General features: G+C 36.1%; 1 protein-coding gene and 1 pseudogene across 1 annotated transcript; both read left to right on the top strand.

The window, feature by feature from the left end:
• Positions 1-23,935: 23,935 nt before the first annotated feature.
• Positions 23,936-25,852, top strand: LOC149250000 (lysine-specific demethylase JMJ27 pseudogene; annotated as a pseudogene).
• A 20,669-nt stretch (positions 25,853-46,521) lies between these two features.
• On the top strand, positions 46,522-47,313 carry LOC149249999 (uncharacterized). The gene has a single exon (XM_089453535.1). The coding sequence runs from the start codon at positions 46,522-46,524 to the stop codon at positions 47,311-47,313; it is 792 nt and encodes a 263-aa protein (XP_089309661.1).
• Positions 47,314-72,089: the final 24,776 nt, after the last annotated feature.

The raw sequence follows: 72,089 nt of genomic DNA, 5'->3' as shown, positions 1-72,089 counted from the left end.
GCGCCAGTTTCCTATGGTTGTTTCTATCATGGAACATACTTTTCAGTGCCTTCCACATTGCAAAAGGAATTTATTTCCCATGGATATTTGTGACAATGTGGTCTCACGCTCCCTCCAAAATTATTCTCCTCACCTTGGCTACATATTTATTCCATTGGGCTAGGTTCTGGGCACTAGATTCTGTTGGTTTTGCAACATCCCTCTTGATGTATTCTAGCAATTTGTAGTCATCCAACATCGCCTCCATGTGATCCTTCCATGCAATGAAATTATAGTTTCATTGCAAGGCATACTCTAATATCAATCCATTGAAGGCCATTATCCTAACTCTAAAGATATCCTGCTACAGTAAAGATGAAAATTCGAACCTCCTGAGAATCAACTTCAAAATTCTTGTTCTAATGTGAATCCTGCTCTGATACAATGTCGAAATTATGATGTATATTTACAATTGCTCATGAAGTTTTGATCAAAATCACAAGACACAAACCTACTCTATTGCTCTATGGAATTCAATTCACAACTTAGAACACCAATCACAAACACGCAATGTGAAATAACACACATGCACAAAATAATATTCCAGGGGAAAGGAATCTACTAAAAACCCCTTTGTCTGCTTGCATTAATTTGATGAATAATGATGTATTACAATTTCTTTGCTCAACTGAGCATAACTTGCAAGTGAATAACCTATCTCTCTGCTCATTGAGAAGATCTGATCCAAACTTAGTCAATTTATGCCTATTCTTGAGCCCCTATTTCCTTACGCAATTCCTTGAGAAATTAGGCCCCTATTATTTAGGAAATTCCTCAAATTAATTGCACAATTACCAAGGTTGATCATATGATTGCATGCAACACATATACACTCAATACTATCTACAAACGAGGTTACACTTCCTTGGAATCTCCACCATAGGTGGGGAACTCGAATTCTCTACATGCACTAGATATTTTCCATTGATCAATCAGTTAACTATATGATCACTGAGTTAGACTAAATTCTCACTGCATAACTGACCTTCCACTAGTTCCTCCAACAGTTGGAACTAGTTTAATAGAACACAACCTAAAATAAATGACCTTGATTGCTACAAATTAGAAATCACACATGCTTAACTAAACACTAACTCCTCCAACTAGAATTTCCTAAGTAAACAGGGTGACACAAGCCATGTCACACAAGTTAACTACATCCAAGTTGTTTGCTAATGTGGAAATTTGAATTTTCTCAATTTAATCAAGGCAAAATGAAATTGAGAATTTCTTGTTGAATTTTTCAACACCAAGGTGGTTTATCAGTTGTACCTACAACAAGCGCCAAGTTGTTTTATCTGTTGTTCCTAGTAGTAAGCACCACAATGATCACTCTTTCCTCTTAGTTCATTCACGGGGATTCACCCAAATTTCAAATGGGGTATTGCTCAGTCTCAAGAGTTGGAAGCTACTTTCTAGGTGGTTTATCCATTGTCTTTTCATGGAAAGTACCATATGGTTCTCATGTCCACTATCCAGGTCATGGTCTATCAACTACATAACAAGCACCATAATGACCTAGAATTCCATATCTAGGTGGTTATTAGTTATATAACAAGCACCATAGTGACCCAGAATTCCCTATCTAGGTGGTTTAATTGGTACACCACAAGCACCACAAAGATTCAATTGTCCACTAAGCCTCCCACTAACGACATGAACTTAAACAAAACAATCAAGTGGCCTCACACACATTTCACAAGGAATTCACCCACACTTCACAAGGATTTAACTCATCCATAGGGCTTCACATACCATCTCATACACCACTCTATCTTCTTCCATTTCCCAAGAACTCGCATATGCTCTAGCGATCAACCATGCACTCAGATGGGATAAAATATATGTTTAGGAGAAAACTTAGGTGGACCAAGGAACAACTAGTGAGAGGCAACCTTGTCAGAGAGCATTCGAAAACAAGGAAAAATCAATCTGTAGACCTCTTCAACCATGAATTTATATAATTCCTCCCAACGTCCATTTGTTCCTTTCCACTAGTAGAAAATGAGAAATTAGTGACTGGGTTACTAAAAAAGTTAGTCACCGCAACTTTTCCAAGTGAAATACTACCAAAAATGAGCAATCTTAAGTGACCAAACTAAAAATGACTAACATAAATGATAAATTTATTCCTGAGTTAAAATATACGACTAGCTAGTAAGTAATACAACTAAAAATGACTAACATGAATGACTAATTTAGCCTAGGAACAAAAATATGACTACGTAACAAGTACTACAATAATATGAATCAATCATTTATATTAGTCATTTTAATTGTGTCACTTCATCAATATAAACTTACAAGTGATAGGGGATTCACACACTACTACAAAAAATGTTGAAAATATGTAGGTGCAGTCAGTATTTGAGGTCTACAAGTCAAAAGAAAAATATTTTATTTGATCATTGCTCAAGTCGCAGTCAAGATGTCAAGTCAGCCCCACCTCATGAAGGGGTTTGACCTTTGGTTAAAAACCCACTTTACTGGACATTTATATATTGGAAACTCGACCTCCTCATTTGGCATCCATCCACAACATCAATTCAGACCTGTTTAAGGAGTTTTTGTTCACATGTGTGAAGGAAGAAGAAGACAAGTTTGACCAGTGAAGCTTGACCTCTCTTTTCTCTGCTTTGAGCGGCATTGACTTTGGCTTTTCTGTTGTTTTTTGACTGAATCTTAGGTTGAGGAATAAGGCTGAATATTCTTGAAATATTTGACTATCTATTAACCGAATCCTGGAGAAGAAATCTGGGCATTAACCAAAATTTAATTGTAGGTAAAAATCTACAGCTCTACTGAATTCTCTGTCACAACTACAAGACCAAATTTCATCCCCCTTTGACTGCAATTGACTAGGAGAAGCAGGGCCAAAATTTGGCCCCTTTGACCATATTTGACTTGTGATATATCTTTTAATTTCTCTCTCTTTTGACTTGGTTTGACTTATATTTTTTCATAGTTAATAGGATGATATGTTGACTGGTTTTTAAATGTACAAATTGATTTGATTTATATAATTTCTCATAAGAAAGGGTTGTTGAGTTTTTCCCATAGTAAATTGATGTCTCTTGTGCATCTTTATTTCTACTGTGATCTCTACTCTTCTATTGTATTTATGGTTGAGCTTTTCTAAAGTGTAATTGCTTCATGATTTGAATGTGCTTAGAATATTAATTGCACCATTGGAAGTAATTAATTGGCAGAAAAATTTTGCTTTATTTAATTGCACCTAAAAATTCAACATGGTATCAAAGAATTGGTGAGGGAAAGAGAATTGAGATCAAGGAAAGGGAATTAATATCACTCTTAAGGAATCCAAAATCTAATATCTGACTAATCACTATGGGTTTCTCTATCAAACTTGAACATGAGTTGGTAGGTGGATCTAACTTCATGGCTTGGAATACTAGAATAGTTATCATTCTTGAAGAAACTGATATTTTGAAATATGTGAAAGGTAAGGCTTCTATGCCTCATAATCATGAAGAAGAGGTTCAACATGAGGGTATGGAAATCAAGGAAAAAAGGATCCTTTTAGAATCCATCAAAGATCACTTGATTCCCTTTGTTTTAAAAATGGAGACTTCAAAGAAATAGTATGATACCCTAGTGGGGTTGTATACTGTACACAATATTAAGCAAAAAATAGCCTTAAGAAATCAACTTCGAGATATTCAAATGCATAGATCAGATTTTGTGACCTCCTACTTCATGAAGATCTCCCAATTGAAAGATCAACTCAAGGCCATTGGAGAAGTTATCGGCGATTCATAACTTGTGACTATAACTTTAAATGGTTTACCAAAATCACGGGATTCTTTTTCTTCTAGTATTCTTAGAACAACATTTGATTAATTATGGATCTCATGCACCCGAGAGAAATCTAGGATGCTATCAAAAGGAAGAGTTCAAAGACCTCAAATTAATGAGTTCCATATAAGAAGAAAGTATAATAATATTAAAAAAAAATTAGGTAGAAGTCATGCTTTTATTCAAAATAAAGAAAAGAAGGTTATTCAATGTTAACATTGTCAAAGGCTTGGTCACTATCAAGGCAAATGTCCTAAAAGGAAAAGGAAAGGAAAGCAAGTTGATTCAAATATTCATAATGATAATTAAAATCAAAAGAAACCAAGCTATGAAAATATATATAATGATGAAGACGGTGATATGCTTGAATAAGCCAACTAGCTCAAATTCAGACATTTCAGATCTATTGCAAAGGAGGTTTAATTATCACACTATAAGAAGGTCAAATTCTTAAATATCTCACCGTTTCAGTAAGAATAAAGGACCTAGAACCTCAACTTTTATTGTCCTAGTAAATTGACACAATTTGAAAGAAGAACATATGTTCCAAAAGTATGCCTTTTAGTTGTAGCTACGAAGGAGTTTGAAATCTTATGTTTCAATATTGTTACATGAAGGATACCTCAGTTTGAAAAGCCTTTGGACTTATGATAGTAGGCTGAACAAGTAACCTCAAGAATATCCAAAATGTCATAAACAACATTTTTTTTTGTGATTTAACTAATATTCTTAAGACCATGCCATCTGGAAGCAAACATGACTCTATTTTATGCAAAGTAGAGTGCTAGGAAAATTATGAAGCCTAATCTACAAATATTTGAGACTATGAAATAAAAGGTATGTCTCATCATTATATTTGCTAATAATAATTTGTTGTTTCAGATCAAGTTCCTTTGTAGAATGTGTTTGTAAATTAGGACTAAGTATAGGTCTAGCCAAAATTCGGTAGCAAGACCTGTATCAAGTTTCTCCTTGAAATTATGATCTCTAGTTAAATAATATAAGGTTGAATCCATGCATATCTTGAAGTTTGGAAAATTGATCTAGTCATGTGATTGTAAGATATACTTTAAGTAAAACTATGATGATTGAAGGAGTTTCTGATATTTCAAATGACAACATCTTAATCTAGGCAAGATAAGGGAAAGATGTAATGAACCTGTGTGTTTTCTTGAGAGATGTTGCATTGTGTTCAGAATTAGGAAGATGCATTATATATAATTGAAAGAGAGGCCAAGTACCTTTTCAAGGTTAAAATTCAAAGCTCTCTTGATAATTTCAAATCACTTGTAGATCTAGTATTGTCCTATCATTGCAGGTCAATGATATAAGCATATTGAATTGAATTTTTTGAATGAATCTCTTGTTGTTGAGATCTGAACTTCTAAAGTATTGATGTCATATATATGCTACTATGAATATTTCATGTATCTATTTTGATGGAATATGTTATTAATACTACTACAATGTTTTGGAGAAGTTAAGCTACTTGGTTTGGTGGAACCAAGGAATGTCATTGATTGATTGATTTCATCTCATGTAAAAGAAATAAATATTCTAGAGTTTTGAGACGTTTAGATATATAGGGTTAGTAAACCATTGTAGACAAAAAATGATACTTGAATAAGAAATCCCTAGGATTTATTAACAAAGCCCTAAGACTGGATGTTTATGTTGAAATAAGAAACCCTACCTCATCACATCATATGGATGAGGTTGATTTGCAAGATGGATAAGATCAAGAGGGAGATGACATTTTCCTCAACCCTCAAAATACAAGTAATCCTTATCTATATTCATTTATTATTATTGATTTTGATTTTTTAGCCTCTTGTCTCTTTCTTTTGCTAGTTTATAATCATTCTCCCATGGCCTCCTAATGAGCATTGCAAGTACATCGCGACCGTTGCCAAGGCTCTAGTAGCAGGTGGAAATATTGGAAGAATGAAGAAAAATTTGTGGCAAGAGGATTCTCCTAGGGTTAGTTATTTATGGAGGAAGAAATTGTAATCATAGCTTGATGACCAAAAGATATCCTAGTTTAGAGGAAGTAGGCAAGTCAACAAGTTCGAAGGATGTCATTATACCAAGATTTGCAGAAAGTAGGTAATGACTTCCATATGGACTCACAAAGATCAAGCATTTGTTGGTAGCATAGATAAGTACAAAGGAAGGGCTCTCCTAGGAAGAGGGAGAGGAATATGAATAAATGTTTTCCCATATTTCTAGGTACACTACTATTAGAATAATTGTTATTATTTCTTCTATTGTAAGTTGGAAGATACATCAAATGGATGTCAAAACTACTTTCCTCAATGGTGTGATGAAGTGTACATAGAAAAATATCAATGGTTTGAGGTTAATTTAATGAGGGAGACCCATGTTTACAAATTGAAGAAAGCTTTGCATGGACTCAAATAGGCACCTCGGGCTTGGCACTCTCAAATTGATAGATATCTGATAAGCCTTGTTTTTTTACAAAGAGTGATGATGATCCAAATATATATATTTGTTAGTTTCTAAATTTGAGATGAAGGATATTGGTTTAATTCATTAGTACTTTGGACTTGAAGTGTGGAAAAATCTTGGTGAGATTTTCCTTAGTCAAGAAAAGAAAGTTGTTAATACCCTTTAGAGATTTGGGATAATGAATTACAATTCCATGGATATTCCATTGGTGAATAATTTGAAGAAGTTGCTAGACGTGCTAGAATTTGATTTTTACCTCGTTGATCCCTCTATATATTGTCAGCTAATTGAATATTTGAACTATCTGGTTAACACCAGACCTGATATTTGTTATGAAGTGAACACCTTGAGTGAGTTCTTGGTTGAGTTGGTCAAAGGCTTGGATTACTCCCTAGGAGGGTTGAGTTGGGCAAAGACTTGGATCGCTCCATAGCACAGGGGATTTAGTAGGGGAGAAATACCATACCACATGGGTTCATATTAGGGGATATATATTGAGGAAAACATGACACAATATATTGAGAATATAATAAGGGGTAAAGGGTTTTAATATTGAAAAGTATAAAAAACAGAGCTCAATGTTAATGAAAAAATATAAAGGGTTATAAAAAATTCTAATGAAAAAATGGAAACCTACAATATCTAGTGAAAATAGAGGTTTTTTTAAATTGGGAAGGTGTATTGGGTTTGTATTGGTAGGGAGTTAAATAATGTGATTTTTAGAGGTATTCTCCAATATGTAGTCAAATTAAGGGTATTTTTTAGTATGCCAGAAATTCAGGTGCTATGTTATAGGTTCATTGAATGGAGTCCCCATGCTTCATAGGAGGGTTGAGTTGGTCAAAGCCCTGGATTGCTCCTCAAGAGGGTTGAGTTGTTCAAAGACTTAGATTACTCCTAGGAGGGTTGAGTTGGTCAAAGACCTGGATTTCTTCCCAAGATGGTTGAGTTGCTCAAAGTCTTGGATTGCTCCCCATGAGGGTTGAGGTGGTTAAAGACCTAGATTGCTCCCCAGGATAGTTGAGTTAGTCAAATGTCTGGATTACGCCCTTAGGTCATGGAGTTTGACTGGGAGACCATAGTTATGGTTGAGGAGATTGATCGTCCATGCATCAAGCCTGAATTAATTCCTTAGGTCATGGCAGTTGATTGAGAGACCATATATATGTTCGATAAGATTGTCTCCATGAGATTCATCCCTGGATTGATTCCTTAGGTGATGCAGTTTGACCAAAAGTCCATAGTTATAATCAAGAAGATTTGTTTTATGACTATCATGACTAGATTTCTCTTGGAACCCATGGAGTTTGGCTAGGAAATTGGCTCTCTCTCTCTCTCTCTATATATATATGTGTGTGTGTGTGTGTGTGTGTATGTATATGCACTCTCTTAGGTTATGGAGTTTGAATGGAAAACCATAGCTTATGGTTGGAGAGATTGTCCCTTACACCTGGAATGATCTCTTAGGTCATGGAATTTGATTGAGAAACTATTGCTTATGATTGGAGAGATTGGTCCTGTGAGTATCATGGATTGATCCCCTAGTTAGTGGTGTTCTAACCTTGTTTCCGTGGGTTTTGGCTATTGGGTTGAGCTTGATGAGAATGTTTTCAACCCTTTATTATGAAGAAATTTTATTCATCATATGTAAATTTGTGGAATTTAAGAATAAAAGAACCCATAATTAAGAGGGTGGGTTGAAAATATGTAGTTGCAAACGGTATTTGAATTCTACATGTCAAAAAGATGGTAGGTTGGACCCACCTCATGAAAGGCTTTGACCCTTGGTATAAAATCCACTTGATTGGACATGTATATATTGGCAACTCAACCTCCTCATTTGGCATCCATCCACAACATTAATTCAAACTTGTTCAACGAGTATATGTTCACATGTGCGAAGGAAGAAGAATACAAGCTTGACTAGCAAAGTTTGACCTCTCTTTTCTATGCTTTGACTTGCGTTGAATTTGGATTTTCTGGTGCTCTTTAACTGAATATTTGACTCAAGAAGAAGGATTGATATTCCTAAAATATTTGACTATTTGTTGACCATTTTGAAATATAGCAACACGAATATTCCAATTTAATTTTTCCTTGAATTAAATTGTGAATTAAAATCGAATTTAGTCTTAACAACTACTTGGAAATAATTAAATAATTTATTTTAAATTAATTAGTTGGAGAAATTCAAATTAGAATTCTTTCTGATGTCATGCAAGAGTTATCCCTTAAATTAAGGAGATAAGATTGATTTATATTTGAGTTGTAATTAGTTAACTCAGTCTACTGAGTTAAGTCCAGTTAAATTAGTTCCAAACTGTTTGAGTAACTAATAATAAGTTAATAGTCAGTTGATGCATTAATGCACTCAACTAGTGCTACTCCAGTTAACTGAAGATTCCCTCATCAGAAACTCATGCATGTCTATTCTAAGAAAGACCCAGTTGAGATTAATGTTCAAGGACAGTGTACTATCAGTTGCATGTGTTTTCTCATGGAGAAAACTCATGCATGCATTCAAGGATTCATCCTTGAGGATTGCATAGTTTTGAAGGCTAATCATCCATAAGGAACAACGTAAAGAAATAGGAGCTTGGAGGGCTGAGAGGAAGGCTGGAGAGAAGCCAAGATTTCCTGTGAACATCTGTGAGGATTGTACTGAGAGCTGGCTAGCTGTGACAACTAAGGCTTTGTATAATTCCTATGCATTTCCACCATGTATGATAATACAATAGTGTGGGGTTTTTATCTGAGACTCTCCCCAAAGTATTTTCATGTGTATTGTGCCATTGATTCTTCTTCTTCTGGTTATATTGTTCAGCTCGATCTTTAAGCTTCCACAAATTGATAGTAGAAGTAGGTTATAGTATTATGCTTTGATTTATATTGCATTATCGGGTTAACCTATCACATATTTTCTACATGGTATCAGAGCTGTGAATAGTATACTGAGAAGAGAATTCGAAGTTTTAAGTTTGGGGTTGCAGGTGCAAATCGAATTCATATCATACTTCAAGGTTGGCCAATGGCGTTCTATGGCTTGAGACTCGAGTATGCCTTGGAAGGTAGCTCAAATTACATAGCATGGAAAGATAGAATGGAGGCTGTATTAGAAGACAATGGCTTGAAGGAATTCATTGATCAAGAAATCCCAAAGCTAGCTTCAACTAATGCACAAGAGTTGGCTAAGTGGAAGAAGTGTGTGGCGAAGGCAAGACGGATCATCCTTGAGGGAGTTAGAGACCTATTGTCTCAAGTCTCCATGGGAAGGATACTCCATTTTCAATGTGGAATACATTGAAGGACCTCTACCAGAACAATAGCGACGAGAGGAAATTAGCGCTCAAGGATAAGCTTTGAAGAATCAAGATGGAGAAGGGCGATACTATTTCCATATATCTGAACAAGCTCACCACCTGCAGAGATGAGCTTGGCAGTGTGGGAATAACTAATGCCGATGATGATATGGTGCACCTCGCTCTCCTTGGCCTTCCAAAGAGTTGGAATAGATATCAGGACTTTGTGAATGGAAGGGAGAAACTGTCAGATTGGGAATGACTGTGGTCGAATCTTATGCAGGAGGAGATCAAGAGGAGCACATGAGATGGTTCTTCATCCAAGAATGATGATGAAGAAAATCTGGACTTAGCAAGTAAGGCAAGGAAAGGGAAGGGGAAGGCTTCCCATTTTGAATCGAATTCTTCTCATGGAGGGAAGAAGGATGACATGTCTAAAGTAAGATGCTTTAATCATCATAAGATGGGACATTATGCGACTAATTGCCCATCGAAGAAGTCCAAGAAGGGATCCTTGGAAGGGCCGGAAGGTGAGGCATCAACCTCTCAGTTCGAAATGGACTTTACCCTCATCACATGCATGGTGTCATCGATGATGGGTTATGTCTGGTATCTTGATAGTGGAGCCTCATTCCACATGACCGATGATAAAAAATTATTCAGTGCCTTGGAGGAGAAAGACCTCAAGATGTGCATAGAGATGGGTGACAATGGAAGGTATAGTGTTTTAGGAGTGGGCACGGTTGCTTTTCAGAGGGAGAATGGAGCTCCTCTCACCTTGACAGATGTGATGTATGTGCCTAGACTGAAGAAGAACTTGGTATCGGTCACGATATTGGAGGACAAAGGCTACAATGTTGTCTTCAGTAAAGGAAAGGTGTTCCTAAGACACATAGCCATGGGTTAGACCAAGAGGATAGTGATTCGGGTGAAGAATCTCTATAAACTAGAGGTAGAGGATTGTGCAACATTTAGTATGAAAGGAGAATTGTTTCAAAGCCAAGACATTGGCAAGTTGTGGCACAAACGGTTGGGCCATTTGCATCATGGGGCTTTGAAGATAATGCAACAGATATCTACAGGACTTCCCAAAGGTAAACTTGATCAAGTTGACACATGCAAAGGTTGTACCTTGGGAAAGTACACCAAGTCTTCCTTTCATAATTGAGACAGTTGAGCAGAGGCTATCTTAGAGAAAGTTCATACTGATTTGTGTGGACCATTCTCAACGACATCCACAACGAAGCAAAGGTATTATGTGATTTTCATTGATGACTATTCTCGTAAATGCTCAATTTATTTCATTCAGAAGAAGGACCAAACTTTCACAAAGTTTTGTGAGTTCAAAGCTTTGTTCGAGAAAGAGTCAGGGAAGAAGATCAAGGCCTTGAGAAGTGACAACGGTGGAGAATATGTCTCTCAAGAGTTTAAGGACTTCTATGCAGTGGAAGGAATTAAACGAGAGTTGACGACACCTCATAACCCACAGCAGAATGGGGTGGCCGAGAGGAAGAATAGAACTATTGTAGGGGAAACACAGGCAATGCTGCATGACCAAGGCCTACCACTTCACTTGTGGGTTGAGGCATGCAACACAGCGGTATATTTGCAGAATAGAAGCCCGCATCGCATACTTGGGATGAAGACACCAAGTGTGGGTCACTTCAGGATCTTTGGCTCATCGGTATATTTCCATGTGACAAAGGATGCATGGAAGAAGCTTAAGCTGACATCAGAGTTGGGGATATTTGTGGGGTACACTGATACACCTCACAACTATCGGGTGTATTTGCCTACCAGTCGGAGGACAGTGGTTCGTGGACATCTCAAGTTTGATGAGCAGAAGGCCATGCGAGTTTCCCTTGAGAGGGAGCTCCAACTACAGGCTATGGAGGAATTGTTGGTTCCTAAGGCGGAGGAGCCTAAGACTGATGCGGAGAAACAACATGTAGAGGTTCCAAGAGTGGAGACATCCACTCAAGCAGGTCTTCCAGAGATGGACGAAAGTGCACAAAAGAAGTTGATAGATTGTTGGAGGATGCGAGAGAGAATGTGGGAGCACCATCTTCTCAGCGTAGACAGAGGAGGTCACCTGAGAGGTACACTGGATACATGGCCCTTGCTGGGGAATGTGCTGAGACCGATCCATCTTCCTTTGAGGAAGTAGTGCAGCAGCCGATTTGGGTTGATGTTATGGTGGAGGAGTATGACTCCATAGTTCGTAACAGTGTTTGGGACGTGGTTTCGAGACCGGAGAACAAGTCAGTTGTGAGTTCCCATTGGCTTTACCAGGTAAAGCAAGCTGTTGATGGTAGTGTGGGGCAAGATGCTGAATTTTGACAAAGGCATTGTCAAAGTGTAAATTCGAGTTCCATAGAGACAAGATCGGGGTGGTAGATAATCCCTTTCTCGTTGAGAGAGAGTGTTGAAATATGGCAACAAGAATATTCCAATTTAATTTGTCCTTGAATTAAATTGTGAATTAAAATCAAATTTAGTCTTAACAGCTACTTGCAATGAATTAATTAATTTATTTTAAATTAATTAGTTAGAGAAATTCAAGTTAGAAGTCTTTCTGAAGTCATGCAAGATTTATCCCTTAAATTAAGGAGATAAGATTGAGTTATATTTGAGTTGTAATTAGTTAACTCAGTTTACTGAGTTAAGTCTAGTTAAACTAGTTCCAAACCATTTGAGGAACTAATAGTAAGTTAACAGTTAGTTGATTCGTTAATGCACTCAACTAGTGCTACTCTAGTTGACTGAAGATTCCCTCATCAGAAACTCATGCCTGTTTATTCTGAGAAAGACCCAATTGAGATTAATGTTCAAGGATAGTGTACTATTAGTTGCATGTGTTTTCTCATGGAGAAAACTCATGCATACAATCAAGGATTCATCCTTGAGGATTGCACAGTTTTGAAGGCTAATCATCCACAAGGAACAACGCAAGGAAATAGGAGCTTGGAGGACAAAGAGGAAGGCTGGAGAGAAGCCAAGATTTCCTGCGAGCATCTGTGAGGATTGTACTGAGAGCTAGCTAGCTATGAGAGCTAAGGATTTGTATAATTCCTATGTATTTGCACCACGTATGATAATACAATAGTGTGGGGTTTTTATCTGAGGCTTTCCCCAAAGTATTTTCATGTGTATTGTGCCATTGATTCTTCTTCTTCTGGTTATATTGTTCAGCTTGATCTTTAAGCTTCCGCAAATCGATAGTAGAAGTAGGTTATAGTATTATTCTTTGATTTATATTGCATTATCGAGTTAAGCTATCATAGATTTTCTACAGACCAAATCTTGGAGAAAAAATTTGGGTGCTTATCAAACTTTGACCACAGATCAAAGTCTATAGTTTGACTGAATTTTTTGTCACAGCTACAGGATTGAATTTCAGCCCCCTTTGACCACATTTGACTAGGAGAAATAGAGCCAAAATTCTCCCCCCTTGACCATATTTGACTTGTGAGGAGATCTTTGACTTTCTCTCTCCTTTGACTTGATTTGACTTGGATTTTGTCATAGTCAATGGGATGATATGTTGACTGGTTTTCAGATGTACAAATTGATTTGAATTGGAAATTTTCTCATAAGAAAGGGTTGTTAGGTTTTTCCAAGGGTAAATTTTTGTCTTTTGTCCATCTTTATTTCTATTGTCATCTTTACTGCTCTATTGTATTTATATCTGAAATTTTTCTGAAGTGTAACTACTCAATGATCAAAATGTGCTAAGAATATTAATTGCATCATTGGAAGTAATTATTTGGGAAAAAATTTGTGCTCGATTAATTGCACCTAAAAAATCAACAAAAAGGGCCTTTAGGGACAGTTTAGCTAGCGACGATCCTACCAAAATCACCTCTAAATTTTTTTTAGGGATTTAGGGGTCTTTTTAGACTCCCCCCCAAAAAAAGTCATGAAAATTTGAACTTTTAGGTTGGATTTTCTAACAACCGCCTCTTAGACACTTAGAGATAGTAGTGAAAAGGTAGTCATGGGGACACTTATAGATAGTGGTTGAACATGTGGCATGCATAACATCTCCCATGTGCACACACACACATGTCTAGTTGAATCCCACCTCCATTTTGTCCTTTATTCTTGCCTATAAAATGTTTTCTCACCACCTTAAGGTAGCCTCATGGTCACATAGAATCAATTATTAAATGTGTGACAAATACAACAACCCTTACACAAATATATAGTCCAAATTCAACTTCCATATATCTCTCATAACTTGTAATTTTTTATCCTAAAATTCAAAATATTTTAAAACGAATAATAAAAAATAATGATTTTTTTTTGGCTATTAACAAAGTTACATTCTCATAAGAACTTCTTTCACTATTTTAAAATCAAAATTAAAAAATATAATTAATCTAATCTTAAAATTATATTATTGTAAAAAATCCTAACAACATGGTTATGAAAACATTCCATTACACTACACAAATATATATAAATAAACTTACCATATATACTTTATATATAAGCTTACCATTGTTGGTTTTGCTGACCCCCGACCTAGTTGTTTCAAAATAGGTGGGGGCAGGGCTTTGCATTTATCCTTCGTCATCGATTTTTCGATAGGTTGTTTCAGCAAACCACCTCAATGCAGATACCCCCCTGTTAAACTCCTAGAGGGAAAGGGGGTTTTCATTCCGTCGATATGGGCATAAAATAGTTTTTGCCATTGATTATTTGTAAAAGAAAAAAACTTCCATTTAACAAATCAATGTATTATATGAAAGTCATTATAATCAGCACAACCAACGCTTCAAACTCCACTAGATTTCTTAGGATTACTTTTGTGAGGTCATCTAAATTTTCTGCCAGGGACACTGAGCCGAGCTAGGAATTTTCGATGGCACCATGGCTCTCTATGGACCTCACACTTGGCAGCTGGGAAATTTTAGCAGGTACATACTAAGAGTATGGATAAAATAAATGCATCAAAGCTCAAGCAAAGCCTTAATTGAAAGCCTCCTCCTGCTGCAATGTTCGCATTATATGACTTCTCTCTCCACATCGATCACAACCAAAGCTATGTTGGTATGCAATTGACTTTATTCTTTTTTTTTTAATAATTTTGGGGTGATTTTTTCTGCAAATTGTTTATTGAATCACACCTATTCTCCTTTTACATACAAATGGGTTTATTTTTAAATATCAATGGCGATCACCCTTTTTATCTTAGCATAAAAATTTTGTCATTTGGAAATCATACGCGCATCAAAGTCATAGAGATTTACCATGGATTAATTAGATTTATCCTAATTACCAATTAGGGTTTCGACTAGAGATGAGGATCGAAGGAAAATTTACAAAGTAAGGGTACTAAGGTTTATATGGATTAAATAACCTTGAATTCTATTTTCTGCCACTTTGTTGAAGAAATTATCAGGCATGAGTGGGGGAAGCTGGGGCGTTGAAGATACAAAGTTAAAGGTATTGAATTCTTGCAACCATGGTAGAACAATTATCCCAAATCTATTCCTTCAACGATTTTAACAATTTGTTTATGTATTTTACATCTTTTAAGGTTTATGTAGATAAACAAGTGAGTTTGTAGAGTGGAGAAGATTTGGTTTATTGAGCTCTCTCAGATTCATGTCATTTGCATGACATTTGTTTGGCCAACAATATCTAGTTTTTAATAAGGAAACCCTTCTTTCTCATCCTACTTCTCTTCCCATGAAAATTTTGTGATTAGGGCTAAGTTATTTGCAATGGCTTTGTTTTATATTACTTTGATGCCAATCACAGTGACATACATTGTAATTACTATTTATTTCACATTGAACTATTGCGTCTTCCTTATTTAGATAATGAGAAGGTTACTTTGTGTGCAAACAACATTTTGCATCACCCCTCATTCTAGCTATATGCAATAAGCCAAGGATCAAGGGCTTTAGTCATTGAGGCGTTCACTACCTGCTTAGATTCACTTCAAATAGGGAAAATATAGGGATTTGTTTACCTAGAGAAGTTTAATATGGTGCTTGGTTTGTGTGGAATGGTTCAAGGTATTAATTAAATCCCCATATTTGATAAGTGTTTACTAGTTAGACCCTCTATAATATGGGATGTAGAATGGCCAATTATTGCTTTGGTACTTTATTAGTCTATCTTGGAGGATTCATGTTAGCATGTTTGGTCCTTATTTGGATACATTTGGAAATAACATAAATTAGTAGACAAAGTTTCCATTATACCAACTTTACTAGCATCTTGTTAATAATAAAAACATAACAGTCCAATGTATTGGTGCCTTGAGTTGGTCCTTCCTATCCAATTGTTTTTTGATCAACTAGCTCAGGATTTGTCTAATACTTTTAAACAATCAGGGATTTGAGTTTAGACTTTAATATTGTTATCAAACAAAGTTTTTGATTTTGTCTTGGTTCCTTTGCAGGTTTGGAGTTGCAAGCTCACGTTAAAAGCTATTAATCTTAATGCAGGGCATGGAATATATGTAATATTGAGATAGGGGCTATGATAATCCATTCTATTATCCTATGGCTATGCTGAAATATTGTTAGGTGGGTTTATTTCCTAAAATGTAGTTAATCATAACAAGCCCTTTCAATTGAAGCCAAATACATTTTTCCAATATTTTATGCCACTTTCAATCTTGTATTTGTGTGTGAATAGTGAACACGTTATTGTTAGTATTGTCATTGTTATCAATTAATGGGACATCTCTCACACAAATTCCTTATATTGTTTTCATAGTCTAAGAGAGATTTTCTAAAGCAATCAAAAGTCTTTCTCAGGTAATCAGATTGTAGTATTATTTGATTTTATTTCATGTGTAGAATCTTTTGATTTGCTTCTCTTTTGATCCTGCATTTGTATTGTTGTAGTTCTAAGAAGTCTAGGAAGAGGAGATGACCTGGAAAAGGTGGCAACAAGTTTTGAAAGAATGTTTGTCTTGGATTCAAGGCCCCCAAAGAAGCTATTCAAGATATGGTGATGAGATTGTGGGCATATTTTGATTATTGTGATATCTTTTGTTTGTATATATTATTGTTTATTTAATTCTTGTTTCTATTAATTTATGCATTTGAAATCCAAAATGCTTCTTAGTATCAAGGTTGCATGAGTAAGAAGATACACTAGGTATAAAAAAACCTTTTTAATGATGTATATAAAAAAATATTCAATGTGGGTTATCAATAAAATATTTTAATAAGAATTAATATTGACATATACTTAAAAATATATTAATAATAATAAACCATTTAATTTGTGTGATAAAATATCTCCATGTACATGTAATGTAAAATATTTTAATGTAAATTAGGTATATATTATATATCATTTTAAAAATATTATGCATATATCATGTATATATCATGAAAAAATTAAGTTTTTATGGTTAAAAAGTTTATTTCATCCTATATATACTCTATTTAACATTTAAAAATATAATTTAAACAATGAAAAATAAGACATTGTATTTTGCACTCTAGTTAGATCCGTACTTAAGATGGATTTATGTTGGTTCTATCTTGTAATGTTGTTGATACAATCATTTTAATTATTACCAATATGAATTGAGATGTAATGACATGATATTTTCTAACATAAATGACATGTATTTAAATTACCTATAGCATGGTTTACAAATAGAACAAACACAAGAATGCTTAACACGGTCAAAAACTTGGTGCATAAATTCATATTATGTTTCCTAAATTGGAATAGTTGATTTTTGGTAATTTGTTTATGAAATGTCTCAATTCATTTAATTTCCGCACTTTTGAATGATTGAAAGTACACCTAGAGCATTCATTTAAGACATCCATCTATTATTTGATTCAATCAATTATATTTTTCAATGGAATGAATGTTGATAATAATATATGTTGAAAAAAGTAATTACATGGTCTTACACATGCTTCTAAGCAAAAAACCCCTTAAAGATTTAGGCTAGAGACATATTCCGACATCTAGAAATAACAATGAGATATGTAATTAGGCGAAGAAAATACAGCTTGTGAATTATACATGTAGGAGGTTACTTATTGAGCTTAAGGATCACATTGTTGGAGGTTTAGTTTACCCTTGTTAGTACCCATTCAAGTAGTATTGAATTAAACAAAATTAAACATGGACATCATTTCCACATACCTTGAATATACTAGAAGTCCCCCTAGGTCTCGTGAAACTAGCCATTCTCCCACCTAACTATTATAGTGCACCAAGAATAGCATTTGGGAAGATTACTCTCTAATACTAGCATCATGTCAATATATCTAAGGGTTACACTACTAGGGACACCCATTCTATAAGCCATAAATTCTTAATATTAATTTGTGTTACTTGATCAAACATTTACTCTATAATTGTGGAATCAAATTAAATGTTCATGAATGCTTCTTTTTATCTTATTGGACATGCATTTGATTAAATTATATGGTTTATTTGCTTTGGACAATTCATTAATCTGCACTTACAATTGACTAAAAAATCATTGCACCAAGTCCTTTGAAGTAAGCCAACATCTTATCCAAGTCATACTCTCACTCACACTAAGTGACGAATGTAGAATTAGATTCAAATGTATGGAATACCCCCTTAAGATAGGAAATCACACTTAAACCTAGAAGTGAGGGCAAGGTTGTCAAGGTAACAATGGGTGACTTTCCTAATAGTTTCCCTAAGTTCTCCCCCTAGTGACGTTGGGAATTTTTCTCTAGGGAGAAGTGATAACACAACCTTCCTGTATACCAACCCTTGTTTCCACTTGGTATTGTTATTCCACTTCGGTCAGGTGGACTCTTACATTGTTTTTCATCATTATGCCCCATCAACAGTCTCAGGTCCAATGTGGCATGGAATATTACTGAGAGCAAGGAGCTCTTGAGCCCAGTAATAGGTGGAGAGCTCTTCTTCATGATATAGAGAACACACCCTTCAGTAGGTCCAGGAGGAGATAACACAAATGGAGCGAGAATTAGCTAACAAGTGTTGTTGTTTGATCTATCCATAAGTGTTGGCTAAGGTGGGAGATTAGGCCCTGGACACATGCCATAATAGGGGTCGTTACAACCAATACATATACAAAATTGACATATATTGGAATTTGAAATTGTTGTTGGGACGAGTGTTGGTTGACAGGAATTAAGAAAAAGAGGAAATTTTATTAATGTTGGACAAGATGTAGTTGAATATATGTGTTCCATTGATTGCATACTCAAGCAAATAGAGACTCATTTAGGCATCCCCCTTGACCTAAGTTGCTCCCTAGGAAGCTTGTGGAGACCTATAAATATGATATGTCTTTATGATAGTTTCCATATTGTTCTCTTTTTTAGTTTATATTTCTATATTTTTCTATTTTTAGTTCAAGAATTGCCCTAAAGGCCTAGCAGACCAAACTATTTTTTTGGCTTTTTAGATAAACATTGGCAAACTTTTCATATGGTTACTCTTAAGATTGAAGTTTTATTTTTCCCTAAAGGTAGACTAGGATAAACTTCAACCTATTTTGATGTATACTTTTAGATTTCATAAATAAAGTTTTTACATTACAATTTTTTTGGTACATATTTATTATTGTTGTATTAATAAATGTGAGATAGTTCTCATATTTTATTTTAGAGGATGATATAAAGCATTTTTCCAAATATAATATAAATGAGTAAATTAATAATAATATTATTATTTAAACGTTTTTATTAAATTACACAATTTTAAATGAGTAAATTAATAATAATTTTATTATTTAACCATTTTTTTAAAATTACACAATTTTCAATATAAAGTATAAACTAGACTTCACATTTTATTATTATTATTATTATCATCTTCATTTATATCCATTAAACTAGAATAAACACTTAATATGAATAGTGAAATATCTTTTCTACTTAGAGTAATGGTTAAACACTTTTCTACTTAGTATAGAGTGAAATCTCTTTTAAGAGTAATTTTTATTATTATTTATTTATTTTTCTTTTATTATTAGATAAGTCACATAAACTATTATTATTATTTATTCATTTCTTAATAACATTATTTTTAAGGTTAAACTTATCAAGAAATTGAACTCTTTGAAAAATGATTGGGCATTTGGATTTTGCAAATTCCCTACTTAAACAATACTATTATAAACACACACACACATATATACTTGAAGAATGGGCAATTTTTGAAAAAATATTAGAAAAAAATTAAAATTAATAATTAAATGACATTTTTTAAAAATCTATATCGGGTTTTGGTATAATTATTTATTATTATTTTACTTTTATTAATTATTTATATAATTAAATAGTGTATATAATTAAAAAACATTTAATTATTTAGGTAATTTTAACTAAGACCAATATAGATCCATCTTACCTCCAGATCTACCAAGCGCTCAGAGAAATCAAATCTCTTGATATTATACTTAAATAGAAAAGAGATTGGATCCTTTTGGATGCTTGGTAGATCTGGAGTTAAATAGATTTATGTTGATTTAATTTCCTCTTTTAAATATGTTAGATTCCACATGAATACCATGGGTTAGTACCACACGTTCTCATAAGCCTGGAGCTCAAAACCTACCAATAACTTAACCAATTCAAGTTTACCTTATTATTTTAGCTAAAATTGTTTTTGTTTTAATTTAAAATTATTTTTAATTTAATTTATTTTTATTTTTGACCAAATAAATATGTTTAAAGTAAATTATTTTTTATTTTTATTAATAATATAATTATTAATTGTATAAATTTATTTTATTTTATTTGACCAAATAAAATGTTTACATAATTTAATTCATTCTTTTTTTAAAACTTTAATTATAAAAATGTTAGTCTAAATTCTCATCAATGTGATACAATAATAGGTAAAATCCTTCTCATTATCCCATTAATGCAATACAATAATAGATAAAAACATTTTCGAAAATGAAGAAGAATTTAAAAATAAAAATTTGAATTCGTCAACATATATATGAAATAGATTTTTTCACCAGAATTAGGTGATACAATTTCAAGCAAGATTGTGATTTTGTTGTTTAATTTTATTTTTTTTGAAAGTATAAATAAATTCAACACGCTAAAAATTATTTGGGATACTCAAATTCTACAAATTAAATAACTTAAATTTAAAAATATCTACTTAAATTTGGTTAAATTTACATAGAAAAATGTTATTTCCTCTATATGTTAGACTAAACCTATATACACACAACCTTCTCATTAATTAAAAGAACGAATAAAAAAAGTTTAAGAACACCACTATAATATAAAATGTGTTGTTGGGTTAAATTTTGATACAATCATTATTATTATTTACTTATTCTATTAACCATGTTTATATCAATAATTAGGAATTACATCTCGAAGATGTTTGATATGGACATTGGTTAGAAACATTATGTGAAAATGGATAAATTAAATTGTTTAGTGGAATATATTCAATATTAAAAATTTCATTATAATCTATTTCTACTTTTTAAATTTTATTTTTTTATAGATATTTTTAAATAATCTTAAATTATTTTTTCCCATGTAAACATCTTATTCATTATTCATGTGATCTATTTTTTTCCACTTTCATATATCCCACCATTTCACTCTGTTAGGATAAAATATTTCTGTTTGTGTGCAGGGTTCATAGTTGAATAATGAGTTATAAGAATAAAATGGTATAATTCCAACTTAATATAACCAATACATCAGTGATATATGAATTTATTATTTTATATGTAGAATTGAAAGTAAGATAAAAAAACACAATCATTATTATAAATTAAATTTATATATAATTCAAAAACTTTAATAACAAAGTTATATGTAAATTTTCATATATAAAAAAATATATATAATTTATTTGGTTTTTCAAATTTAAAAAACTAAACTTATTTATAAATTAATTTACTAAATATTTTATTTATAGAAATTTAAAACTAAAAATTTATCTTTTTAGTTTTTTAATGGTTAAAAACTAATGGTTAACAAACCATACTTAAAATAAAAAAGATTGGCGGTTTTATATTTTATTTATATAAATTAAGCCATATATCATTGTTAATTTAGTTCCTAACTAACTATGCTTAAAATAAAAAAGCATCACCCTTTAAAAATAGAAACAATGGTAGCATCTCATAAAAGTGAAATGTCATAATGGCACCCTTTCATTTTCACAGTATTTATAATGAGCTTTGATATAGCATTTTTGAAGTTAAAATGTTTTTCCATAGCACAAATCTTATAACAAAACCAACCTTTTGATTTAGGCGAACTTGTGAAAAATGGGTGAAGAGAATTCTGTAAATTCATTAGAGGTACTAATTGGTCAGATTGCTAATTTTTATTTCGAAATTGGCGAGGGTAAATAGGGGCAGGATTCAGGCGACCTCTGGTATCCTAAACACTTGCAAGCGTATCCTAAACAGTTGCAGTGCCCCAACCAGCCAATGGTGTTCAGGGCTACTGGGAGCACTAGAGACCAGGGTAAGAAGAGGGGCAGGAAGCCGGAAGTCCCAAGTTGTGTTACATGACTGTAATGAGGGTGGTAAGAAGAAGAAAAGAGAGCGGAAGCTTAAGATTAAAACCCCAGAAAAATTTGGGATTTTGAATTCAAATTGTGGAGAATTAACGAAACTTTGTATGGAGGTTGAAATTAATGATGAGGATCTCAGAATGAGAAGGACAACTACTGTTTTTGGGGAGTCCAGTGCACGGGTTCATGCCACAGTGTCTGAATGGTCTTTGCCTTTAAGCTAATGAGGGTTGCCTTTAAGCTAAAGAGGGTTGGAAATTGCTTGCCCTGCAAACCAGGTGATTTAAATTTTCTGGATAGCCAAAATTATGTTGGTGAAATGCAAATGGAGTTTGGGGTTATGGAGAACGAAATTAATGATGAAACACAGTTCCAGTATTTAGGTTTCGACCACAAACTCTGGATGGTCTATGCCAATTATTTTGCGTGCCGAAACTGGTTTGAAGACTACTTCGCATGCCAACCCTAATACCGGACTCGAGAGTTTGAAGCGGGTCATCAAGCTTTGCACTATCACTTGAGGGCGACAAGGGTGGTGAGCAGCAAGCTATCAATCTCTGCACTGTGTCACCTGAGGGCGACGAAGGTGGTGAGTAGCAGAGAGCACCTGAATTCAAAGAGAGTAAAATTGGTGTAACAAAGTCAAAATGGAAGGAATTACCGAAGGCGGAGGATTTTAATAATGAAAACCCTAGAAAGAAGAAGACGACGATTGGTTCCTAGAAGTCCAGCGCACGAGTTTAGAACACAAAACCTTATTGGTCCATGCCACTCAATTTACGCGATGCAGGGTTCGAGAACATGCCGCCTGTGCAACGGGATGATTCGATGTTTCTGAACAGCCAGGAATATGCACCCAAATTGCAGATGGGGTTTGATTTGGGGATTGATTCCGGTACCGGAGTCCAAGTTAGGAAGCGGGGCAGGATTCAAAAACCCCGGGCTGTGGCACATGACAGCGACGAGGGATGTTAGAAGAAGAGAGAGAGGAAAGAAGAGGAAGAGGATCCCACGTTTGAATTTAAAACACAGTCTAAATGGCCTATGACACTAAATTTACGTGATGTAGGATTCGACTTTAATCGGCGTGCGTTTCCTCCTGATTTTTCTGAATTGCCGGGTCATAATACTGGAGTGCCCGTCCAGGTTCAGGATAGGAAGCAAGGCAGAAAGCCCCTGGCCACTAGATGCAGGTTTGGAGATTAGCCATAGTGCGGAGCCTGAAGAAAGTGAGAAGCATGACAACAGATTGCCGATTGGAGTGGGTTTTGATACTGCAATACCCATCCAGATTAATAAATGGGGTATGAAGCCCAAGACCGTGGCACATGAGAATAAAGAGGGACCATTGAATTTAAGCCACACAGGATTGGAGATTTCTCTTGGTGCAGAACCTGAAGTTTCGACATTTCTGTACCCCCAAATGGGGGTTGGACCTAATACGGAAGTCCAGGTTCGGAAGTAGGGCAGAAAGCCCCGGACCGTGTCACAGGAGGGCTGGAATGTAGATGGAGGTGGGTCTTGATACGGGAGTCTAGGTCAGGAAGCGGGGTAGGCCCCGGACCCTGTCACATGAGGTGGACGAGGTTCCTCCAAAGAAGAAAGGACAGAAACCCAAAATCAAAGAGGAGCAGGACAAGCCTGGGGTGCAAAGTTCACAGTTTTTGACCTTGGGAGATTTTATGATGCCAGCTAAAGAGGAACATGAGGAACATGTTCTTGATGAGGAGATTAGAAAGGAGAAAACTGATAGTGAGGATCCAGAAATGCAAGCACCAGAGGAACATTAGGCTGAGGACCGAGAAATGCAAGCACCAGCAGATAGAAATGATTGTACGAATTGCCATCAGTGTAAAAGAAACGACAAAGGCACTGTGGTCAACTGTTCAACATGCATAAAGCGGTACTGTCTAGGATCCATTGCAAAATGGTACCCTTTGTTAACAGTAAAATTTTTGCCGAAAGCTGTCCTACTTGTAGGGAACTTGTAATTGCAGAGACTGTTTAAGGAAAAATCTCGAGGTCAAAGTGAAGGAATTGAGCGTAAATGACAGGGTTCATTTTTGCAAGAACGTGATTTGCAGTGGCCTCTCTGTCCTCACCAAAATTCAGAAAAGACATGCAGAATACCTAGAGATTCCAGTGTCTGATGTTGACGCAGAAAGAGAGCCTCATTTTTGTGACAATTGCAACACATCTATCGTAAGTTTCCACAGAAGTTGTGATGATTGTGAGTATGATCTTTGTCTTTCTTGTTGTCGTGAGCTTAGGGAAGGGAAACCGCCTGGAGGTGATTCAACAAAGAGGATAGTTGATGAGAATTCTAAAATGACAGGTCAGTTTGATTCTGTACTACCATTGTCTAAATTTAAAGTTAATGCTGATCGTTCAATCCCATGTCCTCGTTGTGCAAAGAAATTGTTAGAATTAAAGTGCACCAGATTTGGGCAAAATTGGGTTGCAAACATAGAGAAAATAAAAGAGTTTCTAGGGATTGTGAGTTTCCAATGGCATCAAGAGATTCACAGCCATGTTCTCTGTTCTTCAAGCTTAATTTTGAGCATTCTGACAACTATTTGTATTGTCTAACTGTTCAAGATGTCGAGGCTTAGACTCTTGAACATTTTCAGAAACACTGGAGAAGAGTTGAGCCTGTGATTGTCAGAAATGTTTTAGATACTGGACTGAGTTGGGATGCAATGGTCATGAGGTAGGCTTTTAGGGATACCAGAGTCAAGAATTCAAAGCATACCAGAGAAGACCTTCCAAAGGAGGAGAGATGCACAGTGAAAGTCCTTGATTGCATGGATTGGAAGTGGACTGAGATCAATATTCATCAATTTTTTTCATATTATGTAAGGGGAAAATACCACCGTGATGGTTGGCCCCAGTTGTATAAGTTGAAGGATTGGCCTCCAGAAAATTCATTCGAAGAGCGTCTACCAAGACATGGTGCTGAATTTATCAGCGCCTTACCTTTCAAGGAGTACACCCATCCTAAATCTGGGATTCTAAATCTTGCCACAAAGCTTCCAAAGCACTCCTTGAAACCTGATTTGGGTCCCAAAACTTACATAGCCTATGGCACCAGGGAAGAGCTTATTAGAGGGGATTCAGTCACTAAGCTGCACTTGGATGTGGCCGATGCTGTCAATATTATAACGCATACTGCCGAAGTCAAATTAACAGATTCTAAACAAAAAATGATACATAATTTGAGGGAAAAATACAGAAGAAGTGATGGGCCACTAGAGAGTTCAGGGAGGATTGAAAACAAAGGCTCTGAATTTGGAGGTGCTCTTTGGGATATTTTTCGGAGAGAAGACATACCCAAGTTACATGATTATTTGGTGAAACACAAGGGGGATTTCAGGCCCATTGAAAATAAGCATCTTACACAGGTTATTCATCCATTTCATGATCAGACTATTTACCTGAATGAGTATCACAAGGGGAAGCTGAAAGAAGAATACGGAGTAGAGGCATGGACATTTGAACAGAATCTTTACGAGGCAGTATTCATTCTAGCTGGGTGTCCTCATCAAGTTCGGAACCTCAAGTCATGTATTAAAGTTGCCATGGATTTTGTATCACTTGAGAATTTAGAACAATGTATTCAGTTGACTGAAGAGTTCCGCTTGCTGCCCAAGGATCACAGGGTGAAAGAAGACAAGTTAGACGTGAAGAAGATGATTCTCCATGCAATCAATTCTGTCTCATAGGAGCTCGACAGTTTGACCTCAGCTGTGGAGGACTAAAAGAAGGGAAAGGGTCCAGCTGCATTGTAGAAAATGTGAACTCAATCTTGTTGCTGTTATGTTTCTCAGCACCCATCTCCTACAAGGGTGAATTTTTCATTTTTTTCTTAAATATTTTCTTATGAAGAGCATGATAAGTATACTGTTTGGAATTTTTGATAATTCCAAACAAAAAATAACTGAACAGAGAATAGTACTACGTTTTTAACACAGAGGAACAAAAATTGTTTCCTGAAGACAGAGTTTTACACAACACACACAAAAGAACTTTGTATTCATTAACAGGACTCTTGTTACAATATTCTTCCTCTCACAGAGGGATTTCACCAAGAACTCTTCAAATGAAATTTCAAAAAAAATTACTCTGCCTCTGCTTAAAAATTAACACTGTTGAAACACTGCTGTGCATTACCAAACAATAATGCTCTGTCTCATCTTGAAAATTTTACACTGCTATGTGTAAAAATTTCTTACATTCGCACTGCTGTGTAAAAAAATTTCATTCACGCGCTGCTGCGTATTTCATTGCAGAGGGATTACAACATAAAAAAAAATTACCACTGTTCAGCAAAAGCGGTGTGGGGGAAAGGAACTGGCGGTTTTCCAAAGAAACGCTGCAGTTGAAATTACATTTCAACACTCCCCTTTAATTTCAACTGTTGGGTTATCAGTCATACCCAGACATTTCCTCAAAAACTCAAAACTTTTATGCCCCAATGGTTTGGTTAGAATATCAGCAACCTGCTCATGAGTTCTGCAGTGTTGTAAAACAATTTCTCCATTGTTTACCAATTTCCTGATGTAGTGAAACTTTGTGTCAATGTGTTTCGTTCTCTTATGAAACACAACATTCTTGGATAATGCAATAGCTAAGCTATTGTCACAAAAAATCACAGTTCCTTTTGCTTGATCTTGGCATAAACTCCTTAACATCCTTCTCATCCAAATTGCTTGACACGCTGTTGCTGTAGCTGCCATATATTCTGCTTCTGCTGTAGACAATGCTACAATAGGCTGTTTTTTAGAATCCCATGAAATGGCTCCTAAACCCATGTGAAAAACATAACCGGATATGCTTTTCCGATCATCTACACTTCTAGCCCAATCACTATCAGTGTATCTAATTAAATCTGAACACTCTGAAACAGTATATAAAATGCCAAATCTTTTAGTACCTTTAACATACCTCAGAATCCTTTTTGCTGCCTACCAATGTGCTTCTTTTGGCCTCTCCACGAATCTAGAAATCAAACTAACAACATACATTATATCCGGCCTAGTTGCAGTGAAATACATGAGGCTGCCAACTATGCTCTTGTACAAACTAGGATCAAAATCCTTGCTGTTGTCCTCTTTGCTGAGTTTTAATCCCATCACTGTGGGAGTGATCGCTGCCTTGCTCTCCTGCATATTGAATCTTTCCAACACTTCATTAACATATTTCGCTTGTGAGATAAAAATCCCATTTCCATTTTGTTCTACTTCTATTCCTAAGAAGTATCTCAGCAAACCCATGTCAGTCATTTCAAATTCTTCTTTCACGACTGTTTTGAAATTTTCAATAAGATATTCATCATTACCTGTGAAAATAACATCATCAACATATAACACAACAATTAGTATTTTACCATCCTTTTCTTTGATGTAGAGAGTGGGTTTTCCCTCTTGGTGCTTGCTTCAGCCCATAAAGAGTTTTCTTCAATCTGCACACTTTGTGCTCTTGGCCTTTCTTTTCATAGCCTAGAGGTTGTTCAATGTAAACCTCTTCCATTAATACTCCATTTAGGAATACTGACTTCACGTCCATTTGGTAAACTTTCCACTTGTTTTGTGCTGCTATGGACAACACTGCTCTCACGGTTTCCATTCTAGCAACCGGTGCAAAAGTTTTTTCATAGTCTCTCCCATACTGTTGCTTATATCCTTTGACAACCAGTCTTGCCTTGTGTCTTTCTATTTTGCCTTCAGCATTACTCTTGGTCTTGTAGACCCATTTAACTCCAATGACTTCCTTTCTTTTTGGTAGTTCAACTAAATCCCATGTCTTGTTTCTTTCTATGGCATTGATCTCCTCATCCATAGCTTTTATCCATTTCCTATCCTTAATTGCTTCTTCGAAATGAACAGGGTCATCAACATGACAATATAAAGCAAACAAAGAGTTCATACCTTCATTTGTTGCCTCTTGTTCATAAATGTCACTTAAATTTCTGAACTTTTTACCTCTTTCATTTGGCATACAAGTGCTTGAAGAAGCACTTGAATTTCCTCCTTGTGGTGTGCTTGGAGAACCACTTTCATTTCTCCTCAAGGGTGTCTCTTGCTGATCTTGTGTTGGTGCTACTGTTTGGGAATGTGTTTCAACCATCTCCTCATCATCTTCATCATGTGACAAAGAGGTTTTGACATTCACTGTTTCTCTATGCTTCCATCCCAAGCTTCCTTCTCAATGAACTGAACATCTCTACTCACAATAAGCTTCTTGGTGGATGGGTTATACAACCTATAAGCTTTGGATTTCTCATTGTATCCAATGAAAATGCATTTCTCCCCTTTGCTGTCCAACTTCTTCCTTAGTTGATCTGGAATGTGTGCATAAGCCACACATCCAAAAACTTTCATGTGGGTGACTCCTTGCTTTGTCCCACTCCATGCTTCTTCCGGCACTCTGTTCATGACTGCTTTTGTAGGGCATCTATTCAAAATGTACGCTGCACAGTGTACAACTTCAACCCAATAATCATTTGGCAAATGCTTTGCCTTTAACATGCTCCTCGCCATATCCATGATTGTCCTATTCTTCCTTTCGGCAACTTCATTTTGCCGCGGAGTGTACCTAGTGTTAAACTGCTTATGAATTCCATTTTCTCTACAAAAATGTAGAAATTCTTTGGAGATATACTCACCTCCTCTATCAGTTCTTAGAACTTTGATATGCAGCCCACTTTGGTTTTCTACAAGTGCTTTGAAATTGCGAAATCTTTCAAACACTTCACTTTTGTTCTTCAGGAAATAAACCCAAGTTTTTCTAGTAAAATCATCAATAAATGTTAGTATATAGTGGCTTCCTGCAAGTGATGGAGTTTGCATGAGTCCACATAAATCTGAGTGGACAATCTCTAAGGGTGCTTTTGCCCTTATTCTTTTTCCAAATGGAAAACTTTTTCTGTGTTGTTTTCCTACAATACAACCTTCACAAAGGCTGTCTGGTTTCTCTATCAATGGTAATCCTCTTACCATTCCTTTTCTATTCAACAAGTTAAGACCTCCAAAGTTGAGATGTCCAAATCTCAAGTGCCACAACCAATTTTCATCTTTTGGTTCGTTTTGGAAAGCCTCTTGTGTCACTGCTACTATTTCTTCTCCATTTTTTAAATCTGCTTTCATTCTTAGAGGGAACATCCTGTTCCTTTTCATCTTCACTTCAGCAATACATTGTTTGCTGGGTGTTTTATCCATGATGGTGCGTACATCATCCACAAAGAAAACATTGTATCCATTTTGAATAAGCTGTCAAATACTTAAGAGGTTACATTTCATTCCAGGAACATAATAAACATCTACTATGGTTTTCTTTTCACCTTTCTTTGTTAAGACTTTTACTTCTCCTTTTCCCATAACAAAAACTTTATTATGAGTCCCTAGTGTGACTTGTGACTTCACACTTTGATCTAACATTGAAAACAGGGCTATGTTTCCTGTCATATGGTTGCTGCAACCGGAGTCTAGGAACCATACATCTTCACTCCTTTTTTCAGCCATATTACAGGCTAAAAACAAATTATTTTGGCTGATATTTTCTTTAGTGAAATTTGCACTAGTTCTATTACTCATATCATGCTGCTTTTTCCTACATTCATTTGCATAATGCCCATATTTTTTACAATAGTGACATTGGACATTGAATTTATCATACATTTGTCCTTGAGCATGATGTTGTCCACTTTGTTGGCTGCTGCTTTGGCCTTGGTTCTGATTTGGATTGCTGCTTCTTCCTTGAACATTTGCTAGACTGTTTCTTCCACCTCTGTTTTAGCTTCTGCCTCTTCCTCTCTTGTTTCCTCTGCCTTGACCTCTTCCTCTTCCAAAGGACATCTGGGTCTTAAAGGCATGCTCTAGAGATGAGTTTTCATTTCTACTCAATCTCTGCTCATGTGTTATCAGTGATGCATGTAGTTCATCAACTGAGAAGTTTGTGAGATCCTTTGTCTCTTCTATGGTGATGACAATCACATCGAACCTTGAGGGTAGGATCCTCAATAGTTTCTCCACAATCCTCCTTTCTTCAAGAATCTCTCCATGAGACCTTATCTGTGTGAACAGACCAATCACATGTGTGAAGAATGAGTCAATATTATCTGCAGAGAGTCTCAAAATTTCTCCTCAGCAACTGTAGTTTTGCTATCTTCACTTTCTCCATGCCTTGATAGGCTATCTTGAGAGTTTCCCATGCTTCTTTGGATCTCTTGGTTGATGCTATCCTTGGAAACACACTCTCATGCACTGCTTGATACAAAAAGTAGAAGGTTTTAGAATCCTTCTTCTTATTGCTCTTCAACAGATCTTTCTCTCCCTGAGTTAAATTATTAAACTCATTTTTATCTGCTGGTTCTTCAAAACCATCCTCAACAAATTCCCATAAGTCTTGGGAAACAAGCAAAGCTCTCATAGTTATTGCCCAATAGTCATAGTTTTTTCCATTAAATTGTGGAAGTTGAGTATTACAGATACCCATGCTAGTGCTGGCTTCAGCCATTCTTGCACTCTTAACTATGCTTCAAAATACTTGACTGTGTATTTAAAATAACTGACTGTCCTCAACAGTAACACAAAAAACTAACTTGAGAAATACCTTGGATTCTTTATTGACTGAGTCTTCACTCTGCTGGAGAAGCTGCTGCAACAAGAAATGAACAGAGAATATTACTCTGTTTTTAACACAAAGGAACAAAAATTGTTTCCTAAAGACATAGTTTTACACAACACACACAAAAGAACTTTGTATTCATTAACAGGACTGCTGTTACAATATTCTTCCTCTCACAGAGGGATTTCACCAAGAACTCTTCAAATGCAGTTTCAAAAAAATTTACTCTGTCTCTGCTTAAAAATTAACACTGCTGAAACACTGCTGTGTCTGCACTGCTGTGCATTACCAAACAATAATGCTTTGTCTCATCTTGAAAATTTTACACTGCTATGTGTAAAAATTCCTTATATTCGCACTGCTATATAAAAAAAATTCATTCACGCGCTCCTGCGTATTTCGTTGCAGAGGGATTACAACGTAAAAAAAATTACCATTGTTTAGCAAAAACAGTGCGGGGGTGGTTTTCCAAAGAAACGCTGCAATTGAAATTACATTTCAACATATACCGTATTTTGTGATTTATTTTATTGGTAGATCTTACATTTTTGTGATTCATATTGATAATAGTATTGTTTTTCTGATTAATCACATTCTTGAAATTTAATCAACCTGATTAATCTTAAAAACAATACTGCTAAATAAAATTGATAGAAATACAGTTTTTGAAAAATGTTTTTTCTTCAAAAGTTCATTCTTAAATAGAACTGTGAGGGAATGCACCTCAGTTTTTTAAAATGCTTATTTTCAATAAGTTGGAAAAATAAATGTTCGTTCTATTTTTAAATGATTTATTTTGGAGAGAAAAGATACGGCAGAGAGTTAATTTATATTTGAACTTGTTTTTTATTATCCTGTAAGCTATATGAATATGTTCTAACATCAACTTAATTGTAGTTACTTCATTCTTACGTAAAGACAGCCCTCTGCAAACAATGCAGAAATTCCACTGCATCAGCCATGGCTCACAACTGCTTATGTTTATTTTCTCTAAGTTGGAAAATTCTTTAGAATCAGTTGGAACTATTTTATTCATCATCAACTAACTATTATTGCAGGATCAATGGCATAATTGCAGGATCAATGGCATAATCTATTATTGTAATGCCAATGAGATTCTTCTGATCGCAGGACTAACAATATAGTTTATCACCAACTAACTATCATTGCAGGAACAATGGCAAAAGCTATTATTGTAATGCTAATGAGTTTCTTCTGATGTCATTGTCCTGTGACAGGCCTCTGCAAACAATGTACAATACTACCATATGAATCCAGATTTTTAATTGCTTATTATGTTTATTTTCTGTAGGTTGGAAAATTTTGTTAAATTTTTTAAGATAGGGTTAGAATCAGTTGGAGCTAGGTTAACAATACACTCATTATTATTGCAGGCACTCTGGCAGAAAACTAACTACTCTTGCAGTCACAATGGCAGACTATTATTATTACTACCAAGGAATGTTGTCTACAGATTTTCTTTGGTAAAAGGCAAGTTGTCTATAGATTTCTTTGAGAAGTGCGTTTTTTTTTTAAACTAACTCGTCACTAATACCGTTTCGATGTCTGTATCGGCTTTACCAATGAATTGGATATCCTAACAGGACCCCTCATCAGCATCACAGATTTCTACCAAAGGTGTCTAGGTTCAAAAGAGTTTACATCAGATCGTTTTTGAGTTTTTATTAGAATTTTGATTCAGGAGTTCAAAAAACTGTGATTGATTTTTATAACTGTGCTAGATAGATATAGCTTAAAATAGTTCATGTTAAAAACACAAAAAAATTAAAAAATATTGTGATTTTTATCTTTTCATCATTTTGATTTTCATAATGTCAAATAAAAATAATTTATACACCATTTCAATTTTGATGTCAAATAACTTTCGTTTTAATAAGAAAAGAATGCGATGCATATCTTCTTATAATTTCCACCAACTTTTAATTTTAATTGTTATGCTGCCATTATCTTGTTTTCTGAATGAATAGGATGCTTTGGCATACATTTTTAATAAGTAAAGAATGTGACACATTTTCTTATAATTTTCTTATTCTTTATATTGTTACGTGGCCATTCCCTTATTTTATTAAGTAAATATTATACTTTGCCATTCAATATTCTGTGTAAATTATCTTTCAAATTGTATTATTGATTTAGATTATTCTGAAGTATGTTAATATCAGGAATATATATATATAAATTATAGAAATATTTGTTTTTTTAAATAATTATTACTATTTTTTTAATTTTATATTTTTATATAGTAGTTTTTTTTCAATAAAGAAATGGTACTTTTTTATTATATTGGAAAAATTACACTTTTTTATTATATTGGAAAAATTACACATTCTAGATGTATCAAGATGTATCAAGTGCATTTTATAGTTATCCAAAAAAACAAAAAAGTAAAAACTGGGAAGTTTGTATAACCTTGATATCACATAGTTTGTCTAGACTAGATAGTTTGTCTAGCCATAATATCACATTGTTTATCAAGATAGTTATATCATAATATTTGAGTCTATAACCATGTCCATATACATATCCACATTTAGATAGAAAGGTAAAAACTTTGTAAAAACATAGATAAAGATATCATAATAGATGTCAAAAAAACCACATATAATATTGTTGTTGTGTAAAAAATGTGCACTTTATCCATTAGTGAAAGATTGGTACAAACACTCCTAGGCATCGACATCTATATACTTTGTGACTTGCCAAGTGAACATCGACATCTATATACTCACTTTATCCATTAGTGAAAGATTGGTACAAACACTCCTAGACATCGACATCTATATACTTTGTGACTTGCCAAGTGAACATCGACATCTATATACTCTATGACCTCCCAAGTGCTTAGAATCTGTAGAGTGTCTTCTTTAGACGGAAGGTCCATTTCATTGTTCCTTTCTCTAAATACTACAGCAAGAAATATTATGAAAAGCTAGTTTTAGTTGTGTAGCATAGGTGTTTTAAAGATAGTAGTTATATTGTTGTTTGTTCCTCTACTTAGGGTTGGAATTTGGATTTCTCTTTACCCATCATACCATTTTTTTTTGACATTTTGGGTCCTTATGCTTCCCGTCAAGAAATGTTATATTAAGAATTTTGCCCTTCAAGAGTGATGTTCTCATAATAAATTAACCCTTCACTAATAAAGTTTTGATTAAAAAATTACCATTCAATAACATAATTATGTTGAAAATTTTCATATATTTATCGTAAGTAAAAAAAACAAAATTTGAAAAAACTCAATTGTGGAGGTTTCAATAAAAAGTGTTGAACATTTGAAATTTGTTCATCTAAAGTATATAATCAGTCCAAGGTAAAACACTTGATGGTTGTCCATTTCATATCTTTTAATTATCATTTAAAACCAACAATTTTCATTATGCCACATGAACATTTAGATGCCTAATAAGACTAAGTTCCATGCAAATTAGATAATTTATGAGATTATCTAATTTAATGTTTGATACAAAATATAAATATATGACACCTTAAAAAGGCATAAGAATGTACCATCAAATTCCAACCATCCAATAAGAGAAATACATTTGGAAACAAATTATTAATTCATACATATACATAAATGATGGTTTACTCAAAAGTCCAATTACACCAAACTAATGTCACAACTTACAAGTTTCTAAATTCCATTGCTCCAATGACAATGAAAGCAATGAAATGCTTCATGTTGCATGAAAGTTATGCATTAAAGCCAAATAAATAGGGGAATCACATATATGTGCAAAAAAATTGCCTTGTATTTAAATGCATCTTGAGAAGAATAAAGGGAGAAAATATATGCCATAGTACCAAAATGATAAAATCCAAAGGCATCACATCTTTTACCACATTTTCTACAAGATTGGTAAGATGTGGCCATTTTTCAACCTTGATGGCATTTTTCATGTGTTATCAACCTATAACAACAACACATGAAAAAACTTTCAAATGATATCTTCAATTTATTCTTACATCAGTGATCATCCATGTAACTATTCATGTCTGTATTCCACATTGCATCAATAAACAAAGAACGTTAAAATTTCATATAAAAAATATAAATATAGTAGAGGACAACTATATATATATATATATATATATATATATATATATATATATATATATATATATAAACTTTGTGCAAAGTAAAAAAACATGTAACTTAATAATTCACACCTGTCAAAGAGTCTTATTTCCTTTGCAGTTTGCCAAATCTCATAAACTCGTTCCCATTCCACATCTATTGTGTTATGACCTATTAGTGATATACACATCAATGCATCAAGTGTGTTAATTGATAGTCTTGTTCTCCTTATATCTTTGATCATATTTTTCTTAGAGAACCCTCGTTCACATGTGACGGTGCTCGCTGGTATGACAAGCATTGCTTGCCATAATTTTAGCATATTTGGATACCTAGAGTGCCAATCTTTTGTTTGAGAAAACACTTTCCATGCATCTTTCATTGGGAATCTTTCTCCATTCAAATAAACCACATCAATAAATTGGTATAGTTCTTTTTTACACGCTGTAACATCAAATGTTGGTACATTTTCACCTTCATTACATGTTTTATGCTGCAAATGTGAAAAAAGTATTTCAAGCCAATGCTTTGCATTATTTTCTCTGACATAAAGATATGACGGATAATGAAAAGGACTAAACAACCTTGCTGCATTAAAAAGATGAAGATCTGGAAATCTTGAATTGAAACTCTCAATCAATGCTTGGACACAATTTCTTGTAAGTTGTATGCAACTCTCAAGGGAGCCATCAATGTAAGTTGCCATTGGTTGTGACAATTGTTCGTCATGGATTGGAATATACAATAAATCATGTCTATGAGTATTTTCCTCTTTGTCAACATTTTCAAGGAACCCATATTTAGAGTCTTTCAAAAATTTAGTAAGATGTACAACACCTTCAGCAAAAGAATTTGATCTGCAGAAATATCTTTTAAGTGAATTTAATGTATGGTCAATAGTTATTCCAAGCGATGTGACATCCACATTATATTCTTGATTTTTTTTTTTTTAGATTATTCAGCTCATGCAAAACATCAGCAAGCATATTCAAACAAAATTGAACTGAAAAAATTCTTGCATTATCATACCATGAATTCTTTCTTTCTCTCTTCCACAAACTCAAAATAGTAGGCATTAATGTAACTAGTTTGTCAACCACTTGACCCCTAGAGAGCCATCGAATCCCATGGATTTGAAGAACCTACAAGGATTCTATTTCCATTATCTCCAATAACAAAATGAGTTCATTATTTCTCTTTGCCTAATTTCCAACCCATGAGTATACCTTGTTTATTATTTTCTCAACAAATGAAAACTCTGGTATCTTTTTTGAAGCATCTGATGCTGCAAGTGCTTCACAATGTGCAATACAATGAGTACCAATAAGATTTGGTAAATCATTCTTTAGTAATGTGACAAATCCATTTTCACTTCCAACCATAGATGAAGCACCATCAGTCGAAATTGCTATTAGTTTCTCATTTTTCAACTGCCTTGTTTCACTTAAATTAATGATGGTATCATATATAGGCTTTCCTTTTCCATCAGGAGCAATAATCATTTTCATAAATTGTGAGACTAGAGGGCTCAATCCTTTCAAGCCTAGATATGTAGAATACACAACAAGGTGTTGTTCCAAACCATTGTCTATACTTTCATCTAACATTATAGAGAAAAATGGGCTTTCTAACATTTTTCTAGTTTGCACCTCTTCAAGGTAATTTGATATAGAGTGAATAAATTCAGTAGCTGCTTTTCTATTTATGTAGGAAGAATACTCCACTCGAGAAGGCATATTAGGCATTTGAAGATGAAAAAGATCTTTATAAGTAGTAATTGAAATATCCTTTTGCACAATAAAATATGCTAACTTCATAGTGGTTATGACCCTTTCATTATTAGCCTCATTTATTGTCACTATGTGTTCTATAATGGGCTTTGCCAACCTTTCAGTTTCATACAAAATTTTCTGAGTTGATGCTTGATGAATAATAGATTTTGCATGAGTTGTTACAACATCATATTGAATGGTATTACATCAATCTCCAATACCTCAGGGACCTTGAGCTTTGTATTTCTCACAAATTTTTCACTTCATACGAATCTTTCTATCTTCAACGTTGATACTATAAACGCAAGGATGTCTTATCGTCCACTCTTCTCGAAATTCAAGTTTTGAGAAAGTCTTCCTCCTCAAACTACTAGATCCACCATCTTGTCCTTCCTTTTCATGGCCAGGAATTTCTAGATCAACAACAAACTCTTCGTTCACATCTTCATTAGCATCATCATTCAAATCGGGTATAGATGGAATATCTTTAACATTAGAAGTCTTTGATGTCTTAGAATATCCATAAAATTTGTTAATAGTTGATTGACCCTTTCTTTTTGGAGGCATTTATATTTAAATAATGTACCTACATGCAAAACAATTACAATAAATAAAAAATAACTTTATATCTACAAATAGAACTCTTAGAAACTTAAAATCCTACCACAAAAAATACCTTAACAATGCACCATGTCACCATCTAATCTAAATCACGTGACATCAATTTAGGCTTCGATTTAAAAGGAAATCTAATTATGGTAAAGCTTTGATCTATGTTCGCTTTTATTATCGCCAAGTGTGCCAGTTATCCCACTCTGCGTGAGAAGGCATTGTTTTTAGTAGTCAAAATGGAGCACGATTTTGGTTAGTTATTTTAAATCTAGTGTTCTCCCTAAAAGGTTATAAGTTAAAACTTAGGAATAGAGTATTCCATTTTTCCTGAGATAGCGTGGCTATTAGTAGATAAACTGTAGTAGGATTTTGATTAATTTGTTTAATGAGTGTTTTTATAGATAAACATAAGAATTTTGTTCCCTAACATCTTAAGTCAAAGTATTTCTTCACCTCACACATAAGAATTTTGTTCTCTAAGTAAAATTTCACATAATGAAAACAAGCCATCCGAATGGTTTTGTTCCCTAACATCTTAATTCAAAATATTACTTCACCTAATGCATACAAATTTTGGTTCTCTAATTCCAGAGTCTCTACAATAGATATCCTTAATAACTAAATTGACAGGTGGAATACGTTAATTTTTGGAATAAGTTAATTTTGGGAGAGACGTGTAGACGAGGATTTGACAGAGAAATAATCAGCAATCAATTCATAAAAAAATTGAATCCCTAAGAAACCATGGTCTACATAACGATGGACCACCTATTTTGAAGAGCTCTTGTTTTGCTGAACATCTACCCAACTATTTTCTATATATATAGTTTCCTAAACTTGATCTAATCTTGGATTTAAATGGTGTGAGCATATATCTAGGTACAATTTTTTGTATTCATGTGCTCTTATATTATCAATATGAAAAGATGGTAAAACTAACATGTGTGACAATAAGAACGATAGAAGAAAGTAGTTTGAGATTAATCACAATGAAGACTATATGTAATTGACTACATTATTATTATTCACATTTTCTATCATTTAACACCATTATATTGTCACTTTGAATTTAAAACTTTTTACATTGTCACTTTGCATTCAAAATTTGTATTTTATCATTTTTCATCATTCAAGTTATTAACAGTTTCTATCATCTCAACAAATGAAGATAACTAAGCAAATTTAAAATTAAAATGACCATATTAATTTTAGACATATTTAAAAAATAAAATATTCTAAAAATGAAGTGATGAAGTGTCTAGAGTAAAATACAGAATTAGGATAAAAAAGGGACAAAATTAAAATATAAAAAAGGTGTGTTATCATCCAATGTCATAGCATGTATTATTTTCATTCTTAAAAGCCCGAGGACACTAAATATCCTTAATCACTAAATTGACATGTTCAATCAACCAATGCAATAGTGTAATTGTTAGACATTTTTACCTTGGGTATTTTTCCTAGTCAATTCTCACTAAAATCCGATAAGGATTTTTTGGAATATTAAGTTTATATTAGGGAATTTGTAGAAATTGAGTGTTCTAAAGATTTTTTTTAGGGTGTTGAGTTCATTTATACATTTAAAAAAGCATATGAAACTACTAAAATTCATGATCTAACCGAAAATTATATTATTAGATTCTGGCTATAAAAACAAAAACATAAAAACATATAATAATTAAACGACTCCAAATTACAAATTAAATAGATTTATTAATAATTATCCATCATTAATAATTAAGGTAGTTGGATGCAATGCTTATGTCTCACTAGGCTTACAACAAATTAAATTAATCTTTACTCTTAAAATTATTTATATAAAAAGATAAAATAATTATAAATAAATAATAATTAACTTTAAATCCTTAATTATAATATTTACAATTTTACTTTTATCTTCTCTCTTTTATAATTTTCAATATGAATAATAAAAACATTTTCTTAATAACTTCTTTCACCCTCCTACATAGAATAATTAGAATAAAAATATTTTTTTGGATTATAAAAATACTAATAAAAATTAATTAAAATAAAAATGTTTTTTTGGATTATTAAAATACTAATAAAAATTAATAAATAAATTGGATTATAAAAATGCTATACATTGTGAATGATATCTAGATTTTAGCACATTTAATAAATAACCAAAGAGGTCCACATGAGATAGTTTGAACAAATATTATGTTAAATACAACAACAGGGTGGAAAAATTATATATTATGTTTCAAAAAATCATTGGGTAGAAATTAGATATAATATTGGAAATGTCAAATGATCTTAGCTCTAGTGGTTTGGTAAACAAATTCTATGGATACAATCATATAGTCATACTGTAACAAGTTTATGTTTATTTGTGGCATTTATGAAATAATTATATCTAGTGTAATAATTTTTTATTTTTTTTCAGAGTGCAAAATCTGCTTATCTGATCCAGGTGGATGTTGGTGGCCACCCACCAACCCATTTGGACCCCCACAACTGTCTCTTTCAGTCTTTTCAGTTTCCTAAATTGTAGCACAGTTTACTATTTTTAGCAGTTTTTCGGGTCCTGAACTTCCGGAGCTGTTTTGAGGCCCTAAACGACGTTTTTTTGGGATTCTGGGGCAACATGGGTCCATGGACCGATGTTGCCTCCCAAAGTGGTAGTACTCGGATAGATCTTTCTAACGAGCTATCGTACGCGTCAAACGGAGATCGTATGCCAAAGTTATGACCCCGGGAAATTGATGTACCAATTTACCCAAACGGGGCCCACAATTTGGCGTTTCATCTTCTAGGGTTAGGTTTCGGGATGTGAAGGGTTTTCCATTGTTTCTCAACAATAAATAGGCCTTCGAGCCTCATTGTAATACAGTTCTGAACAGTTCAGAGGCATGTAGCCACCACATCTCTTCTCAGAGATAAGCTACCATCGCCCTAGCTGGTTTATTTCCATTTCTGGTTGTAAGCATATTTCAGTATTTTCCATTAATGAAATGAAGTATTATTTCCGCTGTATCTTTGTGTATATGGTTATCTCTGTAATTTGTTGCGTTCCTGTTTAAATCCGGATCAGTGGTATCAGAGCGGTCTGCTTTTTCTCTGTTTTTCTTTGCATGTCCCCAACGAGGTCGGGATATAAGGAGTTAGGGCTTGAACTGGTCGAACCTTTGCAAGACCAGCCTCGCAAATCCCGACGGCCTCCGATGGCGGATGAGAAGAAAGACGAGGGGGCAGGAGATCCTATCAAAATCTTGCTCGAAGAGGCGCTCGAGCGGCAAAGGAACGCGATGATGGATAGCTTTGCGCAGATCCTTCAGCGGCTACCCAGAGGCGACGCATCGGCTTCCAACAGTGACTCTGGAAATGCCACACCGTTTAAGGTACAAGTTAATTTTGAAATCCCCATATTCGAGGGTCAAATAGACGCAGATGCCGTAGATAAATGGTTAAATCTGCTAGATGGGTATTTTTCTGTTCATGAATTTTCAAGTCGGGAAAAGATTGTTTTTGCTCTTCTCAAAGCAGCCCCCCACGTCAAGGACTGGTGGGAAACCTACTGCGGGCAGAAGGATGAAAGTACAGGCTCACTATTTTCAGCCGCACCCACTTGGAATGACTTCCGAGATGCCATCAAAGAGCAGTACTACCCTGTCGGAAGCTATGAGGACAAATACATCAAATGGACCACACTGCGGCAGGGACGAGACCAAGATGTGCCGGAGTTCACAAACATTTTTCATACCCTTCGCACACAGTTGGGTATCAAAGATACTGAGCTGCATCTGGTACTCAAATACCGTGGTTGCTTGCACAGATACATCCAGGAAGAGATGGTGTTCTTGAACATCTCCTCACTCGGCACAGCATACCGATATGCTGTCAAAATCGAGCAAAAGTTCAAACAGAAGAAGCGAGACTTTGGATCTGCAAATCCGAAGCCCAAAGGACAAAGCCAAGGCGGGGTGACCCAAGACAACCCGTCGAAGCCGCAAGAAAAGAACAACACCATGAAGCCGAAGAAGGACACAGGTAAGTGGTGTGAGTTCCACAAGAGTCCCACTCATAACACAAGTGAGTGTCGGACCAAGCAGTCGCTGGTGGCTGAGTTGAAGGCTTCCGAATCAGATGCATGTTCCGACCCTGAGCCAGAACTTGACAAGGGGAATGGCAAAGGGAAGCAGATCATTGATGCGGATCCCAGCGCCACTGTTGCCACCGCCAAGATCCAGAAAGATGAGCCCGAAAATCCAGAGGAAGGGGAGCGTCTTTTCCACTCACAGATGTGGGTGAAGGGTTCGCCGCTACAATTCATTGTCGACAGTGGCAGCCAAAAGAACCTTATTTCAGCAGAGGTCGTGAAGCGGTTGGGCCTACCGACTACACCACACCCACAGCCATACAGTATCGGGTGGCTTCACGAAGGACGAGATCTGAAAGTTCGCCAGCAGTGCCGCCTTCCCTACAGCATCAAGCCCTTCACAGACGAGGTATTGTGTGATGTTACACCTCTGGATGTTTGTGATGTATTATTAGGCCAACCATACTTGTGGAGGCGACATGCTGTGTATGAGTCAAGGCCTCGTGCTGTCATTATTTCTTTGAATAATTCATTATACAGGATACCAGAGGTAGCCCCACCTACTGCCACATCCTTGATCACTACCAAGAAAGGCAGCAAACTCACATCACAAACCAGGAAATTCATCTATCTGGTTCACTCCCAAAATAAGGGGAAGATCGTTGCTACATCCATGACCCCTGCAAAGGGTTCCTCCACGCAGCAGCAGCAACAAAGGGATACGGTCATGACAAAACACAGGAACAACTTCTCCTCACCCACAGGGGTACCACACAAGTTTCAGGTGGGCGACAAAGTTTGGTTACATCTGCAGAGAGAACGCCTTACCGGAACCCATCAGAAACTCAGACAACTCCGACATGGTCCTTACACCAGTACCAAGGCTACGGGCAACAATGCTTCAAAGCAAAGCATTCCTCCATTCCTTGGCTTGCACCGAGTGTTCAATGTGGACCATCGTCGACCATGCTTCCCACCATTTCTGGTCACATCAGGGAGTGCAGAACAGCTCACCAGAGAACCAACTCAGCAGAAGCTTCCTCATCTCAGGGAGGAACTCAACACAATGGGGACCATTGCTTCATAAGGGGGGAGGAATGATCCAGGTGGATGTTGGTGGCCACCCACCAACCCATTTGGACCCCCACAACTGTCTCTTTCAGTCTTTTCAGTTTCCTAAATTGTAGCACAGTTTACTATTTTTAGCAGTTTTTCGGGTCCTGAACTTTCGGAGCTGTTTTGAGGCCCTAAACGACGTTTTTTTGGGATTCTGGGGCAACATGGGTCCATGGACCGATGTTGCCTCCCAAAGTGGTAGTACTCGGATAGATCTTTCTAACGAGCTATCGTACGCGTCAAACGGAGATCGTATGCCAAAGTTACGACCCCAGGAAATTGATGTACCAATTTACCCAAACGGGGCCCACAATTTGGCGTTTCATCTTCTAGGGTTAGGTTTCGGGATGTGAAGGGTTTTCCATTGTTTCTCAACAATAAATAGGCCTTCGAGCCTCATTGTAATACAGTTCTGAACAGTTCAGAGGCATGTAGCCACCACATCTCTTCTCAGAGATAAGCTACCATCGCCCTAGCTGGTTTATTTCCATTTCTGGTTGTAAGCATATTTCAGTATTTTCCATTAATGAAATGAAGTATTATTTCCGCTGCATCTTTGTGTATATGGTTATCTCTGTAATTTGTTGCGTTCCTGTTTAAATCCGGATCATTATCATAATTTAAAATTGACAAAAATAGATATAATTGTATAGTCATACTATTGAACTAAAATATGCATTTTTTTTTCCAAGAAAAAAAACATGCTTCAGTTAAGCATACCAGAGAACAAAGTCGAGGATAAACAGTGCTTGAACCTAGCATAGGACTGTCAAAATCCTGCCGGAAGCCTAACAAAATCCGAAAAAACAAAGGCCTATAATAGCCAGCTACATGTCCACAAAATTACATTCACTCTTGGAAAGCGACTATCTATCATAGAATTACTCTAAAACAAAGTTGTTCATGTCCAATTGCAGAGCATCTTTTGAGAGGAAATTCACAACTAAGATATGCATCCTGATTTCTCATTATTGGTAAATATTTTCTATTGTGAACAAGATTGGTCATTGATTTTAACACGGATAGCTTGCTTTCTCTATGTCCGTAGCTTATAAACACTTGGATCTACGCTTGACCATCAATATGGACGTTTGGACGTCATATCTGGTAGCGTATGTGCATTGATATAGTGGTATGGGCGTGGCGTAGATGATAAAAAAAGGAAAGAAGTTGACACAGATTTCATTTCCTTTAGTATTGTCTTAGGTTAGCCCAAGTTCCTGCAAGAGTTTGGCGCAAGCTTCCCCTCCTCTTGGGCATAGACATGGTACAATATTGGAGGTCTGTAGTTTATTTGGATTAAGCATAGAAATTATCTTCATACAATGTAGTATTGGGTTCAATCCCAGCGGCATGCTTGATATACCAGTTAAAACAATTGAGACGTGTATGGGAAGCTAGATGATTTTATGAAAATAATTATTTTATTTGCTGCACCTGAAGATAAAGTTGGTTTTGTATGGCTAGCTTAATAAACTCCTCTCGACCATTTCTTTTGAAGCCAAGCACAGTATGTTTTCCGAAAGGAAAAGAATGGTAATTTTTTCATCATTTATAGTGTTTCTAGTGATGTACTTGATTTATATAAAATCCATGTAAGATACATCCATTCAACGAAAGCATAATAAACGAAACTGAAGAGGATTTAACTCCTCTTAACAACAGAGATGTACAACTCCAAATAGATTTTTCAGTTGATCAATTAAGGTCTTAGGATTACAGTGTTCATATTTAAATTGCCATCTTGGCATATTTCTCTCTTTTTGGGGGGGGAGAGGGATTTTTTCCCCTAGGGTTTTTCCCTCTTTCTTTACCTATGAGAGTTTGTACATGGGGTAACTAATCGGGCCTAGTTGGGAGGATCCATTCTTTTTTTCTTTTTCTTTTTTAGTTACTCCATATGTTTCATTTTCTCTCTACTTATGAGAGTTTGTACATGGGGTTACTAATTAGGCCTAGTTGCCAGGACCCATTCTTTTTTTTTCTTTCTACTTATGAGAGTTTGTACATGGGGTAACTAATCAGACCTAGTTGCGAGGAACCATTCTTTTTTTTCTTTCTTTCTTTTTTAGTTACTCCACATGTTTCATTTTCCTATGAACTAAGTATGGTGAATTGTAAGCTCACATAGGGACTTGCATCTGCATAGTTTTCCTAGTTATCATTTACCACTGGGTCTCCTCCATCCTTATATAATGGAGGTATCATAATGTACTTTGACATAAGATTGTGAGTAATAGAATACTCTTAGAACATGCGAAGTGCCTAGAATTTGTATAGTGTCTTATTTAGACTTACCATTGGGTCTTCTCCATCTATATATAATGGAGTTATTATTACCTACTTTGACATAACATTGTGACTAATAGAATACTCTTACAACATGCCAAGTGCCTAGAATTTGTAGAGTGTCTTCTTTAGACTTACCCCTGGGTCTTCTCCATCCTTATATAATGGAGGTATCATTATGTAATTTGACATAAGATTGTGAGTAATAGAATAATCTTAGAACATGCCAAGTGCCTAGAATTTGTAGAGTGTCTTCTTTAGACTTACCACTAATTATCATTTACCACTGGGTCTCCTCCATCCTTATATAATGGAGGTATCATTATGTACTTTGAAATAAGATTGTGAGTAATAGAATACTCTTAGAACATGCCAAGTGCCTAGAATTTGTAGAATGTCTTCTTTAGACTTACCACTGGGGCTTCTCCATCTATATATAATGGAAGTATTATTACGTACTCTGACATAACATTTTGACTAATAGAATACTCTTAGAACATGCCAAGTGCCTAGAATTTATACAGTGTCTTCTTTAGAAAGAGGGTCTATTTCATTGTTCCTTTCCCTGTAAATATGATAGCGAGAAATATTATTAAAAGTTTGTTTTAGCTGTGTAGCATTGAACTGGTTAACAACCTTACTGGAGTCTCCAAAAACTAGTAGTGAGTGAAAATGATGTTCTATAGCCCACCAAAGAAGGAGTTTTAAAGATAGTAGTTTGCATGATGCTGTACAACCCACCAAAGGAGTTTTAAAGATAGTAGTTATGTAGTTGTTCGTTTCCCTACCCAATCCAATTAGATTTTTGAATTCAAATATTAAGTTGTATTTTTAATTTATGTTTTTTTTTTTTTTTTTGCATTTAATGATTTGTGTGTTTAGATTTTTTGTATTGGTTATTTTTTGGTTTATAGTTGTTACAATGAACATTATTTTTATTTTGATTTAATGTTGTTCATGTTTATTTTTGTTTCATCTTTTAATTATTTAGACATTTGTTTATTAGATTTCCTTACAGAATATTTATTTTATTGTATTTCTTATTTTAAAATTCATTTTTTTAATGGCTTTTGGGTTAATCTTCGCGTTATAATGTTTTCCTATATTTACAACTTAAGATATTATATAATTAGATATGCCTTTCAAGTATAGACTTTGTCCCCAACATTACATGTGCATTATCTTGTCTTGACTTTTATTATTTTCTTTAACAATTTAAACTAGCTAATGTATTTCAGATTACCCTAAAATATGTTAATAATCCAAAATTTTCAATACAAGAATGATAAGAATTTATGTTTTATGAAATAATTGTAATTTTGTTAAATTTTGTGTCAATATATGTTTGAAATTTAAATTTTTGTGTTTGTGGAAATAAAAAATTTAATTGTAGTTTTAATTTACATTATGAATATTTGGTTTTGTATTTAATAATTTATGTGTTTAATTTTTTTTTAAATAATATTTTTTGGTTTCTGATTTTACTATAAACAATATTTTTATTTTTCGTTACTATTTCTATGATTTATATGTCTCGTTTATCTTTGTTTATTTGATCCTTTTATTACATACATTTGATTACTAGCTTTCCTTTCTCAATATTTATTTTACTAAAATGTATTTTTAAAATGATATTTTTTTTTTTTTTTTTTTTTTTTGCAAATAATTTGCTGTAACTTGTTCTAAAGAAAATACTTTTAGTTAGTATTATTTGATAGCTTGAGAATCAAAATATTCTCACGGATCTTTTTTCGCTTCGAGCTGTCGCGCTGCAACCCTAGCCGCGCCTTCTGAGCGACCCCGCAAGCGCTCTCCCTCATGGAGCCTGGAGGCGGCCCTGCGGCCCCTCCCCCCTTTCCTCCGGAGATCGAAGCCTTCAAGGCTCTTGTAACTGCAACAGGAAAACGTCAGGTCTCAGGCCCGCAGCAAAAATTCGTCAAAAAACTGGACAGTATACCCAAGGTGGCCTTACCAGAGGAGGAAATCTGTAGATCTGCGCTGAATCTTGCAGAAAAAGGTCTGATCGGCCAGTTCACCGGTTTGTGGCCATCCCCGAGAGCAGTCGAAGAATGGGTCAAAAGGAATTGGCTACCTTTGGTAAATGAAGGAATCAAGATCTATTTTGTAGGAAAAGGGTTCTTCGTTTTCTTGTTTGACAGTATAGAGGACAGAGGCCTGATTTTCAGAAACGGGCCATACTTCATGGGGCCTCAAGGACTCTACTTGAACAAATGGTCTACAGATTTCGATCCAGCGCAAGATGTGCCCAAGGCGGTTCCTGTTTGGGTGCGCCTCCCGCATCTTCCCTTGCATTGCTGGAATCAAAGCTCACTTCAATCCATTGGAAACGCTCTTGGAAAATACATAGACCAGGCCCCAAGGAAGGATCAATACTCTTGTGCCCGGATCTGCGTGGAGGTCGATTTGGAAACAGGATTACCCGAAGCGATTCAGCTATCGGTGGCAAACTGGACACACATACAAGAGCTTGATTATGAACAGCTGCCTTTCAAGTGTCGATTCTGTCATGAGTACGGGCACTTTGCAAGATACTGCAAAAAAAGAAATGAGGAGACAACAGAAAAGGAAAAAGAAGAACAATGGAAATAGGCAAAGAAGACAACACTCAGCAGACAGAGTAACAAAAACAAGGTTAAAGGGACAGAGAACAAAGTAGATAATGGAAGCACAAGTAACCAAAACGCCGGAAGCAGTGAAACAAAAGGCAACGAGGGGGATAAAAACCCCTTTGAAATCCTCACGCCTCCTTCAGATCCTCCGGAAGCAGGGGAAGAAGAACCACCACAGCAGGAGAATATTGAAACCATAGAACCAGGTAATAACCCAATCCCCATCCCAAGCAATATTTCTTCCCCTTCATATGCAGATATAATAAAAAAGAAGAAGAAAACCATAGAGAATATGGGATCATCAGATGATGAAACATTTGAAAGGACATCAAAAAGGGCTGGACGAAGATCAAACAAGGAAACTAGAGAAGAGGAGTCAGAAAGACAAAAAACCCTCGGCAGTCAAGCTACCATCGAAATGACACTAGGGAGGAATATCAGGCCTAGGGCCTCCAAAGGAGGAGGGCCTACCCCTTCAAGTGGTAAATGATGCAGTTGATCTCTTGGAACTGTAGGGGTCTGGGTAATCCCAACAAGGCAGAGGCTATCAAAGACTTATTGAAGATGGAGACCGCGGACATCCTTATGCTCCAAGAGACCAAAGTAGAAGGGGAAACCCTTCTAAGCACCAGCGCTATGAAATGGAAATTTGATTCAGGAAAGGCTGTTAGTGCAAGGGGCACGACTGGAGGAATAGGTACTTTTTGGACAAAAGACTTCTCACTAGAACGATTCTTAGCGACCCAACATTGGATTTTCACAGAGCTGCGTCACACCGTAAGCAATCTTTCCCTCGCTCTGTTTAACTTGTATGTCCCTGTTCATTATGAAGAAAAGAGAGAGTGCTGGAGGACACTCTTGGATTATATAGCGCAAATCAGCCCCTCAAATTTAGTCATAGGTGGAGATCTGAATATAACTCTAGATCCCAAAGAAAAGAAAGGAGGGATTCAGTCTAGAGATCCTTTCATCAATACAGTGGGAAATTTGATTCTGCAGTGGGATTTGGTAGACTTCAAACCAGTGAAAGGCAAATACACCTGGACAAACAATAGAACCAGAGAAAATCATATCTCTGCCAGATTGGATAGGTTTCTCATCAGCAGCTCTTTAATGATGGACAACAGAATAGTTTTCACCAAGATTCTTCCAAAGCTCACATCGGATCATAAGCCTATCCTCTTATGCCTAAAAGAAGAAGAAGATTTAGGCCCCCTTCCATTTCGTTTCAACCCTCTTTGGGCAGGTAAAGAAGGGTTTTTAGAAACAGTTCAAGCAGCATGGAGGATAGATGTACTCGGTTCCCCAAGCTATGTGTGGGAACAAAAAATGAAAAATACAAAAAAAGCACTCAAAGATTGGATAAAGAAATCCATGCAATCTCCCAATAGGCAGAGGAAGGAGGCAGTTCTTCAATTGGAAGGAATACAACTTGAAATGGAGGAGAAAGATCCCTCTTCCACAGATTTAGCCAATGAAAAATCTGCTCAAAGGAATGTATACTGTTCTTTTAGAAATGAAGAGGAATATTGGCGCTTAAAGTCTCGAAGTCTGTGGCTCAAATCTGGGGACAGAAATACCTCATACTTTCATAGACAGTGCAGGGCCCGTCTCTCGCGCAATCATATAACAGAAATTACCAGCACTAGTGGTCAGGTTTATAAAGGATTTTCTCAAATCAAAGAAGCAGCTGTAAATCATTTTCAGAACCTTCTTAGTGCAGAAAGAAATGGGAACGAGGAGGATGAAGCAGAGTTTCTCACAACCATCCCAAATCTAGTCAGTGAGGAAGATAATGATTCTCTGATGAGCCCAGTAACGGAAGAAGAGATAACTAATATAGTCTGGTCCATGGAACCAGATAAAGCCCCAGGTCCCGACGGTTTCACAATACACTTTTACAGAATTTGTTGGGAGATTATCAAAATTGATCTCTTCAGAATGATAAGAGGAATCTTGAGGAAGGCAAAAGTGGGTGGTGGAATAAAATCCACATTTCTCGCTTTAATCCCCAAGGAAACAAACCCAGGATCCTTTGACAGATACAGGCCGATCTCCCTTTGTAATTCATCATACAAGATCGTGGCCAAACTGCTGGCAAACAGAATTAAGCCACTACTTCAAAAACTCATCTCTCCAGCCCAAGGAGGATTTGTGAAAGGTAGACAAATCTTGGACAATGTCATTCAAATCCAAGAGGCTCTCCATTCCAGCCATACACGGAAAGAACAAGGTATGATTATCAAATTAGATATGAGTAATGCTTTTGATTGTGTTAACCGTTCTTTCCTGCTCAGAGTACTTGCAGCCTTTGGGTTCAGACAGGAATTCATAAACCTTATCAAAGCCTGCATCGAAAACATCTGGATCGCTCCAATGGTGAATGGGAGACCAACAGAGTTCTTTTTAGCCACCAGGGGATTGAGGCAAGGCTGCCCTCTGTCTCCATTTCTCTATATTCTGATGGCGGATTCATTAAGCAGAAATTTGACACAGGAGCAACAAAGCGGCACCATTCCCGGGATAAGAATCGTGCAAGGTGTAGCCCCAGTGAATCATGCGCTTTTTGCCGATGATTCACTCCTGCTCGGGGGAGCTTCCATGAGAATTGCTAAATCCTTCAAGACAATTCTCCAAAAGTATTGCAGTGTTAATGGAGCACTAATCAGTGAGAGGAAAAGCGCAGTTTACGGATGGAATACCGATCTGCAAACAATTGAAAGGATAGCCAGTGAATTGGGGTTCAAAGGCTATGCAGAGTGGGATAAAATAAAGTATCTTGGTCTTCCGTTGATGATGGGATCCAATTGTAATTATTTGTGGGAGGAGGTGATTTCCAAGTTCAAAAATAAGATAGCAGCGTGGGGCGGAGTCTGGCTTACCACAGGCGGCAAGCTCACTCTCATCCGTTCGGTGCTTTCATCTCTGCCTACTTTCCAAGCCTCTTTGCTGATGGCTCCAAGGCAAATCGCTGATCAGATCTCTTGTTTAATGCAGAATTTTTTGTGGAATGGTGGGAAGGGGAACAGTAACCGTTTTCACTTAGTTAATTGGGAAATGGTGAAGCGTCCCATTGCTAAAGGTGGACTCCAAATTAGATACCCCCAACAAGCAAATCTAGCCCTGGGCTGTAAACTCCTGTGGCAGCTAATATCTGAGCCCACGCATCCTATCAGCCAGCTCTTAAATCTCAAATATCTCAGAAATCGGTCGATCATCTCCTTCAACCCAGCGCCTTCTCCTAGAGGAACACAGGCTTGGAGGCTCTGTTGCAAAGGGATAGATTTCTTCAAAACACATTTGTATAAAATTCCAGGGAACGGCAAAAAAACATTGCTGTGGAGAGATCGAATCATGGGCCATCCTCCACTCTCAGTCATAAACGAAATCGCAGATTTAAGAGTCTGGTTAAGATCAAAAGGAATCAGGAAAATCGAGGACATTGCAGAGTGGGATAACAAAGGCAATTGGCAGTGTTGGACTTTGCCCAACATACCAGCGCACTTAAAAAATCAGTTAAACTATTTCATAGATGCAATCACAGACTTTACTCCAGTGCACAAGGACGAGGAAGATTCATGGGGTTGGGGACAAACAGGGGTATACACAGCCAAACAAGGGTACTTACAGATGCAAGGCAAAAAGGACTCTTCGCACCCGGAAGCAGTGTGGAAGCAGATCTGGGAAAGCTTCAGCATTTCGAAGATCAATTTCTTCTTTTGGACTTTGTTTCACAACAAAATCTTGGCTGGTCCACATCGATGCGTGTTCTGCAAAAAAGCCTTGGAGACCTCAGTTCACATATTTATTGATTGTGAGTATGCTCAGAAGGCCTGGACTAGCTTCTTGGCTGGACTGAATGTTAGACCCCCAGTGCATTGTTCGATAACAGACATGTTTTCGTCTTGGAAAGCTCGTTATCCCTACAGCATCGCAGACAAATCTCTTTGGCACAAGGTGTGGGTTGCAGCTCCAAAATATGTGTGCTGGAAGTTGTGGCTCTCCCGGAACGAAATTGTCTTTAATCAAAAAGAAATGTCTGCAGGAAATGTCGCAGAAAAGGCCAAGAAACTACTAATAGAAACTCTGAGACAATCCAATGTTAGAGACAGCTCCCTAAGAGATGAAGAAAGAGCATGGTTGGGTGATTACACTCCTACAACGAGTCCTTCAACAATCACTCGCCCAAATCACAAGGAAAACTGGCAGATTCGAGACACTTTGGAAAGCTTCCAGAAGTGGTGGAAATCTCAAGGAAAATGCACTATCTTCTTTGACGGAGCCTCGAAAGGCAATCCAGGCAGGTCAGGAGCTGGGGGGGTCATTTATCTCCCGAATGGAAGAAAAGAGGAATTCAGTTGGGGACTCGGAATTAAAACCAACAATCAGGCAGAAGTCCTCAGTCTTTTAAAAGCTTGCCAACTGGCCAGAAAAGGAAACCCAAGGGAAATCTTAGTGTTTGGAGACTCAGAATTGCTGATAAAATCTCTATTAAATAAGAAAGGGCTCAAGGATCCAGTACTGAACAAACAGATATTAAGAGTGAATAGACTCTTGAAGGACTTCTCTTCAGTTCAAATCTTTCATATCCTCAGAGAATTAAACTCAGAAGCAGACAGCCTGGCAAATATTGGATGTAATCTAGAAAAGAACATGATCAGCATAAATGCAGGAGAACCGAATATGGCAGCCATTCCTTAAAAGGGCAAGTCGATCTTGTAAAAGCAGAAAATTGTTTTGTTAGAAATAGAAAAATGTAAAACTTGATATGGCTTTGGCCACCCATAAATAAAATACCCGTTTCGGTTAAAAAAAAAAAATGATATTTTTTTTAATGATTCTCGAGTTCTAGTTTCTAGATTTTATTATAAACATTATTTTTATTTTGACTTACTGTTTCTCATGTTTATCATTGTTTAATACTTTTAATATTTAGACATTTGTTTACAAGTTTTCCTTGCTCAAAATTTATTTTACTGTTTTTTGTACTTTAAAAGTCATATTTTTTAATGGTTCTTGGGTTATTAAGGAAATATTTGTATTCTTGTTATAATGTTTTCTTATATTTACAACTTAAGATATCATTTCAATTGGATGTGACTTTGTCCTCCAACATTATATGTGCATTACCTTGCCTTGAATTTTATTTAGTATTTAGACATTTGCTTACTAGCTTTCCTTACACAGTGTTTACTTTTATTGTATTTTGTATTTTAAAAATCATCTTTTTAAATGGATTTTCACTTATTATGTAAATAAATACTCGTCTTCTTGTTATAATGTTTTCTTATATTTGCAACTTAGATTATTATTTCAATTGGATGTGACTTTCAAGTATAGATTTTGTCTCCCAATATTGTATATGCATCATCTTTTCTTGAATTTTGTTATTGATTTTATTTAATAGTACAAACTAGTTAATGTATTTTAGGTTATCCTAAAATATGTTAACAATCCAAACACATATTTAATATAAAGATAATAAGAATTTTTGTTTTATGAAATAGTTATTGTAATTTTGTTTCAATTTTGTTTATGGAATTCAAAGATCTAGTGGTACTTTTAATTTACACTATGAATATTTCTTTTTGTATTTAATAGTTTTGTGTTTAAATATTTTGTAGCTAGCACTTTTTATCTTGGGAGAATCCAAGTAATAATGCAACCTTCCTATATCCCCACCCCTATTTCCACTTCCTTAGTGTCCCTATTCCACTTTGGTTAGGTGAACTATTACATTGTTTTGGATCATTATGCCTCATAAACAGACTTGGGTCCAACATAACATGGTGTATTACTGAGAGCAAGGGACCAACAAAGAGCAAAGAGCCCTTCTTCATGATTTAGAGAACACGCCCTTTAGCATGTCAAGGAGGAGATAACATAAGTGGAGTGAGAATTAGCTGCAAGTGTCATTATTTGATTGATTCATAAGTGTTGGATGAGGATGTAGATTGAGCCCTGAACATTGGCCACACTAAGGGCTACTACAACTAATACATGTGCACAACGACATATGTTGACATTTGAAATTATTGTTGGAAGGAGTGTTGGTTGGCTAGAATGATTCCAAAGAGGAACTTTTATTGATGTTGGAAGAGATGTAGTTAAATATGTGTTTCGTGGATTGCAAAATTGGGAAAATAGAGACATGTTTAGGTATCAACGTGACCCAAGCTACTCCCCATGTAGCTATAAGAAGCCCATTTTAGTGGAGGCTTCTAAATCTTATAGGTCTTGATGATAGTATCCATGTTATTTTATTTTTTAGTTTATATTCTATATTTTTCTATTTTTCAGTTCAGGAATGGCCCTAAAGGCCTAACACATAAAGGTCAATGGCATTTAGCAATGCAGAGGTACAGTATATGGCAATTAGTCAAGTAGGTTGTGAGACACTATGGCTTTGCAAGATGCTATTTGGTTTACTTGGTGATAATCCATCTACGATGTATTGTGATAATTGTAGTTGTATTAAACTCTCTGAGAATCTAGTATTTCATGATTGGTCAAAGCACATTGAAATCAAATACCACTTCATCAGAGACTAGGTTCTGAGGAGAGTTGTGAAGCTTGAGTATATATCCATTGATGCATAGGTAACAAACCTTCTCACAAAGTCATTGCCAAGGGGAAAGCATGTTCTTTAGAGATAGGATGGGAGTGGTGAGAAACACCTTCCTTTATAGGAGGGAGTGTTGAAAATGGTACCAAGGATATATTTCCTAAGCATTTCTCCTTTTGGTCTAGGGAGACACATTCATCATCTTTTGTCTAAATGATATTATGAGTTTATTAATATCAAGGAGGCTAGAGTAATTTTTATGTGGAGTTGTACTAAGTACTTTAAGTTGTTAAAGTCACATGTGTTTTAAAAGTCAATTTATGTGAAAAGTACTAAAATACACTTTATATTATTAAAGTGACTTTTATACTCTAAAAGCGATTGTGAGCAAAAAGTAACCATGATACTAAAACATTAAAAGTATTAGGGGCACTCATTAATAGAAAGGGGGACCACATTAAAAAGTCTTTTAAGAGGAAACAATCTCCATCATTGATCTAATGAGATGAGATTTAATTACAACCATTAGATCTAAGTGTTAGGGTTCTCATCTTATTGATAAGACAAAAGGGAGAAAAAAGGAGATTGAGCTCATTTATTATTCTCATGAGAGCATTGAGAAGAGGAGAAATAAGTAAATTGAAGGGAGGAGAAATTGTTAAGCTATCAGTTAAAGGAGGGCTCAAATTTCTAGAGAGCTTCCTAGCTCAAACTTCCAACAAAGATCTATGGCATGAGTTTCCAAGAATTTCGCACCAGCTGTTTAGTCGAGTTTGCACTAGTATTCAGCCTGAATTTGTAGTCAGATTTTCGTTGTGTATTAGGCCTTCATTTAACTTGAGTTTTGTGATAGAGTTCAGGTCGAGTTATGACCTAAACTTTAGGAGAACTAAGCCGATTTTTTTGGGTAAACAGACCCAAAAATCCTTCAGTCTGACAATGAATTATAGGAGGCTACATTAGTGCAGAAATGGGAGACTTCAAATTAGAGGTTAAGGCTTAGGTTTTAAGGAGAATTTTTGCTATCATCGGGCCCAAAATATGTGGTATTGACATAGAGTACAAGCATACATATGGAGACCAAGTATCAGTATGAGTTGAGCGCTGTGTGAAGACTCTAATCTTCTTGTACTCTCATTGTGAATACAACAAACAAAATAAGGGAGATAAGTTGACCTTTCTCTGTTGTACAAATTCATTTAAGAAGCAAATTGAATACTCCCTTTAGCACTGGTTTTCCCCACTATGGGGTTTTTCCGGGGTCAAGTTGACCAAATTAAGTGTGTTAAATTGTTCGTGCGCTTGTTATTTTCTCTTGTATCAGTTATTGAAAAGAAATAGTAGTGTCTCTTTGTTTTCATGTAAATGCCAATCTAATATAAATTATTAGTCATTTTTTTAATGATGAGTTTGGGCATTAAACCATACAAAATATGAAAATTGGGTTGGGCTACATTCTCTTATCATTTTTTACAATATACTCTTGAATTTCATAAATAAAATCTTTGCATCACAATTTTTCTTACATATTTATTGTTATTGCATTAATAGAAGTGAGATATTTCTTGTAATCTCTTTTAGATTTTTTTTTTTTAAATATTTTAACAAATATAATATAAATGAGTAAATTAATAATATAATTATTATTCAATTATTTTTATTAAATTACACAGTTTTCAATATAAATTACAATATTATTATTATCTTCTTTAATATCCGTTAAACTAGGATAAATACTTTTAATGTGAAACAATTTTTTTCACTTTATGTAGAATGAAACTCCATTTAGAATAATTTGCATTATTATTTATTCATTTTTCTAATTTATAAGAGATAAGTAACTTGAATTATTATTATTATTTATTCATTTTTAATAAATTTTTAAAGTTAAATATATGAAGGGATTCAATTTCCCCAAAAACTATGGGGTATTTATTTTAAACATATTTATTGAATTTTGGGAGAATTTTTGGGGAAAAGCAATAAAGAAAAAGAAAAAGGAAAAGGAAAAATCTATTAATTAAATTATACATATTTTTTAAATCTAAATAAAATATTATTATTATTCTTATTATTATTTTTGTGTAAGCTTGGTAGTACTTCCTTTTTCTATTAATTATTTATAGGCAGGTAAAAAAAAATATGTTTCGTGCCCTCAACCTGCTCGAGGGAAACCATGTTTGTTGGCCACCGATCAACATCATATGCCATCCAAAATTTAAATAGCTTAAGTATAATCATCCTTGCTAAGTTTGCTACTGTATCTGCTATTTTCTTAATTCTTTGACTTGTAAAGTAAATGCTATCCGTCATATAAACAAAAATTACTTTCTACTACTCTGCATCAGTCATCAGATGACTCAATAGGAGTCGGGTCCTTAGCACTCGACCTGGGCACTTTGTTCTCCAACAAGGTTTGGATTTGTTTTTCCATTCGCCCAAAACAGAGGTTCTAGTGGTACTGTTGTACTTGCACTGCTTGAATCTCCTTTTGTATATCCTTTAAACTTGGCTCCTCCTAGCGAACTTGCACTGATTCTTCTCTGTCCCTGTATGTTACCATGGCCCTAGCCAACAGGTTATTCATGACCCAATACTGTTGGATGGTCTATCTGAACAATGTTTGATGTCCCCTGGTGTGCCCCAGATCTATGAGCAGTGTCTCCCAATCCTCCATTGGAAGAGCTTCATTCACTGCCTTGGTGTTTAACTTTGCCTCCCATGTTGATATTACATCTTTTACTTGTGCTGGATTTCCTGTATGGTATGCATGCATTAAGTTTTGCATGCTTTCATCTCCTGTTTTCCTTCACCTTTTTCTTTGGGTTTTTCTCGCCGAATCCATCGGAGCCTTCATTTTCTTTTTCGCCTATTTGCCAGCCAGATGGCCTCCTTTTCTTCCCTACCTCGCTTCTGCCTTCACCATATTTTCCTTCTGGAACTCTTTCAGCCCCCACTCCTCAGTTGTTCTTTCCTGCTCTTGTTGTCAGAGCGTCAACATCAAAGTGGTAGAGGATTTAAATATGCTTGTAATTTTAACATAAGTGCAAACATTATAACCAATCCAAATTTCATTCATGACCTTCCACCTTTCCTTGTAATTCATCTTTTTAGAATAACAACTTCGAGTTTGTGTTTCCCTCTTCTGCTTTAATCCCCCCTTAGGGTCGACGTAATGGGTTACAAGATGAGGTCCAACTCTGCTCCAAGTAGCTGGCAGACAAGGTCTAGGGTTACCAAAGCTAGAATTGCACAGGTTTGGCTCAGTTTCAACAGCTAATGCTGACCCATTCGAGTTGGGATGCCCCGACATCTCCTGCTCTCCTTTAAGAGTTTTGACATGCTCCTGCATTCCATCTTGACTCTGGTTTACCATGATAGAATTTAGTTGCCCACACAAAATTCCCACCTGGCTAGACTTTCTGACCTCAACCTCGTCATACCACCATTTCCTCCAAAGAATACTTCCCTCGGCGGCCATACCAGTCACACTGGGGTGCTAGTCCCCCTCCTCCCTATTGATACCCTACTACCTCTTAGGATTACCCGATTTCCATACTGAAACCGTTGGTCCAACTTCCCCTAATTACTATTCCCCAGCATCCCTTTCCTACCCCATGGGGTTTGCATGCCCCCCACTAACTCGAATAGCCTGGATGAGCATATATTCCATTTCCCATACCCCCCTCGCACCCCCCACTAGTTTTGGAGACTACCAGACCCCCACATGCTGTTAGAGGAGCCATAGCCTCTTCTCAATCCCACGCTATTGGTTTTCAATGTGGAAATTTATAATTTAATTCCCTGGGATCCAGGAGTCCCTCCTAACCCTACAGGGATCCCCTCTTTTCCCCAAATCCTTCCACTAAATGTAGCACATACATATCCAAACATTATTAACATAAAAATGATCCAAATTCTCGCATTCTCCTGTATCTTACAACAATTAAGAAACCAGACATCAACAACAAAAACTAGACCAGCATTTTCCGGAAACTTTCGACACCACCCTTATGCAATTCCAAACTCGCCTCCAAGCTTGCAACATTGATTCCAAATCTAAACTTAGTTAGGCTTGGGTTACATACCAATCTCCTTCGAGAGCGATGAAGGTGAAATCCAAGTGTCGATGACTGCCCCTTCTCCCGCGGGCTTGGTTCTCCTTTCGGCTTCCAATCTTGTCACCTGGCTCTCGTTCCCTTCTCCAACCTTGCATGCAAACACTATTCTCCCTCGCCACCTTTCTGCCTTGAAATTTCACCCACCTACCCATTTGTTTTCCCAAGGTTTCCTCCACTTGCCTCATTCTCCCGGGACCTTCTGCCACATTTGTGTGGGGTCCTTGAATGGGTTGTCCATGTACCCTAATCGTTCGTCCTTCCACCATGTGAATGATCCTAGTCCGGATCTGATCTCCCTTCACATCCCAATCGGGGGTCTTGTCTTCCTTCCCTGTCTTTTCCCAGGATCTCCCTTAGAATGTTCATTCCTTCTATATGGTTTATCTCATTCCCAGGGATGTTCAGGTTGCTTCCTGGATTGCCACAACCCCAATATTCTAGGAAATCAACTGTCGCATTCCCTGAGCCTCGGACATGAGCCAAAATAAGGTATGTCATCCGTTTCATGAGGATTCCTATTTTCTGGACTACTCTTGCTGTTCTGCAGCTCTTGCTTATCTTTTCCCATTGGGTTCCTTGTTGGAATTTTTTCATAATGTTAATCACTAATGTGGAGTCTCCTTCCACCACCATCTTCTGAAATCTTTCTCTTCTAGCAATTTCCAATCCTTGTTTGAGTGTGTTGAATTCTGCCTCATTATTTCTCGCAATTCCACATTCCATTGCAAACAGTCAAATTGTTTGGCCCTGGTGGTCTCTCAATACTCCTTCAAATCCTGCTTCTCCTGGATTTCCTTTAGCTACTCTATCAAAGTTTAGCTTTATGAAGTCCTCGGGAGGGTAAGCGAAGTATGATAGGGATTGTGGAGGGGTAGGTTTTGGCTTCCAAGAGCCATGCATCATCATTTGCGGGTCCAGATTGAGCATTGCCATTATTCGACTCTCCTGGGGCATTACTTCCCAGTCCTCTGGGTACCATTTCTCTACCAAAATAATTTCCCAAATATTTTGTTTTATAACCTTCCCCACTTCTGTTGTTGTCTTTCTTTCATATTTGAAAACCATTCGATTTCTTTCTTTCCATACCGCCCACAGGAGAAATCCTAAAGAGATGTTCTAGGCTCAGTTAAGGATGGGGCTCTGGTAGATTTTCTTTCTCCAATTTTCAATGTTGTTTTTGTGCTTGAGTACTCTCTATCTGAATGGAAAAAGATAATTTCATGATTCTTCCATAGGACGTTGCTATAGGTGCAAGAGTTTAGTAGATGTTCCATTGTTTCCATTTGTTCTTCACATATACAACAAACAGAAGGTCCCTGCATCCCTCTTTTCTGAAGTTGGTCCCATGTGAGAGCTCGGCCATGGAGGACCACCTAGAGGAAAAAATATACTTTCGGCCATAGTTGATCCTTCCATATTCTTTTCCATTTGGGTATCCCTTGCTGGTGGTGGTGGTCTATTTTCAGGCAATAACCTTCTTGTATTGTAAACATTCCTTTGACTTTGTATCCCCATCTTATGATGTCCATTCCTTTTGTTATCATTATTCTTCTAAAGTTGACTTCTTTGTCATAGGTTTTCCATTGGGGAGAATCTGGGGCTTCTCTCCAGTGTTGTCTCCTTTTCCAGTTTCTCCATATTGATCTTGTTTCTTCTCTCTAGAATTTATTTACCATTTGTTTTTCTGGTCGATTTGTGTTCAGGAATATTTTTGCTAGGTCTTGTCTACTGAAGAGTTTTTCCCTCTACTGTCAGGAATCTTTCCAGAACCTGGCCTTATCCCCTCCCTTGATCTCCCAGAAGTTGTAGTTTCTTATCAATTCTCTATTTTTTGTTGCTAGGTTCCATATAGCTAATCCCTTTGTATTTACCTGGGTTCTCAGTCTTCCTTATGTTGTCCTAGGCATTCCATATTTTATTCCCCGTATTTCTTTCCATAATTCATTACCTCCCTGTATCCATCTCCACCAAATATTGGCCCCCATTACCTCATTCAGAATATAAGGGTCCCAAAGGCCCAACCCCCCTGCTTTTCTAGCTTCGTTAGCCAAATCCAAGAGAGGAGAGACCATATATTTGATGTTTGAGGCCCTTGCCATAGGAGTTTCTTGAAGATATTTGTCATGCCATTGCATACAATTTTGGGCACTGTTAGACTTGACAATTGGTAGATAGAAATGGATTGTAGCACTTCCTTTAGAAGGGTGACTCTGCTAGCCACGTTAAGGGCTCTAAAGGTCCAGTTTTTAAGGCGACCTTGAATCCTGCCCAGGAGAGCCTTCCAATTTGCCACTTTGAGTGGATTAAGGTTTAAAGGAATCCCTAGGTATTTCGAGGATAGGGTTCCTATACGAAAGCCCATTATTCTCTCTAGAAAGGCTTGGGATTGAGAAGTTGTGTTGAAGAAAAAGATATCAGACTTATCTTTATTAATCTGGGTTCCAGAGGCATTCATGAAATCTTGCAGGATAACTAAGAGAGACCTAGATTCCCTAAGGGTAGCTTGATAAAACATCATAATGTCATCGACAAACTGTTGATGCGTTAAAGGAAGATCATTTCCCCACATATGCATGCCTTTGAATTGTCCTTCTTGGACTTTAGCTTTGACATATCCCTAGACCTTCAGCTACTAGGATGAATAGGAAAGGGGAAATCAGGATGGAGAACACAGGGTTGATATGAAAGAAGAGATCCATTTTACCCATCGGGGATCGAAACCAAAGGCTTTCAGAATACTCTGAAGGTATTTCTAGCTTAAACGGTCATAGGCTTTCGACAACTCTAACTTGATCATCATTCCTTTGGATTTAAGATTCTTAAGGGAATGAACAACCTCTTTAGCAGTGACTATACCATCCAAAATTTGGCAACCTTCGACAAAACCAATTTGTTCTTGTGAGATTAAGGCCGGAAGTACTGATTTGAGTTGATTTACCTTTATAGTTGAGAGGATTTTATAGATTACATTGCACAACACTACAGGTCTGAACCCTTGGGGCTCTTCAAAGTGATCATATTTAGGAATTAGGGCTATGAAAGTTGAGTTTAGGGCAGGATGTACCTATTTTGTTCTTCTGGATTCTTCAACTACTTCTAGGATGTCTTCTCCTAGAAGGGGCCAAGTTACCTAGAAAAGCTCTGTCGTAAAGCCATCCAGTTCCGACGCTTTATTTTTTTCCAATCCTTTGACCACCTCCTCCACTTCTTCCAAGGTGATAGATCTCATGAGTGATAAGTTGTGGTCCCTACTTACCAACTGGGGGATATGTCGGGTTATCCTATTTATGGCTTCTAACCTATCAAGATTAGGTTCTTTCATGATGTTTTGGAAGTGGTTCACTAGCAAATTTTCCATCTCATCATTTTGAACCAGTTAGTTTCCTCCTGGATCTATTAATGAGAATATTCGATTGTACTGTCTATGTTGTATCATAGCTTTGTGGAATAAGCGGGTATTTCTTTCGCCCTCCCAAAGCCATTGGACTCTTGATTTTTGTTTCCAAAAGATTTGTTCTTGCTTCCTTCCTTCCACAATCCTGGTTAGTAATTTGCATTCTTCCTCCACTAGGGATCCCAAGCAGCCGTTTGTTATCATCTGTTGTTGGACTTGTTGCATCCTAGCCTGAAGCAGTTCCTGATCTTGCTAGATGTTGCCAAATTCCTCTTTGTTCCATTTCTTTATCTTTCCCTTGAGCTCTTGCAGGCGTAGATGGAATGTATGCATTTTATTCCTCCCCTGTTCTGTGCTTGATATCCACCATTCCTTAATTTTACCTAGGAAGGCAGGGTCCCGTAGCGAGAAGGCTTAAAATGCCCTCTTGTTCTGTCCTTGTTTCATGTCTACTTCCAACCTGATTGGCCAATGGTTAGATCCCATGCATGGCAGGATTGACGCTCAATGTATACATTCCTACTTATCAGATCTTCTGTTGCCAAGAACCAGTTTAACCTGGAAGCTATTTGGCGGCTTCCTCCTCTGTAGTTTTTCCATGTATGAGTGCCATTGATGGTCTAAATATCTACTAGTTGTAGCTTCTCTTTCATATCTCTGAACTACTCCATTTCTGATTCTTCTCTTCTTATTCCACCTTTTTTTCTGCTAGTGAGGTTATCAAGTAGAAGTCCCCTCCTATCAACCATAGTTTCTCTACATGCATTTGACTTAGTTTCCTAATGCTCTGGATATAAATTTCTTTCTCTCTAGGAGTGTGAGGCCCATATACTATTGAGATGACAATTCATTCTTTGGTCCCTATGTTGCGAAATCTTCCAATAAAAAATCTTGGCATTCCTATCTAGTAATCTACCATTACCTCTGTGGGGTTCCACAATATAGCGATTCCACCTACACTTCCTTTTGCATCTAATGCTACTGCTTTGTATCTTGGTTTCATTTTCTTAAGTATTTCTTCTATATTTTCTCTTGCTACCTTTGTTTCCTGAAGGATTACTATTTGAGGCTTCTCCCTTTTCAATCGATCTTGTAGGTATCTCTGTTTACCTCAACTATTAAGGCCCCTTACGTTCCATGAGATCACTATCATTGGGTAACTTTTTTGAGTAGTTGGAATACAGTTGAGAGCAGTACTACCCTTCCCGGGTTTACCAACATATCTCCCATTATTTGGATTAGCTCTTGTAGATTTCTCCTCCCCGTTTTCTTCCCTCCTTTACTTCGACTATGATGTTCCTGAGAGATTTCTTGTTGCATGCCAAGCTGCTCCATTATATCTCCTTGTCTCTGGCCTTGGTTAGCCATATATTGTTGGAAGGTTTCTTTGTACAGTTTCTTTTGATCCTCTAGAATGAATCTTTCATCAAGGTGCCTCCAATCATTCAAGAGTCTTTTCAGTACTACTTCCTTTGTGCTCAACTCATCCCTGGTTGCATCATCTTCCATTGCGGTGAGATCTACTGGTTCCTATTCTTCTTTTTCTATCAGATCTATTTAGTCTTTTCTCTTTGAGGTGGTAGATGATTTAGCTGGGCTATTCTCCTTTTCTCTATCCTAATTCTCCATTGTTTCTGGATCATATGAGATTTCTCCTTCCTCTTGCAACACCTCGTATTTATTCTTATTTTCCCTTTGCTTTTGGCTATGGTTTCCTGGGTTTTGCTGCACTCTCGTGGTCTTCTTATTTTGCATGACCTCTTTGAACCCATAGTTTTCCTCTTTTGGGGGGTTCTTCTGCCCCTCCTTTAGGTCTAGCAGGCCTCCTGGTTCAATAGGCATTCTTCGTACAGGTGACCATACTCGTGACACCAGCGGAAACGAAATAGAATGTGCTCATAATCCAAGGTTTGCTGCCATATTTCTTCTTGGTATTCTAGTTCTACCGAATCAGGGATGGGCTCTGAGATATTCATATAAACACAGATTTAGGCATAGGAGGTATATCATCCCTTGCATGTGGATTCTGCTATTTTAACAAATCTACCTATTGAATTACCAATGCCTTCTAGTATTTCCGGATCCCAGAAATCCATTGGGAGGCCGAAGAGTTGGACCCAAATAGGGGCTGCCAAAAATTGCTCCTTATCTGGGTTATAGCATTCCTCCCAGTATCTCATGAACAACCCTGCATTGTGGTAAAAATATGGGCCATTTTCAAAGACCCTTTCCTTATCCTGCAGGTTTGAGAATATTACCATGAAAAATCCTCTAGCTCCCAGTTTGAGTTCTATATGGCCTTTTGGCTGCCATTTCTATTGGATCCACTTTATTAGGTCTTTCTCCATCGGCGAGACTCTAATGAATTTTCATATCATTGCATGATCCTTCATATAATTGCGGTATTTATCCAATTTGTTCAATGGGATTACAAATCGGGGTTTCTCTGTTGCACATGGAAAATAATGCCCTCTACTTCTTGCCTACCATCGAGCTCTAAGGACAAGACCATTATTAGGGCCGAAAACTTCAGGGGAACTGGTTGATTTTGGGTTTTCCCGCTTGATTCACTCGCTGTTACATTGCGGTAGGAGGGGATCTCTCTCCCCCCCCCTCTGGGGCTTTCATCTCCTCTGCCAATCTACAAGCCATGCATCTCCAGGCTGAGCCATCCAGGTTGTCAGAATTCTGCAGGCCGTTAAACCCTAGGTTGATTGCATCACATGCAGAGCTCATCTTAGTCTTCTCACACCCCTATTATTATTCTTATTATTATTTAAAGAAACAATAATAATTTTTTTTATTAAAGCTTCTTGGCTTGAAGGCCAGAACCTTGTACATCATCATCTATAACTTCTACTACAATATTAAAAATAAATCCAGAAGATCCAAATGGATTTATTCAATTTACACCATGTCCATATTCAACTATTTTAAGCAAATTGTACTTATACAAATTCCACATGACACATAATATTACTATATATCTTCAAAACACGGTGACTAAAACTTGCAAAACTAACCTACATTTTTTTCCTTAGGAGCATTCATTACATCAAATCCGAAATGTTCAGGATTGTTCTTGAAAGGTTGTGCTTTTGAGTTTATGTCCCCTTCCTCCTCAATTGAGTCTTACGAGCCTAAAGTTGGCTCTTTAAGCACCTCGAAATCTTCAAATTCTCCACTATTGAGCATAATTCTCCTTTCTTTTACTGTTGTAATTGAATGATCCATTTTGAAGCCATCATTTCAAATATTAATTGCAACTGCTCTAGTTTCATCACAGATTAAGATTATGAGACAATAACAAAAACTACGCACGAGACTCTAACAACTGCATTTTGCCAAGTCCAAATGTTAAGGAAATGAGAAATTTATAGACATTGCTATTTTAGCTACATGAATATTAATTTCCTCTAGATTAATATTGGTATGGCTATTCATTGGGAAATCTTCACTCCAGATTTTCTCTTTTCCTTGGTGAACAAAGAGCTTGGATTTCAATTTGACACTAACACAACTATATTGCCACATTTTATAACCATACTGAGCTAAAATCCTCAATTCTTACAAAATTTTGAAAATAGAGACTCATCTAGGCATCAATGTGACCCAAGCTACTCCCCATGTAGCTATAAGAAACCCATTATAGTGGAGGCTTCTAAATCTGATAAGTCTTGATGACAGTTTCCATGTTATTTTATTTTGTAATTTATATTCTATATTTTTCTATTTTCAGTTCAAGAATGACCCTAAAGGTTTAGCACACAGAGATCAGTGGCATTGAGCAATGCAGAGGTAGAGTATCTGGTATTTACTCAGGTAGGTTGTGAGGCACTATGGATTCATAAGATGCTATTTGGTTTACTTGATGATAATCCATGTATGATGTATTGTGATAATTGTAGTTGTATTAAACTCTCCGAGAATCTAGTATTTCATGACTGGTCAAAGCACATTTAAATCAAATACCATTACATCAGAGACTAGGTTCAAAAGGGAGTTGTGAAGCTTGAGTATATATCCATTGATGCACAAGTAACAAACCTTCTCACAAAGTCATTTCCAAGGGGAAAACGTGTTCTTTAAAGACAAGATGGGAGTGGTGAAAAACAACTTCCTTTGTAGGAGGGAGTGTTGAAAATGGTACCAAGGAGGTATTTCCTAGGTATTTCTCCTTTTGGTCTAGGGAGACTCATTAATCATCTTTTGTCTAAATGATATTATGATTTTATTAATATCAAAGAGGCTAAAGTACGTTTTATGTGGAGTTTTACTAAGTACTTTAAGTTATTAAAGTCACATGTGTTTTAAAAGTCAATCTATCTGAAAAGTACTAGAATACACTTTATATTATTAAAGTGACTTTTATACTCTAAAAGTGACTATGAGGAAAAAGCGACCATGGTACTAAAACATTAAAAGTATTAGGGGCACTCATTAATAGAAAGGGGGACCACATTAAAAAGGGCTTTAAGAGGAAACCATCTCCACTCTTGATCTAATGAGATGAGATTTAATCGCAACCATTAGATCTAAGGGTTAGGGTTCTCATCTTATTGAAAAGACAAAAGGGAGAAAAAAGGAGATTGAGCTCATTCATTATTCTCATGAGAGCATTGAGAAGAGGAGAAGTGAGTAACTTGAAGGGAGGAGAAATTGTTGAACTCTGAAAGGAGGGTTCAAATTTCTAGAGAGTTTCCTAGCTCGAACTTCCAACAGAGATCTATGGCACAAGTTTCCAGGAATTTCGCACCAGCTGTTTAGTTGAGTTTTATCTAGTATTAAGCTTGAATTTGTAGTTAGATTTTTGTTGTGTATTAGGCCTTCATTCAACTTGATTTTTGTGATAGAGTCTAGGTTGAGTTCTGGCCTAAACTTTAGGAGAACTAAGCTGAATTTTTTGGGTAAACAACCAAAAATCCTTCAATTTGACAATGAATTATAGGAGACTACATTAGCGGAGAAATGGGATACTTCCAATCAGATGTTAAGGCTCAGGTTTCAAGGAGAATTTTTGCTATCATCAGGCCCAAAATATGTGGTATTGACATAGAGTACAAGCATACATATGGAGACCAAGTATCAGTCTGAGTTGAGCACTGTGTGAAGACTCTAATCTTCTTGTACTCTCACTATGACTTCAACAAACAAAATAAGGGAGATAAGTTGACCTTTCTCTATTGTACAAATTCATTTAAGAAGAAAATTGGGTTTTTTCGGGGTCAAGTTGACCAAATTAAGTGTGTTAAGTTGTATGTGTGCGCTTGCTATTTTCTCTTGTACCAGTTATTGAAAAGAAATAATAGAGTGCCTCTTTGTTTTCATGTAAATGCTAAACTAATATAAATTATTAATTCATTTGTTTTATGATGGGTTTGGGCATTAAACCATAAAAAATATGAAAATTGGGTTAGGCTACATTCTCCTATAATTTTTTACAATATACTCTTAAAAATAAAAAAATATAATCTTTACACCACAAATTTTCTTACCTATTTATTAGTATTGCATTAACACAAGTGAGATATTTCTCGTAATCTCTTTTAGAAAAAAATTCAAGTATTTTAGCAAATATAATACAAATGTGTAAATTAATATTAATATTATTACTTAATCGTTGTTATTAAATTACACAAATTTCAATATAAAATATAATATTATTATTATCTTCTTTAATACCAATTAAACTAGGATAAATAATTTTAATGTAAAACCTTTTTTTCACTTTGTGTAGAATGAAACTCCATTTACTTATTCATTTTTCTATTTATAAATATTTTTAATATGAAACATTTTTTTTCCACTTCGTGTAAAATGAAACTCCATTTAGAATAATTTGTATTACTACTTATTCAATTTTTTTTTTTCATATTAGATAAGTAACTTGAATTATTATTATTATTATTATTTATTTATTTTTTAATACATTTTTAAGGTTAAATATACAAAGAGATTCAATTTCCCCAAAACCATGAGTATTTATTTTAAACATATTTATTGAATTTTGGGTGATGTTTTTGGGGAAAAATAATAGAGAAAAAAAAGATATCTATCAGATATCTATCAATTTGAGAGTGCCAAGCTCGAGGTGCCTATTTGAGTCCATGCAAGGCTTCAATTTGTAAACATGGGTCTCCCTCATTAGATTAACCTCAAACCCTTGAGATTTTTCTATGTACACTTCCTCACACCATTGAGGAAAGTAGTTTTGACATCCATTTGATGTGTCTTCCAACTTACAATAGAAGAATAGTTACAATAATTCTAATAGTAGTGTACCAGGAAATATGGGAAAACATTTATTCATATTCCTCTCCCTCTTCCTAGGTGAGCCCTTCCTTTGTACTTATCTATGCTACCAACAAATGCTTGATCTTTGTGAGTCCATATGGAAGTCATTACCTACTTTCTGCAAATCTTGGTATAATGACATCCTTCAAACTTGTTGACTTGCCCGCTTCCTCTAAACTAGGAAATCTTTTGGTCATCAAGCTACAATTACAATTTCTTCCTCCATAAATAAATAACCCTAGGAGAATCCTCTTGCCACAAATTTTTCTTCATTCTTCCAATATTTCCACTTGCTACTAGAGCCTTGGCAACGTTCATGATGTACCTGCAATGTTCATTAGGAGGCCATGGGAGAATTATTATAAACTAGCAAAAGAAAGAGACAAGAGGCTAAAAAATCAAAATCAATAATAATAAATGAAGATAGATAAGGATTACTTATATTTTGAGGATTGAGGAAAATGTCATCTCCCTCTTGATCTTATCCATCTTGCAAATCAGCCTCATCCATATGATGGGATGAGCTAGGGTTTCTTATTTCAACAGAAACACCCAATCTTATGGCTTTGTTCATAAACCCTAGGGATTTCTTATTGAAGTATCATTTTTTGTCTACAAGGGTTTACTAACCCTAGATATCCAAACGTCTGAAAACTCTATAATATTTATTTCTTTTACATGAGATGAAATTAATCAATCAATGATATTCCTTGGTTCCACCAAACCAAGTAGCTTAACTTCTCCAAAACATTGTAGTAGTAATAATATATTTCATCAAAATAGATACATCAAATATTCATAGTAGCATATATATGACATCAATACTTTAGAAGTTCAGATCTCAAAAACAAGAGATTCATTCAAAAAATTCAATTCAATATGCTTATATCCTTGACCTACAATGATAGGCCAATGCAAGATCTACAAGTGATTTGAAATTATCAAGAGAGCTTTGAATTTTAACCTTGAAAAGGTACTTGGCCTCTTTTTTAATTATATATAATGCATCTTCCTACTTCTAAACACAATGCAACATCTGTCAAGAAAAAACACAGGTTCGTTACATCATTTCCCTTATCCTACCTAAATTAAGATGTTGTCATTTGAAATATCAGAAACTCCTTCAATCATCATATTTGTAGTTAAAGTATATCTTACAATCACATGACTAGATCAATTTTCCAAACTTCAAGATATGCATGGATTCAACCTTATATTATTGAACTAGAGATCAATAGTTTCAAGGAGAAACTTGATACAAGTCTTGCTACAAAATTTTGGCTAGACCTATACTTTTTTTTTTTTAACAGAAATGGTTATGGGTTGTTTGTATTCAACTTGACTTGAATGCCGAAAAACTTATTACAATGGAGATCTCTTTGCCCTGTTTCCGCTCACTGCAGTGACTAAGTATGCAGTTGGAGCTTGCAGAGTTCTTTCTTGCTAAATCTATGGAATCAATTTCAGTGATTTTCCCCCACTTGAAGGTGCAGACAAATTTATTTAGTATCCAGCAGTAGAACATGGCAGCGATCAGATTATGGGATGGGTTCCCATGTTTCTTTTCCGTCTTTCATCCTGGTTCCGGCAGAGAGGAGGACTGCTTTGTTGGCTTCTATGTCCGCCTCTTTATTATGGGTTCTCAGCACATGATAATATCTCAAATCCTGAAAATAGCTTTCCAAGCCTTTGATTCTGGTTATCAGTCTTGCTAGATTAAGATCCTGAGCTGGGGATTTGGTAGCCATTGCATTTATGATGATCTGGGAATCTCCTATAACGTTGGCTTCTTTTATGTTTAATTCTTTGAGGCTCTTGAGACCTTGAAGGAGGGCTAAGGCCTCCGCTTGAATGCTGGAAGAATATCCGAGACCCCAGGCATAGGAATGGAATTTTTCTCCTATTGGATTTAAAACAACACCTCCTGCTCCAGCTTTGCCCGGGTTACCCTTTGCTGCCCCATCAAAAAAGAGGGAATGTCTTGCTTGCGTTTTGATCCAGCCTTGAAAATCACTTTCAGACTTTCTTATCTGCCAGTCTTTAATGATAGGGGTGTTTCTGACTGCTGGCTGGAATTGAAGGCCTAGAATTGATCCCCAAATGATGTCCTGTTGACTCAGGTTGGAGTCATCTTTTATATCGGCCAAGCACTCCTTGATTTGGCATTTGATTTTGTTTTCCAAGATCTTGTGGTTCTGCTTTGTATTCCTGAAGATTCTTCTGTTGCGTTCAAGCCATATTTGCCAGCTTATGATCTTAGGGAGGACTGCCCACGCTGTTTTGATGGTCTGATTTTTGGGAGCTGGGCCTGGATAACTGGTTGCCCAGTTTGAAAAGAGGTCCGCCATGGTGCCAGGGAGCTTGAAATTTGGGTCCGGATTTTGAATAAGTGAAGTCCAAACCTGTTTAGAGAAATTGCACTCAAGAAACAAGTGAGCTGCTGACTCTGCGTTCTCACTGCACAATGAGCAGATGGAGGGACCATAGAAACCTTTCTTCTGAAGAATGTCATAGGTTAATATTTTGGTGTGACAGAGCTGCCAGGCAAAGAAATCGATTTTGGGCAGTGAAGGAGTGCGCCATACACCTCGCCATGGAGCTGGATTGGGGGGAACAAATGGTCGCTCATTCAGTTTGTTATATCCCAGGGAAACTGTGTAGCCTCTGACGCTCGTTCCCCATCCTTTCTGATCTCTTTTCCTCCTATGAGAGGGCGCCATTCCGTGCAAACAATCCAGTAACATGGCCCATTCATCTGACAATTTCTCTGACACATCGATACGCTTCCAACCTGCCCAGGTATCATTGTTCCACAGTGAGATATCCCACAACGTGCGCAGACCCTCTCTGTCCATCCAGCTACGCAACGTGTTGATGGAGGCTCTGCTTTCAACCGGATCTTTGTTCATGATTCTATCATTCCAGATGCTGATCTTTTTACCATTACCTGGAATCCAGAATGAATGCGCTGTTATTAAAGGGGCAGCCTTAGCATGCAGCTTCAAGAATGCCGAGTTAGGCCTTTGAATGACATTATCCAAACATCTGGTGCATGATCCCCTGAAATATTTTTTCCAGAGAGCGACTTGAGCCCAGCCCGGGTTGGGTGCAATGATTTTCCATATGATCTTTGCTGCCATTGCCACATTCTGTTGGCAGAGATTTTTAAACTTTAAGCCGCCCTCCCACACAGGCTTGGTAATGATTTCCCAGCTGATAAGAGGAATTTTTTTTTCGTTTTGTTTTCCTCCCTTCCAGAAGAACCTCCGAATATATTCTTCCATTTTTTTGATGATGTTTGCCGGAGCAAGGAGTCCAGTGAATTGGAATAAAGGGAGACTGTGGAGCACTGATTTAATTAAAACTGATTTTCCAGCAGTATTTAGCCAAGAGTAGCCCCAGGCTTGTATTTTTGACTTGAACTTTTCCAACTGTGGGAGCCAGTCTTTGCTTGTAGGCTTCTTATGGTGGACAGGTAATCCCAGGTATTTAAAAGAAGACCAGGAGGAGGAGGCTGCAAAGCCCAAGCATCTGGAAATATCAGATAACACCCTTGGGGTAATGTTCCAGCTGTATATGTGGCATTTGCTCTTGTTTACAGCACTACCTGTGGCCTTACTGAAGTCATCCAAAACCACTTTGAATTTTGATGCAGAAGAGAGTGTGGCAGGTCCCAGTAATAGTGTGTCGTCCGCAAACAAGGCATGATTTATGTTTTTTACTCCTCTTGCAATGCACAAACCATTGATGTCTTGATCTTGCAACTTTTTGTTTAACAGGAAGCTGAGGACAGAAGCTTGGATGACAAACAGCAGAGGGGACAGAGGACACCCCTGTCTAAGTCCTCTCGATGCTTTGAAAAAGTCAGTGGCTCTACCATTCACTAGAGGAGCGATCCATGGCTTCGAGATGCATGCCCGAATCCATTTAATGAAATTTTCTCCAAATCCAAATTTGCTCATAACATTTAAAAGAAAACTATGATTTACTCGATCAAATGCATTGGCTAAATCAAGTTTAATTGCCATACCTTGCTCTTTTCAGAGAAGACTTGAGTGAATTGCCTCTTGGACGAGAATGAAGTTGTCCACGATCTGCCTTCCTTGTATGAAGCCTCCTTGGTTCTCAGGGATTATTTTGGGAAGGATGGGCTTCAATCTGTTTGCAATTATTTTGGTGATTAATTTGTATCCAGTATTACATAGGGAGATCAGACGAAATCTGTTGAAGATGTTGGCACCTTTCTCCTTGGGGATAAGGGCTAAGAAGGCAGAGTTTGTGCTGCCTCCTATTTTCTGAGTGTTCTGAGATTTTTGCACCATTTTGAGCAGGTCCTTTTCTATAATCGGCCAGCAGACTTGGAGAAATCTGGCCGAGAAGCC

Source organism: Pinus tabuliformis, chromosome 7 (assembly GCF_031772625.1).
Source record: "Pinus tabuliformis cultivar Carrire ecotype Pingquan chromosome 7, CPIR1, whole genome shotgun sequence".
NCBI classification, from domain to species: Eukaryota; Viridiplantae; Streptophyta; class Pinopsida; order Pinales; family Pinaceae; genus Pinus; species Pinus tabuliformis.
The sequence above is the reverse complement of the archived record's forward strand: the minus strand, read 5'-3'. Positions and strand labels throughout refer to the sequence as shown.

Coding starts and splice junctions, on each gene's coding strand:
- LOC149249999 (XM_089453535.1), top strand. CDS start 46,522: ATGGAGCCTGGAGGCGGCCCTGCGGCCCCTCCCCCCTTTCCTCCGGAG.